The 72,089-nt window shown below is 42.1% G+C and overlaps 1 protein-coding gene and 3 long non-coding RNA genes across 5 annotated transcripts; all 4 read right to left on the reverse strand.

Moving 5' to 3' along the window:
* On the reverse strand, positions 21,430-22,809 carry LOC8083401. Its single transcript, XR_002453759.1, has 5 exons — positions 22,755-22,809; positions 22,575-22,673; positions 22,079-22,423; positions 21,724-21,921; positions 21,430-21,628 (listed from the first exon to the last, which is right to left on the reverse strand). It is a non-coding gene; the product is annotated as an uncharacterized LOC8083401 (long non-coding RNA).
* On the reverse strand, positions 31,804-32,646 carry LOC110436154. The gene is made up of 2 exons (XR_002453864.1): positions 32,552-32,646; positions 31,804-32,220 (listed from the first exon to the last, which is right to left on the reverse strand). It is a non-coding gene; the product is annotated as an uncharacterized LOC110436154 (long non-coding RNA).
* LOC8083402 (germin-like protein 8-4) lies at positions 40,097-41,386 on the reverse strand. The gene is made up of 2 exons (XM_002447436.2): positions 41,188-41,386; positions 40,097-40,841 (listed from the first exon to the last, which is right to left on the reverse strand). Exons 1-2 carry the CDS (start codon positions 41,318-41,320, stop codon positions 40,285-40,287), a joined length of 690 nt encoding a protein of 229 aa, XP_002447481.1. The 5' UTR covers positions 41,321-41,386; the 3' UTR covers positions 40,097-40,284.
* On the reverse strand, positions 44,529-46,602 carry LOC110436570. Of its 2 annotated transcripts, XR_002454369.1 has the most exons (4): positions 46,378-46,602; positions 46,143-46,215; positions 45,302-45,351; positions 44,529-44,836 (listed from the first exon to the last, which is right to left on the reverse strand). It is a non-coding gene; the product is annotated as an uncharacterized LOC110436570 (long non-coding RNA). The 2 variants fall into 2 exon arrangements; XR_002454368.1 differs by lacking the exon at positions 46,378-46,602 and having other exon boundaries at positions 46,143-46,301.

The following is a 72,089-nucleotide window of genomic DNA, read 5'->3' on the forward strand; positions in this document are numbered from 1 at the left end:
CTTTCCACCTGGCTTTTTTCTATCGATGCAACATCTAATTTTGCACCTACCGCGTGAGGCAAGGCTGGGGGGTCCCGTGCAGTTCCGTTGGTGCTATCCAATCGAGAGAAGTCTAAAGATTCTTCGAAAAAAGTGTGGAAATAAAGCCAAAATTGAGGCTTCAGTGGCAGAGGCATTTAGGGTGGAGGAGGTGTCCAACTTCACAACAACATACTATACTGAGAACCTTCCCCCCAACGTGCACAAGTCACTCCCTCGTTACAACGATGACGAGAGCTCATCGACACTAAGCCTTTTCAAAGGGCAATTCAGAAGAGGAAGCGCAGGTACACCCAAGATCTTACAAGATCATGAGTGGCGCACTATCACACTATACGTCTTATTGAACCTTGAAGAAGTGACTCCTTATCGAGAGTAAGTTCTCAATGAGCTTTTTACGTACATCGTCAATATCCTCCACTTATCGATCCAACATCCTCACGATCTTGTTTTTACAGGGAGTTTATAAAACAACACTGGACTCATAGAAGGGCTCCTACCATCCAAGAAGAAGACGATCTTATAAAAAATGCTGATTTTATTTCCTGGTTCCGTACGAAGGCCCGCACGGATAGTGAAATGAGTGGTGAACTTAAACAGGTTGCAAGGGGCTCCTCCAGTAAGGTCAAGTCCTTCAACATTTATGATGTGAATGGCTATCGCTTTCGGACGAGAAGGTACGAAGAGTGTCGGCCCAACCGGAAGACCACGTGCACAGGAGTTCGTACGCCCGACACCGATGATCGCGACTATTACGACATAGTCGAAGAAATATACGAGCTCCACTTTGAGGGCCCCAAACCTCTTAACCCAGTGATATTCAAATGCCATTGGTTCGATCCTAACATCATTAGAAGAGCCGATGACATTGGGCAACTTGAAATTCGACTAGATTCTGTCTATAAAGGAGAAGATGTCTACATCGTGGCTCAACAGGCCACACAAGTTTATTATCTCCCATGGGCGTGCCAAAAAAACAAGGACCTTAAGGGTTGGTACCTTGTACACTTGGTATCGCCACGCGGCAAAGCGCCTGTCCCAAATGAGGATGATTACAACTTTGACCCGATGGCAGATACTGGAGAGTTCTATCAACCTGAGGGGCTACAAGGGCGTTTGGAGATAGACCTTGATTCGCTGATGGGCATGGAAGTAGACAATGACATCGATGAGGACGAGGGTGAAGTGGTGCAAGATGCTAAGGACTTAATGATGCTTGAACGATGGCGGGCTGAGCGCGATAGGCTTGTTAGTGATGATGACAATAGTGATAGTGACACAGACGACGAGGAGGACTTAAGAGAGCTCGACAATATTGATAGTGATGATGACAATAGTGATAGTGATGTTGAGCTGCCAACCTTTACCGTTGGTGGAGATAATTTCTAAACCTCATGTAATACTATATTTTTCTTATTATTTCTTTGCAATAATGTTTCGTTCATGTAATACTATATTTTTTTGATTATTACTAATTTTGTAATCTTTGTTATTGCAGGCACAGGACAGTATGCCAGGTGGAAGTAGGCGGCCGCAAAGGACGGGGGTCACCTCGGCCTTCATGAGGCCCAACGACGAGGAGCAGGAGGAGGAGAGGACGACGAGGAGGATGAGGAGGATGGAGGAGCTTCACGAGGAGAGGCCGAGGAGGGGACGGGGAGCAGGGCGAGGACGTGGACGAGGACGGGGCCGAGGACGAGGAGGAGGAGACGACGAGGACGTGGACGAGGACGAGGAGAGGACGACGAGAGGCCGAGGAGTACGACGAGGACGAGGAGAGGACGAGGATGAGGACGAGGCCCAGGTCCAGGTCTAGGCCCAGGGCCTGGACGAGGACGAGGACGTTGACTTGGGCGCGATGACACCGTTGGAGCCGACTTCCTCAGCTTCGAGGAAGCCCTACCAGCGCGGGGTCACGCGCCTTCCTACCTCGGCGCCTGCGGCACACTCACGTGGGACGATTCGACCCGTGGGTGATAAGTAAGTAAACGTTCATGTTTTCACAACTTATTCATATGATATGTTGGAAATCAAACTTTACACTAACAATTTTTCTCAATGAATCGTGCAGGTTTCAGATTGTGAGTGCGGGCAAATTCCGCCACCCTAGTTCTATCCAGGGCCTCCTCATTAAGAAGCACTACCCTGGTTTCGTCACCCACAAAGGGAGACGTGAGCCAGCCTTCACGTGGGACCACTTCTACAGCGCGTTGGACGAGAACGATGTTCCCATCGCACAGGTCATCAAGGAGTTCTGGGTGAGTCACCATCGCACAACGTTGCTCAATATTATGCATTTATTCTTGAAATATTGAAATGATGCATGATGTATGTATGCAGGAGTGGTACGTGATAGAGGACGGCGCCCCCGCGGACAGGGTTGCGTATGCGCAGGAGGAGACCTGCAAAGACCGGGTCAAGGACATGTACCACGAGGCGCGCATCCAGTGTGTCGTCACCTACAACACCGACGTCCTTGGCCGGTCGGTGGGCGAGAGCCAGGCTAGGGAGATGATCCTAGATCCCGACACCGATCTCACCAGGGAGCAGTACATACTGGTAAGTATGAAACATTACTTCTGATTCCATCCATGAAAAAAATAAGTACGCTACATTTCTTTTGATTCATCTTATGACGTGTCAAATGCAGTTTCCTACTGAATGGTGCAAGAGCCATCTTGACTGCTGGGAGGCCATTGTAGACTGGTGGAGAAGGCCGGAGGCGTATGCCGAGCGGAGAGCCAGACGGGCGTACCGCCTGCAAATGCCAGGACCGGCCCACCACCAAGGGAGCCGCTCCCTCCCAGGGTACATGGACACATGGGTACACTTCTGTTCATTTCATTTGTTCATTCATTAATGTATTCATTCTCATTACGTGTAATCATCCTTGTGTTTTTCTCGCAGTCCCAGTCGCATGGTGGCATAGTCATCAACGAGTACGTGGGGTACGCCCTTGCACACAAGGGCCGAGCGGACGATCGAAACAACGTCTAGAGCCCCGCGGACGAGGCCAAGGCGTACACCAACCCGAACGCCTACGAGAAGATGGCCGAGTACACCTCACATGCTCGCGCGCGCCACGGGGACGACTTCGACCCCGCCACTGAGCCCCTCGACACAGAGATCCTGATGAGGGCTGGAGGAGGGAAGCAGCACGGGCGGTATTATATGGCCCACAGCGCCATCGACCCGACCACTGTGCCCACGCTCCGCCAGGTGTGACAGGCGAGCAGCACGACCTCCTCCGACGTCCCCATACGAGCTCGGCAGCCGTCTTTCCAGGTAACTATAGTTTTATGCGTCGTTCATATACTTTACATATATACCTAGTGCATTGTTCAAACATCACGGGTGTGTTATTGCAGTCCCAGTTGGCCGAGTTGCGAGCCAGGCAGGAGTCCGCGGAGGAGGCCCATTGGCAGGAGATAGCGCGCCAGAACGAGGCCCATCGGCAGGAGCTGGCGCGCCAGTTCGAGGCGTTTCAACAACACCAGCAGCGTAAGATGCAGGACTTCGCCAACTACTTCACCTCCCTTCAGATCCCTAGTGTAGTCACGCCTCCGCTGCCTGCCTCGCTGTTCGCTCCACTCCCTCTTCCTGGCACTGTAGTACAGTCTCCAGTGAGTATATACGAGTGCATATTGCTTTGTCTTCTACGGACATCATGCAGGTACTAATGACATCGCTTCTACTTTGTGAAGGCACAGTCGCACGGATCGAACCTGACTCCTCAAGACGACACTTCTCCAGGCCATGGGTGTCATGTCCAGCAGACTCCACAGCAGACGTGGCCTGGCGCTCCTCGGCCTCAGACGTACGGTTGGGGTCCGTGGTCAGCTGGCGCTCCTCCGCCTCAGACACACGGGTGGTCGCCGTGGTCAGGTGGCGCGCCTCAGCACCCAGCAGGTTGGCCGCAGCAGGGGTGGCCAGGTGAGGGCTCTTCCCAGGGACACGGGGACGCCGGGTCGCAGCCGGACCAGTGATATGGACATGTTATGCTTGTGATGGATATGTTAGGCGGATTTGTGAACTTTGTGTATGCGGATTTGTGACAGGATGAATACCAACTATTCTGTATGTGGATTTGTGACCATTGATGGATGCATGTGTCGATTTGTGACTATATATGTTATGCAGGTTCTATTACATATGTTATGTATGTTGTCTATTGTGAATTGAGTGAAAAAACAACAAAAAACTGAAAAACAGCAAAAAATCTCAGCTTTGCCCGGTGCTGGCACTCGACAAAGCTGGGCACTGCGTGGCTGTGGTTCCTAGCTTTGCCGAGTGCCAGCCACAAGACACTCGGCAAAGAAATATTCAAAATAAATAAATAAATAAATAAATATTCTTTGCCGAGAGTCAGCTTGTATGACACTCGGCAAAGATTTTTTCCAAATAAACAAATAAATAATCTTTGCCGAGAGCCAGCCATCAAGGCTCTCGGCAAAGAATTTTTTTTAAAAAAAATAAACAATCTTTGTCGAGCACCGGCCATGGTGGCGCTCGGCAAAGAGCCGTCAACTAACGCCTCCCTTGCGACGGCCGTCAGCCTTTGCCGAGTGCTGACGTGGCTCTCGGCAAAGCCTTTGCCGAGAGCCTGCCACGTGGCCCTCGGCAAAGACTGCCTTTGCCGATTAAGACTATGCCGAGCGGTATTTGCCGAGCGGGCTCTCGGCAAAGGATTTGCCGAGAGCTTAGTGGCCCTTTGCCGAGCGCTCGGGCTCTCGGCAAAGTACCAGAATCCTGTAGTGCGTGACGAAGCGAGGCAACCCGATAAGCAAAGCTCCACACGTCGAGCAAGCTATAAGTAGGAGTGGCGACAAGCAGAGGGGCAGAGGGCGGCATGCCGCATGCACTCCCGTGAGGGAGCAACGGTGGCTTAGAGCAAGTATTATAGTATTATAGTGGATTGTAAGCTGACTAAATACTGAGGTAGAGAAGCAGGCTATAAGCTTACAGCCAGCTTAGGCACGGGAACCAAGAAATCTTGTTAGAGAGATAAGTGGGCCATATATTAATAGTAAATAGCTAATTATTGTATGGGTGGGCTGGGAGAAAGCTGTAAAAAACCTTACAGCCAACAAATGAACTGTATTATTAAACTTGCTCTTAGAGAGGTGGCATGAGCACAGGTTCCTAGAAGAGTGGTGAACCACCGGTACAAGTACTGGTATGGGCATGTGGGCAGCTTGGTTGATAGTAAGGCTTTGTTTAATTATGAAAAGTTTTTTAATTTTGATATTATAGCACTTTCGTTTGTATTTGATAATTATTGTCCAACTATATACTAATTAGGTTTAAAAGATTCATCTCGTAAATTACAGACAAATTGTACAATTAATTTTTGTTTTTGTCTATATTTAATGCTTCATGCATGTGCCATAAGATTTAATGTGACGGAGAATCTTGAAATGTTTTTGAAATTTTGGAGTGAACTAAACAAGGTCTAAATGCTGTTTTTTTATAGCGAGTACATGGGTTAACTTGGCGCCAGTGACAATGGCGTCAAGTCCTGAGTTCAGATTCTAAAATCAAACTACTAAAAACATAACATAATTATGAGAACTTTTCGAAAAATGGCTAGAACACAAAGCAAGTGCCATGGGGATGACTAGTGAGTGCGAAGTGAGGGGTCATATGGTTTCTTGCATCAACGAAGTCCACATCATCTCTTACTTTTTTTTTCTCTCGATAATAAGTTAGTTAATGCTGAAATAATGATTTCTTGTATCATCGGAGCCCACGTCGTCTCTTGTTTTCTTCTGTCTCCTCGATAAGTTAGTTGTCAATGCTAAAATAATGATTTCTTTCATTGTCGGAGCCCATGTCCACTCTTGTTTTTCTTCTCTCTCCTCGATAAAATAGTTGTTATATTAGAGCAAAGTTAATAATATAGCTGGTCGTTGGCTGTAAGATTTTTTAACCTTTTTATAGTCTACTCATATAATAGTTAGCTCGTCAATATTAATACATGGTCCACTTATCTCTCTCATAATTTTTTTGATTGTTGTATCTGATCCGACTATAAGCTTAGAATCCGTTTTTACTTTCTCTTCTCTCTCGTCTACCTCAGCATTTAACCCGTTTATAGCATATTATAATATTTGCTGATGTGATGGGCTCATCAATAGCAATAAAGTACCTGTCTACCTTGAGATATCATAAATTTACTGCTTTAGGTCTTTTGAATCTGCACAAGCTACTCACGTATTTTCAATTAACTCTTTCTGAACGTAGAGTCCTTGGTTTCACGAAGCGAATCACAAAGCTCTTTCATTTTGACAAACGGGTGTCTAAAAACTCGATTGAATTTTTTGGACAAGAAAATATGCTGATTTGTCGATAATACAAGTACACAACAACATAATACACATTGTGCGCTAGTAGCCTGTTTGTTATTTTAACCCGTTTTAGTAATTTTATCTTTTTGTGACATCCAGAAGCAAGTATATATGTCGTAGTTTATTAAAAATATTTCCTTGTCAACCAGAACCTAAGTATTATGCTAACGCCGTCCCCATATGCCTGGTCCACGCATAAGAAAATAATTTTAGCTTTAAATCTAGACAAATAATTTTTTGTTTATGTTTAAAGCTAGAATAATTATACTATTTTTAGGACCCAAGAAGTATAATTCTTATTAGTTCAATAGATGATCTTGGTGGAAGTTTTCCCCTCTCAAGTGTATGGTCTTTTTTTAATCCATTGGTCAAGCTCAGCTCAAGAGATTACAAAATTAAGGCTAAAGCTATTCCATCTACGGAAAACGCCCTGTGGCTCACTGCTAGACACCTAGCTCAAGATGGACCGAAGGTATGTGTTGTCTTCCTCGAATCTCATCTTATCATGCCTGCAAGACTCAAGCTCTAGCACCAAACTCTCACAACGTGCACACTTAGCAATAGTGCTATCAAGATGGACTGAAGGTATGTGTTGTCTTCCTCGAATCTCATCTTATCATGCCTGCAAGACTCAAGCTCTAGCACCAAACTCTCACAACGTGCACACTTAGCAATAGTGCTATCTGAACTGGCCTTCTCAAGAATAGAGATCTTGGCATTCTTCTCTGCCAGCTCAGATTGCAAGCCCGAGCAGGACTTGCACGCACCCAACAAGACAGGCCTAGCCTTCAGCTCACCATACTCATCAAGCAAAGTAGCATACTTAGATTGCAATTCAGAGAAGTTAGACATATGAACAGCACACTCATCGCACTCTACTTCATCTGACACAACCACAGCACACTCCTTAGCAACCTCAAGCTCCTTAAGCGCCAACTCTAGCTTGTCCTTAAACTCTTTCCTCTCACGGGCAGCACGCTTAAGCAATTTATCTTGACTAATCAAGGTGATATTCATGTTGTCAAGCTCAGCAACAAGGTCATCGACAGAAGGAGGTACCTCGGAGGTGTCGTCGTCGAAGGAGACCTCATCCTTGCTGGCCTTCACCTCTTCATCAATCGCCATGGTGCAGAAGCCTCCGTGAGTGGAGTCGGCGACGAAGCAAAGACCGGTCAGCTTCTCCTCCATCTTCCTCTCAGACTCATCGTCACTCGAGGGAGAAGAGGAGCGGTCATCGCCAGAGTCGTTGTCGAGGTCGCTGAGGGAAGCAAGGAAGGCACGCTCTTGCGCCTTGGCTTTCTTGCGGTACTTCTTCTTGAGCGCCTCCTTGTCGAAGCCCTTCTTTGACTTGTACTTCTTGGAGGTGTAGTCGCGCTTGTCCTTGCGCTTGCTGGAGTCGTACTTGTCGGAGGAGTGCTTGTTCTTCTTGGGGCAGTGGGCGACGAAGTGGTCGAGATCTCCACAGTTGTAGCATCCCACCTTTTGATCACCGCCCCGGCGGTGGTTCAAGCGATTGTTGTGGAACCGCGAGAACCGGCTGATGATCAACGCCAGCTCGTCATCCCCAAGGGTCTCCAGCTGCTCCTCTGAAACAGACACCAAAGAAGACAAGGCAAACGGCATCTGTGAAGGGTTAGCAGAAGAACTTGAACTGTTACCTGAGACCAAGGCCATAGTCGGTGCAGAGGGATTCTTGAGCTTGGCTTGGGTCTGGTAGTCAATCTCGGTGGACTTGAGCTTGCAGCTCGTCCACTGTGATGGTGTCGTAGTTTGAAGACTCGATGATGGCAGACACCTTCACATCCCATACCTTCCGATCTAGGGCATATAGAAGCTTGAGAGCCCTCTCATGATCGTCATAAGGTAGCTGTGCCTTGTTTGCTCGCATCTTGTTGATGATCGTCTGAAAGCGAGAAAACATGGCATCGATGGACTCGCCATCAAGCTGAGTGAAGTTCTCGTACTCTCTCTTGTACGTCTCATAGAGTCTGGTTTTGACATGGGCTGTACCCTCGTGATAGCTCTGAAGCCTCACCCAGATCTCTCGAGCAGTAGCACAATCAGAGACACGCTCAAACTCAGGAAGCGAAAGACTCGAGAAAAGAACAGATCTTGCTCTGCTATTTGCGTTGTGCCGATCTTTTTGATCTTGCGTGGTTCGAGCACGGGGTTCAAGCACAACGAAAGTAGCATCCTCGCAAATTTCCCAAACAAGCCAATCAATCCCCTGGAGATGGACAGACATGCGTATTTTCCAATAGGGATAATTTGTTCTATCGAATAACGGTGGTTTACTGGAACCACGCTCCATGTCGCCTTCATGGATCACGGACCGATTAAGGTGGAATGATCCTTAACCGGCTCCGATACCAATTGAAGGACCGAAAACGGCGACCAGAGGGGGGGGTGAATGGGAGCCTCAAATTTCTTTCGAAATATTTAGCCACTGTACCAAAATCACTGCCAAACACAAGAACGTTTCAAAACTGAAATACTCAAGCCAACTAGTGACAAGAGTATCTAGAAAAATTCTTTGTAACAACAAGAAGCTAACGCAACAGACAGAACACGAATCGGAGTACAAACGATCAAACTACTAGCGAAACAGGAAATCATGGTTGGAAAAATTGGACAGAAAATTTCCCAAAAAATTTTTCGCTCAGCTGCACAAGCATGTTACTTCGGCACAGCTACACCTGACCAAGCCTCCTAGCACAATCACAGAGAAGAAAATAAATTCACCACCGTGAATAGCAAACAAGTAGAAGAAGTAAATTAAATCTTCAAATCAAGGATTAACCAAGGATTGCCTGAAGCTTTTTACGGAAGCAAATAAAAGCTTTTGACCAAATGCAAACTAACAGAAATAAAATCACAGGCTGCTGCAATTTGCACAGAAGCTAGCAGCGATCTGCTCTGTTGACCAAAAAGCTCCTGCTACTACTGGATTGTATGCTCTTGCACCTGAATCAGAACGGAGGAAAACTGAATAAGCAATCTTGGAAATGGTGGACTGCAACTAGGAGATCTGACTCAAGAATCGTCTAGAGAACAAACACAGAGACAGGGACATCTGCTGCTGTAGCTCTGCGCCACTTGCAATTTGCTCGATAGGAGAAGCTGCCAAGCTGCTGGGCACGAGCGAACTGGAACAGGGAAGCGGATGGCGGGCGTCCACAAAGACCTGCTGCAAGTGCTGCTCAATGAAGCGTGCACGGCGCCTGAGCGCACGGTGCTGATAGCACTGCTGCTAGGATTTATTCGCTCATGTCCCCCATGCTGCCACAGAACCAACAGGAGCTCGACAAACGCAAGAACATAGAAGAACAGAACAGAAAAGAACCAAAAAAAAACGAACGAGAAACTGATCAAATCATCATGGATCGTTCCCAGATTTTGCACAGACCAAATTCAACAGGCCACCAAACTATTCCCAGAAAATCAATGTCTGAGATCGATCTAAACTCCAGAAAAAGTAGATCACAGCTAGGCACGAAAATAGAGGAAAATGAAGAACATAGCCACTGCTCAAATCTTCACGTCCAGAGGACAACAAGAGGTTAGGGCCTCCATTCCCAACTCGAAAAATCTCAGATCATACACGAAATCACAGTTTGTGGATCTCTCTACTAAAGAACTAAAGAGGAAGAAAACCTACTGAAAACCTAGAAGACAGGAGGGAGAGAGCCGGAAAAAAGATGGGAGAGAGGTGGTTAGGGGAGATGGGGGACTCCCCGGCTTATTTATCAGGCATATTACATATTCTCCAAATACCCCTAGATATTTTTGAGCAAACTAGCTAGCCCCAGGGACATTCTAGTCCAACTCGACATGACCTAAATCCGATGGCCACCGCGCCTCCTCACTGGTAGCCTCGCTCTGAAGCGATCTCACCAATGCCGCCACGTGCCACCCGTCCGCATCGGGACCTCCGCCCGGGTTTTGAGGCCCAAACCCACGAAACCCGCCGCGAGTAGCGTACTCCATACGCTTCCCCGCCACTCGACACGTGTCACCGCCATCCTCGACCGGCCGGCCCGCTAAGTCCTCCTGAGCCTCGCTCGACTCGCGTCCACCGTCTTGACTTGGTCAACACGGTCACTCTCATGTACACTTGCACTTGTCGATGTCCCGCAGCTGGTCATCCAGCCTCCTGGTCCGTCGGTCCAAGCCTCACGTCCATCCTTCACCGCTCCAGGTCCATCGGCACGGCACGTCTCTACTTGACCTTCTCCTCGCCATCAACCACCGCCTCCGAGCTCCACAGCTAAACACCACAAGCCAAGAGACATGTCGTACACATAGCTTTCGCCATGGTAATGTTAGTCACCAACTCAACCTATTCGTGGATCACGTTGACAATCACTCATCACAAAACGTACCACAAGGGTACTTCTCGACCTTGTGTTCGCAATCTCCCCCTTGATGAGTGCATTGTCAACATCCTCACACGAACAGCTTGAGCAAAAGAAGAAATAGAGAAAGAGGAAGGAAGAACGCACCCAAATGACCAAAAGCCAGAGAAAGCCAAAATAGGGTCATTTCAAGTGAGCAACAGTTGGCAAAAACTTGGTCCCCAAAGACATGGGCAAAGGCTCGACACAACCAAGTAAAACACAGCTAGCCCTCAAGAAGAGGCAAACGGGCTCAACACCGCTAGCAAGGCTCGAGAAGTCAAAAAAAAACAACTTGACCCTCCAGAAGAGGCAAAGGCTCAACACATCTAGCAAAATCAACTCGAATGCAATTCCCCCTGAGCAAATGCAATCTCTCTCAAATGAACGCATGTCTCTATTTTTGTGTGTGTAACTTTCTCCCCCTTGTTGACACATGCACTTATCAAGATTTGCCCAAAGGAGTGCTACTCCCCCTCAAAACATGCTATGAATGCAAGAAATGCACATATACAAAAGCTTCAGGAGTATAGCAATCAGATTGAAAAGATGCTCTAGGTGGTGCTATTATGTGTGTATAGCAATAAGTACAAGTGCTAGCAAATGCTCAAACTGATCAAGTGAACGAAATATGACATTTAAGCATTTTTGATCAATTTTAAGCAATTATAAGAAGGAGTTCACCACTGAAAGTAGCACATAGCAGGTATAAGCAGGAAATCAACCTAGTGCTAACAAGTGTATACAAGGTGAACTACCCCAAGCAGCGTTCATACATCATGTCAAAGACTAACCTTAGACTTGTGTTTTCATCAAATTTTCATTTTATCGGAGTTTGCAGCATATCACAAGGTTTAGTCAAAAACATGTGTGAGTGCGAGAGGTTATCTGTACCATCAAACCAACTTATCGACCATGCCAAGCCTATGTCAGAGACAATCGCAAGCTTAAGACAATGATCTCGGCATCCACTACAAGGCTCTAGTTCATCCATAAGTGCAATTGGAAGCAGTCTCGATACCTTGACGTAGGACAATACAGACCCATCTCGATCTTTTCTTTTCACTTAGCTTGATTTTCAATTTTTAGCACAAGAATTTACAAGTTGCCCAAGCAAGTGTATAACTCAAAGCATGAGACATAGCAACCTAGCATATAAATGATAGCTCAAGTGATCTCAACACATCCTACACATGCTAGTTGCCAATCACATTGGTGAACAATTTTCAGGTTTCAACAAGTTTATGTCAAGTTCACAAGTTATAAAACATGCTTAGCTCATAACATGCATCAAGTGATCAAAAGGAGCCTAAGCGACAAGCACCATTATGTACATACAAGACATATCACAAAGAGCATAATCTCAATCTAACAACTATAATCATGAAGCTCAAAATGCTCTAATATACATGATGAGATGCAATGCAATGCAATATGGTACAAAAAAATAAAATAAAAGCTAAACTAAAAGAAAACAAAACTAGAGTACAAAAACCAATGTTCCCCTCAACTAAAAAGGGAAACAAACTCCAAGCTCCCCTCGCAAGCGAGCAAACTAGGCTTGGTCAAGGGGTTTGGTAAAGATGTCTGCAAGCTGATTTTGGGTATCAACATGGTGTAGGTCAATATCTTCTTTCTCATAGTGGTCACGCAGGAAGTGAAATTCTATATGCTTGGTTTTTGAGTGGAGAACTGGGTTTTTAGCAACGCTTATGGCACTGGTGCTATCACAAAGCAGAGGAACTCGCCTAAACTCTAACCCAAAATCTCTCAGAGTGGCTATCATCCAAAGCAACTGGGAGCAGCAAGCAGCAGCAGCAACATACTCGGCTTCTGTGGTGGATTGAGCAACTGAGGATTGCTTACGAGAGGACCAAGACACAAGAGAAGTCCCAAGAAACTGGCAAGTCCCCGACGTGGACTTGCGCTCAACACGGCAGCTGGCATAATCCGCATCAGAATAGCCGCAAAGAGAAAGAGAGGAGGAAGCTGAAAACCAAAGACCAAACTCAGGTGTGAAACGAAGGTACCTCAAGATCCGCTTGACGGCTTGACGATGAGATGTGCACGGCGAAGACTGAAAGCGCGCACACAGGCAGACCGCGAACTGGATGTCCGGTCTTGTCGCCGTCAAGTACAGCAGTGACCCGATCATGCTACGGTACTCCTTCTGGTCCACAACTTCTCCTTCTTCATCTGCATCTAGGGCCGTCGTGGTCGACATGGGCGTCGAGAGAGGCTTGGCCTCGCCCATATCGAATTTCTTGAGTACGTCCTTGGTGTACTTGCCTTGGTGCACAAACGTCCCTTCTCTAGTTTGCTTGATTTGCAAACCAAGAAAGAACATCAACTCGCCCATCATGCTCATCTCAAATTCCCTGCTCATAGTTTCTGCAAACTTGCCAACAAGTGCATGAGAAGAGCCACCGAAAATGATATCATCCACGTATATCTGAACAAAAAGAGTGTCAGTGCCTTGCTTGAGGAGAAACAAAGTTTTATCAACAGAACCCATTTTAAAACCCTTTGCAAGCAAGAAGGTTTTCAAACGCTCATACCAGGCTCTCGGGGCTTGTTTTAGACCATACAAAGCTTTGTGGAGTTTAAAAATATGGTTAAGAAACTTAGGATTTTCAAAGCCAGGGGGTTGTCTCACATAGACCTCTTCCTCTATATACCCATTCAAGAAAGCACTCTTCACATCCATCTGATACAGCTTGAACCCTTTTGAAGCTGCAAAGGCTAAAAGGATCCTAATGGCTTCTAGACGGGCAATAGGAGCAAAGGTTTCCTCATAGTCTATACCCTCTTTCTGACAAAAACCCTGAGCTACCAACCTAGCCTTGTTCCTCACTACCACCCCATCTTCACTCTGTTTGTTTTTAAAAACCCACTTGGTACCTATGGGATGACAATCTGGTGGAAGTGGTACTAAAACCCAAACCTTGTTTCTCTCAAAATTTTCTAGCTCCTCATGCATAGCATTAACCCAATCAGAATTAGATAGTGCGTGTCCAACATCTCGAGGCTCAAAAGAAGCAACAAAAGCAGAATGAGCGAAGTGTGAGATATCATATGACCTGGACCGCGTGACTCGCTGGTCAATTTCACCAATCATGGTTTGAGGTGGATGGCGACGCTGAATGTGTCGAGGTGCTTCCCTTGAAGAAGTCGCCTCCCCCTCAACTGCAGCTGGGGCCTCCTCAGGGACAGCCGGTGTAGGCTGAGGAGGCTGTTCGATCGGACCCCAAGTAGTGGAAGAAGAAGGATCGGGGCTGTCAGCCGAAGTAGTCGTCGAAGACGCGAGAGGGGCAGCCAGTGGTGTCGGCCCGGGATCACCCCAATCAGCATCTTTTGCATCATCATCAACAAAGATGCTTTCACCAATCTCTTGATCACCTGCACATTCAAAGACAGGAGAAGAACAAGGCATAGTCTCATCGAATGTGACCTCACAGGTCTCCACGACTCGGTTAGTTTCAAGGTTAAGTACATGATATGCATGAGAATGAGAAGCATAACCAAGAAAAATACCGTCGGACGACCTGAACTCAAATTTGTCCAAATTACCGTGCTTCAAGATGAAACACTTGCAACCAAACACCCTGAAGTGACTTACCTTGGGTACTCTACCAAATCGCAACTCATAAGAAGTCTTTTTCAAGAAGGCTCGAAGAAAAATGCGATTGGAGACATGACATGCGGTGTTGATCGCCTCGGCCCAATATCTCCTAGGAGTCCTATGCTCATCGAGCATCGTCCTGGCCATCTCAACAAGGGTCCAATTTTTGCGCTCAACAACACCATTTTGCTGGGGAACATAAGGAGAGGAAAACTGGTGCTCGAGCCCCAAAGAAGCACAGAAGGTATCAAACTGAGTGTTTTTGAATTCTGTGCCATTGTCACTGCGTATAGCTCTCATGGCATTCTTAGGCAACTCAGTTTGTAACCGAAGAATAAAATCTCAAACATGAGAAAAAGCCTCCTCCTTACCCTCCATGAAAAACACCCAAGAGTAGCGAGAAAAGTCATCCACATTCACTAGAACATACCACTTCCCTCCCTCTGACCGAACCCGAGCCGGACCAACTGTGTCCATATGAAGTAGCTCACCGGGTCCCTTGGTCATGACCTGAGTCACAGGAGGGTGAGAAGCGGCAACCATCTTCCCATGACGACAAGGGTGACAAACCAATTCCTTCTCAAATTTCAATTTGGGCAATCCTCGGATTAAGTCAAGTGAGCTCAACCTAGCTAGTAAGTCAAAGCTCAAATGACCAAGTCTCCTATGCCACTTCCAAAGATCAGAAGAGGGTCTGACCACAAGACAACGAGAATAGCCAAAAGAGTGAGAAAAATCAGCTCAAAAGACACGACCAAAAGGGACAATCTGGCAAACAAGATTTCCCTAAGAATCAAGAACTCGAGACAAACCAGTCTTAAAGCGCACCTCAAAACCATCCTGAAGGAGTTGCGAAACCGAAAGCAAATTAAAATGCAAATTTGAAACCAAAGCAACATCCTTCAAGACAAAACTCTCATTGACTCGAATGGTCCCACGAGAAAGCACCTTACCTTTGCTATTGTCCCCGAATGTGATGTACTCCTTACATTGCACGGGGTCGAGGCTGGAGAACCATTTTGAACTTCCGGTCATGTGGCGCGAACAACTAGAATCAACAAGCCACGTGTTCTCCAGGCCTCCGATCTGCATCAATAGAAAGACATGGGGTGAGCAAATGGCACAACACTGGGGTTAGTAAACTGTGAAGGATACCAGTGTTGGGTCATTTGCCCTGGAAAAGTGTTAGGAAAAACACCAAGCATGCCATGTCCCATTTGAGGAAAGCAATCACCACGAAAGGGAAAACGTGGTCTGCTAGAGCTGTGGGATGGAGAAGCAAAGCCACCGCCACGAGGTTCAAAGTCATATTGATCATAACCTGAACCACGTCGGGCACGACCACCACGTGGTCTCGCAACCTGAGGCCTAGCACCTTGAGGCATTGCACCTCTGGGCCTAGCACTGCGCCTCTGAACAGGCGGCACATGTACGCCATGGGGTGGGCGGTACATGTTCTGGTTGTTCAACTCGTACTCTCGCCGCTCATCTCTCTTCCTCCTAAAGCAAAACTCAGCAAGGTGACCATCCCTATGGCAATACTCACAGTGATACCTTACCTCTCTCTTGGGTGGTTGTTGCTTCACTCTTGGTGGCTTTTTGGCTTTAGGAAGGGGATCCTCAGAGATGTTTGGTAGAGTGTCAAGTGGGTTCCTAAGATGATTAGGTTTTGGAATCCACACTTGTTTCTGAGGTGGGGATTTTGGAGGTTCTTCAAACACTCCATCTTTGACAGTGGGTTTGGAAAGCTCAGGTGGAGTGAATTTGATCAACTTGGGAGTAGTGGATGGTTTCTCACTTGGGCTCAAACCACTAAACTCACCAACCTTGCCATAAAGATTTTCACCCTTCCCACCTATAGCAAAGCCTACACCCGAAGTGCAAGTTTCCCGCCTGAACTGGCTCATCATCATGCCCAACTGTGGCTCACTGCTAGACACCCAGCTCAAGATGGACCGAAGGTATGTGTTGTCTTCCTCGAATCTCATCTTATCATGCTTGCAAGACTCAAGCTCTAGCACCAAACTCTCACAACGTGCACACTTAGCAATAGTGCTATCTGAACTGGCCTTGTCAAGAATAGAGATCTTGGCATTCTTCTCTGCCAGCTCAGATTGCAAGCCCGAGCAGGACTTGCACGCACCCAACAAGACAGGCCTAGCCTTCAGCTCACCATACTCATCAAGCAAAGTAGCATACTTAGATTGCAATTCAGAGAAGTTAGACATATGAACAGCACACTCATCGCACTCTACTTCATCTGACACAACCACAGCACACTCCTTAGCAACCTCAAGCTCCTTAAGCGCCAACTCTAGCTTGTCCTTAAACTCTTTCCTCTCACGGGCAGCACGCTTAAGCAATTTATCTTGACTAATCAAGGTGATATTCATGCTGTCAAGCTCAACAACAAGGTCATCGACAGAAGGAGGTACCTCGGAGGTGTCGTCATCGAAGGAGACCTCATCCTTGCTGGCCTTCACCTCTTCATCAATCGCCATGGTGCAGAAGCCTCCGTGAGTGGAGTCAGCGACGAAGCAAAGACCGGTCAGCTTCTCCTCCATCTTCCTCTCAGACTCATCGTCACTCGAGGGAGAAGAGGAGCGGTCATCGCCAGAGTCGTTGTCGAGGTCGCTGAGGGAAGCAAGGAAGGCACGCTCTTGCGCCTTGGCTTTCTTGCGGTACATCTTCTTGAGCGCCTCCTTGTCGAAGCCCTTCTTTGACTTGTACTTCTTGGAGGTGTAGTCGCGCTTGTCCTTGCGCTTGCTGGAGTCGTACTTGTCGGAGGAGTGCCTGTTCTTCTTGGGGCAGTGGGCGACAAAGTGGTCGAGATCTCCACAGTTGTAGCAGCCCACCTTTTGATCACCGCCCCGGCGGTGGTTCAAGCGATTGTTGTGGAACCGCGAGAACCGGCTGATGATCAACGCCAGCTCGTCATCCCCAAGGGTCTCCAGCTGCTCCTCTGAAACAGACACCAAAGAAGACAAGGCAAACGACATCTGTGAAGGGTTAGCAGATGAACTTGAACTGTTACCTGAGACCAAGGCCATAGTCGGTGCAGAGGGATTCTTGAGCTTGGCTTGGGTCTGGTAGTCGATCTCGGTGGACTTGAGCTTGCTGAACAGCTCGTCCACTGTGATGGTGTCGTAGTTCGAAGACTCGATGATGGCGGACACCTTCACATCCCATACCTTCCGATCTAGGGCATATAGAAGCTTGAGAGCCCTCTCATGATCGTCATAAGGTAGTTGTGCCTTGTTTGCTCGCATCTTGTTGATGATCGTCTGAAAGCGAGAAAACATGGCATCGATGGACTCGCCATCAAGCTGAGTGAAGTTCTCGTACTCTCTCTTGTACGTCTCATAGAGTCTGGTTTTGACATGGGCTGTACCCTCGTGATAGCTCTGAAGCCTCACCTAGATCTCTCGAGCAGTAGCACAATCAGAGACACGCTCGAACTCAGGAAGCGAAAGACTCGAGAAAAGAACAGATCTTGCTCTTCTATTTGCGTTGTGCCGATCTTTTTGATCTTGCGTGGTTCGAGCACGGGGTTCAAGCACAACGAAAGTAGCATCCTCGCAAATTTCCCAAACAAGCCAATCAATCCCCTGGAGATGGACAAACATGCGTATTTTCCAATAGGGATAATTTGTTCTATCGAAGAACGGTGGTTGACCGGAACCACGCTCCATGTCGCATTCATGGATCACGGACCGATTAAGGTGGAATGATCCTTAACCGGCTCCGATACCAATTGAAGGACCGAAAACAGCGACCAGAGGGGGGTGAATGGGAGCCTCAAATTTCTTTCGAAATATTTAGCCACTGTCCCAAAATCACTGCCAAACACAAGGACGTTTCAAAACTGAAATACTCAAGCCAACTAGTGACAAGAGTATCTAGAAAAATTCTTTGTAACAACAAGAAGCTAACACAACAGACAGAACACGAATCGGAGTACAAACGATCAAACTACTAGCGAAACAGGAAATCATGGTTGGAAAAATTGGACAGAAAATTTCCCAAAAAAATTTTCGCTCAGCTGCACAAGCATGTTACTTCGGCACAGCTACACCTGACTAAGCCTCCTAGCACCAATCACAGAGAAGAAAATAAATTCACCACCGTGAATAGCAAACAAGTAGAAGAAGTAAATTAAATCTTCAAATCAAGGATTAACCAAGGATTGCCTGAAGCTTTTTACGGAAGCAAATAAAAGCTTTTGACCAAATGCAAACTAACAGAAATAAAATCACAGGCTGCTGCAATTTGCACAGAAGCTAGCAGCGATCTGCTCTGTTGACCAAAAAGCTCCTGCTACTACTGGATTGTATGCTCTTGCACCTGAATCAGAACGGAGGAAAACTGAATAAGCAATCTTGGAAATGGTGGACTGCAACTAGGAGATCTGACTCAAGAATCGTCTAGAGAACAAACACAGAGACAGGGACATCTGCTGCTGTAGCTCTGCGCCACTTGCAATTTGCTCGATAGGAGAAGCTGCCAAGCTGCTGGGCACGAGCGAACTGGAACAGCGAAGCGGATGGCGGGCGTCCACAAAGACCTGCTGCAAGTGCTGCTCAATGAAGCGTGCACGGCGCCTGAGCGCACGGTGCTGATAGCACTGCTGCTAGGATTTATTCGCTCATGTCCCCCATGCTGCCACAGAACCAACAGGAGCTCGACAAACGCAAGAACAGAGAAGAACAGAACAGAAAAGAACAAAAAAAAACGAACGAGAAACTGATCAAATCATCATGGATCGTTCCCAGATTTTGCACAGACCAAATTCAACAGGCCACCAAACTATTCCCAGAAAATCAATGTCTGAGATCGATCTAAACTCCAGAAAAAGTAGATCACAGCTAGGCACGAAAATAGGAGAAAATGAAGAACATAGCCACTGCTCAAATCTTCACGTCCAGAGGACAACAAGAGGTTAGGGCCTCCATTCCCAACTCGAAAAATCTCAGATCATACACGAAATCACAGTTTGTGGATCTCTCTACTAAAGAACTAAAGAGGAAGAAAACCTACTGAAAACCTACTGGAACAGGAAGACAGGAGGGAGAGAGCCGGAAAAAAGATGGGAGAGAGGTGGAGAAAAAGGGTTAGGGGAGATGGGGGACTCCCCGGCTTATTTATCAGGCATATTACATATTCCCCAAATACCCTTAGATATTTTTGAGCGAACTAGCTAGCCCCAGGGACATTCTAGTCCAACTCGACATGACCTAAATCCGACGGCCACCGCGCCTCCTCACCGGTAGCCTCGCTCTGAAGCGATCTCACCAATGCCGCCACGTGCCACCCGTCCGCATCGGGACCTCCGCCCGGGTTTTGAGGCCCAAACCCGCGAAACCCACCGCGAGTAGCGTACTCCATACGCTTCCCCGCCACTCGACACGTGTCACCGCCATCCTCGACCGGCCGGCCCGCTAAGTCCTCCTGAGCCTCGCTCGACTCGCGTCCACCGTCTTGACTTGGTCAACACGGTCACTCTCATGTACACTTGCACTTGTCGATGTCCCGCAGCTGGTCATCCAGCCTCCTGGTCCGTCGGTCCAAGCCTCACGTCCATCCTTCACCGCTCCAGGTCCATCGGCACGGCACGTCTCTACTTGACCTTCTCCTCGCCATCAACCACCGCCTCCGAGGTCCACAGCTGAACACCACAAGCCAAGAGACATGTCGTACACATAGCTTTCACCATGGTAATGTTAGTCACCAACTCAACCTATTCGTGGATCACGTTGACAATCACTCATCACAAAACGTACCACAAGGGTACTTCTCGACCTTGTGTTCGCAATTTAACGTGGCAGTTAAAGACAGTCAAGGAAAACTATAATTTCCTTCGAGGTGAAGGGCAGCCAAGGAAACAATACGGTCTAGAGTATTTCCTTGGAGGTTCACTACACCACAACCTTTAAACAGTGATGGACAATCTGTTGCTGAAAGGGATATACAACAATGTACAGTCCGTTGCTAAAGGCTATAGCGACGGACCCCTACTGTTGCTATTGAAGTCGTCGTTATATATATATAGCAACGGACATCATATTTAGCAACGGACAGTTCGACAGTCCAAACTTTAGCAACGGATAGTCTGTTAACGCTTTTAGCAACGGACAATCCATTGCAATAAAAAACTTTTAGCAATGAACAGTCCATTGAGATCAATTAAATATGAGAAAAAATAATCCAGATGTATATAAAACTGTAGTAAACATTCATCAGACAATACTGAATGAAATACACAAATGGGGACATCCACCATACTCATTCATCAGCATATATCAAATAAGAACACACAAATGGGCACATTCATCTATATATCAAATGGGCACATCCATCTACATATATCGAATCATGTCACTAAGTTGAAGCTTAATTGTTTATATCAAGCCAACATACAAGCACATATAGTAGCTATTAGGTTCGAGTACAGAAGCCAAAACTACAAGTCCAGAATTGCTTCCAGCAACTTTCCTACCATCAAGCCAACAAGCTTGCACCTTAGTCAACACCAGCTAGTAAACAATGCTAATAGTTTAGCCAAAAGCCATCAGGTTTGAGTCCAAAAGCCAACACTACATGATTGTAGTCCAAAATTGCTCCTAGCACCCTTTATGCCATCAAAACCAGCAAGCTAGCACCTAGGTCAGCACCACTTAATCTAACCAAGCTAGCACCGCCTAGCATCTCTAAGACGATCCTACCTTAGGCTGCGTTCGGTTGCTATGGTTTTGGTCCAGGAACCATTCCAGCTTATCAAAACTATATAAATTAATGAAGCAAAACCATCTGGAATCATTCCAGGCACCCAAACCGGATCAACCGAACGAGCCCTTAAGAAGATCTGTGAGAACTAGCAACACCCTTAGAAGATCTTGGTTGCTGACTGCATACCTTCAGCTGTCACAAGTATCATTAGTTAGGAACTGTAGATACCACATTAAAATGAGATAATAGAATCAAGCTGACATTACTCGATTAAATGGCCAGGCAATGGGCATCTTTATAGCATCACCTAGAGTCTTGATTTTAGCATAAGGGCGTGGCACTAATGTTTCACGTCGAAGGACAACATTCACAATAACTTCACAATATTTTGTTCCAAGAGCTTCACCCGCTAGCTTATTGTTTGGATTAACTGAAGCAACAGTTGCCTTAGCCACTTTTTCATTACCCGACGAGGCAAATAAGATTACCTCATTTTCAGCCTGAAGTAGATGAACTTATGAGAAATGGATAATGCTAGGTTGAGCAGATAATAAATCACAAGTATAAAATTTGCATGAGAGGTTGAGAAGATTACAAGTGCATCATGTGAAAAGTGATGGACATCATTCCTTGTTGATGTTGTAATGTTCATGGCAGGCGAGGTTGTAGGGGCTACAACATGTTGATTGGCGTCACCATCAGGTTCCTCATTACAATTTTCATTCTCCACATAGTCATCATCTTCTTCACCATGAACATGTTCATTACCCTCACCAAGTTCAGATCTTGGGCTCTACATCAAGCATAGGAAGAACAATCATAACAAAGCAAGTGCTGAATGTAATATGACAATTAAGACATGTTAGGTACTAAAATTCAGATTAGTATCACAAAAATTTAGATTTGTATACAAGGACCATTCTGTGAAAAAGCTTTTTGAATTACTTTACCATGTGTTATCTTGAGTTAGAACCATGTTGTGAGTTTGTTTCGACATTTAAAAATTCTCGTGCCATCATTTGCTCCTCCCTTTGTTTCATTTCCAAGATACTTTGTCGCAGCACTAGATTGTCACTTTCAGCCTTTTGGCGTGCCAAAACTTGTATTTGAAGCCTTGTCGATGAGTATGCCTTCAGACCTAGGGCACCAATGTCTTGAGGAGTTTGTCCTATACCCAAACAACGGACTCTACCCCTTGGCTCCTTTTCTCCACAAACAACAGCAAAAGCATCACCTTGCTGAATTGCCTTGTCCTTCAACTCCGGATAGATTTCAACAACTTCTTTTAGGGAATCCTAGGAAGAATGAATATGTATGTTTACAAATCTTTGACATCAAATAATTTACATAATACTTCAACTCAAAATCTAAGATTACTATGGTTATTACTACTACTATATACTACAACAAACTAGTGTTGGTCCATGCTTTCTAGAAAAAACTTACAATTACTGATGTTGCTGGCCTTAAAGGCTCTCCATTTTTTCATGTATGTGTTTTTATATAGACTTCATCTCTTCGAGGAGGACGCCCAAGTTGCTGACCCTACAAGTTTTTAATCTGGACATGTCAAAATGGCCCAAAAATGATCCATTCAAATGAGGTGACAATGATAAGAGGATGTACCAGTTTATGTGCAGCAGAAGCATAGCTCACACTGCCTGATGTATGAAGAAACTTCAACTTTGCATGATTGTTTTTCCTCTTTCCATCAGAGCCTATGATAAGAAGTGTTATTATTACTACTACTACTACAATAAATATACAGACTACTACAAGTCCAATAGAAGTAACTACAAAAACAGATTCATAGTAGTTAATCCTTACTTTAGACTCAGGAGACCTCCAATATTTGAGAAGAGAATCCAATTCATCATCATCTATTCTATTACCATGTAAGTTCTTTAATTGTTCATCAGTCAATGTTTCATCAAAAATTTGTCGTTTAAGGTTTGCCTTAAACTGCCTCCATTTTGCTCCAGCACTAGCCATAACCCAGTCCAAGGATGCATCATTTATATCAAATCGTTTCTGGAAAGGCAAGAAAATAATTCAATCAGTATGGAAGAAGACATGAAGAGCAATGGCACAAATTCCACACAAATATCATAACAGTATATAGATAGTACCTTTATGTCATCCCAAAGTGCCATCTTCTTTTTAGCATCCACAAGCCTCCAATCAGCGCATCCAACTGGCAACATTTTCCGTGATAGAATTCCAATAACACTAGAAAGCTTCCTATAATTTTCTCCAACAGGCTGCCCTATTGACTTTAGTTCTATTTTAATTTTAGTCATTGTGCCAGGTTCTTTTAATAATATATCATCCATTCTACTGAGACTCCTTCCGCCTTTCCTCTTCTTTTTTGTATTACTATGCATATCTGCAACTATAAGGTTCATCAAGAAATAGCTACAAGATTACAAAGTGTGATAATATGCTACGAAGGATAGAGGTGCAGCAAGCAGACATTCAGAACTAGTACTTTGTCAAACAAGAGCAGCCTAGATTTGTAAGAACTATTAGCAGATTGTAGGACTAGGACAGCCCCAACAGCTCCAATTGTAGGACTAGGACTGTATTAAGTGGTAACAATTTAGGAGGTGTGGAAATACATGATGCGAAAATCACCTTCATTGTCACTTAAGAAGTCTCCAATTGTTTCACAGTCAAGAATTTCCTCATTTGCACTTGCAATCTCAGAACTTTCTGTTTCAGGCCTTGGCCGCAAATAATGATTGTTAGGTGCTCCTTCCCTTGTGCTCTGAGTTTTCTGTAGGAACATCATGTGATCGTGAATTAATCATCTACAAATCTGCATGTACTATTCTACCATGATAATGCATTGCAGGAACATTAGGCTAACCTTTATTCTTTTCCTAGCTTGAATTAGCTGCACTATGTCTTTCATAGAAGGAAGATTCAGAGATTCGAACTTCTTTTTGTTCCTTGCACATTGTGCTATTTTCTGCAGCTCATACGGATTGATAAAGGCCTCCTTATTGTTTCCTCTTGCGCTTGACATTTTTACTCCTATGAAGGAACAAACAAGTCAGCCAATTTTGATTAAGCATAAGTGCAACTATTTTGCAATAAAAGAATAACAAAAACATAGCAGCCACACTGTGGAAACAAGACTTACTTCTTAGATTGTTTTCTAGGCTTTTTTGGGTCAACAATTATACCATCTATATCAGTTCTAACAGCAGGGATAATCCCATTAACAATATCCACAGTCACACCGACATTTAAATCAGGCAATGGCATAACTAGTCCATTGCCATTTTCAATGTGCTCAATCTCCAAATTATCAATGTCATAGTAGTCTCTTGGTTTTGATTGAAAAACAGCAACCCACTCAGTATCAGTTCCATCAGGAACATAGAAGACTTGAACTGCCTGATGCTAGAATAAAAGGCTCATCTGAAATTTTTCCACCGGTATTGAATAAATGCTTAAAGTTGACACTGGTGACCCCAAGTTGATCGGTCTTAACTCATTTACCTTGCACACGGTTGTCAACCCAAACACACTTGAAAAGAACCACATTACCTTCGTGTGCATAATTGAGTTCAATAATATCCTTTATAACTCCATAATAAGTTTTCTTTCCCATTACGAAGTTATTATTATTTCCACTTTCAAAGCATGTTGTCTCTGCAACTAGAGCCACCCCACTATTTTAGACAGACCTACCTGCATCATAGGAATCTGTGTGGAAATTAAATCTATTTATTCTGTAGCTACTATACTTTCGTGCAGCCATCATTGGCATCTTAGCTAAATTTTTTATCTCATTTGGTGCTTCCTCACACATTTCTTCCACCTGAGGTTAAACAAAATACTTTGCTTAATTACTAAGATATATGTGAACTAGTCAATAACATGTGTCAAGCTCTTTTCCTACTTACATGTGACCTAAACCACTCATGAAAGGATTCATGCTGCATGCGATTGATATATCGCTGATTTCGAACTCCAATTGAGGTTAGATATTGAGCATACTTGCCGCACATGTCAATTTGTAAGATTATGATCCATGGGAAAGTAAACATGTGATGTCAAGAGAATTAGAAACTTACTCCAAGTAAGGTTCTATATTAGCATAGTTGAATAAGACATATCTATGTGCCTGAAGCCATGTCTTGTGGTCTAAAGTCACCATGCTCTTCCCAGCCAGACCACGACCAGTGCTATTAAATAAAGTTGTACTTGAACTTTCTATGTGCAGCCCCTCATTAACTATAACTGCTCGGTAAAATTGAGTTGACCCATGTAAATAGCGGGCACAAAGTGTAAGGCTGTCATAAAACAAAGAACCCTCCATAATTGATCCCTCCGGATGGCTTTTTGTACGAACACTACCCTTAAGTCGCATCAGAAACCTAGACACATATAATAGCCTCATCACGTTGAAAAATTAGTATGTATGTAGCTTATTTCTTAAGTTCAAATCTGCCAAAGAAATTACCTCTCAACGGGCCACATGCTACAAAAATGTACTGGACCAGCCATTCTTGCTTGGGCAGGAAGATGAACCATCAAATGTACCATCATGTCAAAGAAAGATGGAAGCAATATAGCCTCAAGAAGGCTCAAGGTTTCAGCTATATCAGCCTCTAGATTATCCATGTCACTTTTTCGAAAATAGGTGCAGAAATCTTCTTAAAAAAAGACTAACACGAGCAACTGCAGCAGTAACTATCTCTGGCAATATTTTTCTTACAGCTAGCGGTAATAAGTCTTGTAGAACAATGTGGCACTCATGACTCTTTAGCCCAAACACCTTTTTCTCATTAATATGGACATTATGTCGAATATCTGATGCATAACCAGCAGGGAACTTTACATCTTTTAGTACTTCATAAAATAATTTCTTCTCATCAGAACTCAATGAATATGGCGCTGGTGGTATATAAAATTGGTCTTCAATTTCAACAGGGTGAAGGTCACTTCTAATACCAAGAACTTGAAGGTCCAAGCGAGAATTAAGATTATCCTTAGATTTCCCATCGGTACCCAGAAATGTATTAACAAAGTTTTCATAAACATTTTTCCCTATGTGCATGACATCAAAGTTATGGTGCATCATCAAATCATTCCAATATGGAAGTTTGAACCAAATAGATCTCCTCTTGAAAATAACTAGCGGCTCCCCTTCCTTGCATCTCTTGCTTGCTGGTTTTTTTTCCAGATGGATCCTTGCCATAAACTGTAACATGATCTTTAGTACACTCTAAAATTTCCTCTCCAGAAAGTGGAGTCGGTGCCTGTCTAAGCTCGGTTGAACCAAATTTCTGCTCATCAAACCTAAATGGGCGCTCTTCATGCAAGAACCTACGATGACCCATAAAGCAAGTCTTGGTGCCATTACCAAGTCTAAATGAACATATATACGAGTGGCAATCAGGACATGCTGCTTCACCAGATGTAACACAACCAGACACGTATCCTAGACCTGGGAAATCTGTAATAGTCCATAGTATTGCAGCACACAACTGGAAATACTCTCCCTTTGAAGGATCATAAGTTCTAACTCCTTTGACAAACATATCTAACAAATCCTCAATAATTGGCTGAAAATACACATCCATATTATGACCAGGAGCATTCTTCCCAGGAATCAAAAAGGAAAGGATGAAGTTTGATTGCTTCATGCACGTTGAAGGTGAAAAATTTAATGGTATACATATACCGGGCCAAATGCTATAACTAACATTCTGGCCCCTATATGGATTAAATCCATCTGTGGCAAATGCCAGACGAATATTGTGGCTGTCCTTAGCAAACTGTGGGTGTTTCTCATCAAAATCTTTCCAGAGAGGAGAATCTGCAGGATGCCTAAGAAAATCATCTCTTGTTCGCTCCTCATCATGCCATCTTGTAAGAGTTGCTATTTTTGATGATAGAAACAACCTTTGGAGACTCTTCTTTATTGAAAAGTAGCAAAGAACCTTCTTAGGAACCCTATAAATATGCTTTCCATCTAGACTGTTCCTAACTGATTTCCACCGTGAAACCTCACACTTTGGACATGAATTAGAATACTTATGCTCCTTCCAGTAGAGAATGCAATCATTTTCACATGCATGGATACTAATGTACCCAAGACCTGTGGATTTAATTAATTTTTTAGATTCATGGAAGTTTTTTCGTAGTGCTGAACCCTTTGGTAATGCATCATTAAGAAGATCTAGTAGGAGGTCAAAACTTCTATTAGTCCATCCTCGAAGAAGCTTGATGTGAAGCAATCTAATCAAGAAACGTAGTTTCTTATGTTTCTTGCAAGTAGGGTACAACTCTTGGCTATTGGCTTCTACCAACTTTTGCAGGGCTCGAAGGTCATCACTAGGCTGCACAGCAGAACTGTCATCTTCAAAATCCCCTCCATCATCTAGACCACCAGCTAGGTCCCTAAGCAATTCAGATATTTCATCATCTTCAACCTCTTCAATAGGGACAGCACCCTCACTATTCCCAGGATTCACATCGGATGAACTAGCTTCTTCATGGAAGTTCCATGTTGTGTACCCCTTTAAAAACCCATCACATATCAAGTGTTCACGTATATCACATGCCTCTCTCCAAAATGAGTTAGCACACTTTTTGCAAGGGCATAATATCTTGTTTCCTATCGCTGAATTTTTAAATGCATAAGCTATAAAACCATTGACACCTTGTATATATGCCTTTGTGTGCCTACATGGGATTCTTATGTTAAATTCTATGTCAATTAGATTAAATCTAAGCAGTTAAGAAATAGTTCTTGTGTGTACCTAGGCTCATTCTCAATCCATGTTTTATCCATATACCTTTGTGGGGGGAGCAAGAGGCTTTCTTTATATATATATTTCCACACTAAAACATCACACATCAATACAAAACCACAAGACAGATTATGTAGCTTAGAACAAGGCAATCAGACAGTCATGAACGAGAACTAGATAAATAAAATCTTACCGTTTCACAAAAGCTACCACGACCAACAACTTCGCAGCAATGAAGGCCAGCTGCTATGATTGTTCTAGAAAATTAGAAATCCTTGCAAGATATTCACCACCTCCTTTACTAAAAAAAGTAAGGCAAAATAAAATACCAATTTAGACCAATATTCAAAGTGTAGGACAAAAGTAAATGATCTGAGAAGTCATGCTGATGTTTACCTCTTTAATAATCCCTTCAATATATGTTGCTGATGCACAAACAGGATGACCCTACAAGGTACGTTATTAGTTATTAGTACAAGTGCAGCAAAAGCAAAGGGAATTCGAGTAGTGTAGGTAGCTACAACTACTAACTTGAGCATATATTCACTAAGATTAAACAAGCTGCTCCAACAAAGAACAATCAACAATAGAACTCAATAAGATTAAACAAGTTGCTCCAACAAAGCATCATCTAATATGACTTCTCCACCAAATCAAAATAAACAAATAATTGAGTATGCCAAGATTGAACTGGATTACTTTTGTCAACCAAACAATTATTTATGCCATGCCTTTTATCCCCCAAAGACATTTTATTCATGCCATGCTATTTATCCCCCAAAGACACTTCTCTCTAGCATAAGAAAGAGAGACAGACAAAAATAGAGATGTTAACCATTCCAGATCAAGAGGCACCAACATAACTTAGCTCATAAAATTCCTTTTCTTGGTTTCCAAAATTACATATTGTAACTAATATGTAATATGTCGAAACATAGTAAAAGTATTATTAAACTGAATTGAAAAGCATCATCTAATATGTCTTAAAATAAAATCTGCAATTATATAAAATAAGTCCAAAAATCTTAAAACTAGATTGTGAATCACAAGCCACATCCACTCCAAGTACAGAGGCAGGAATACAACACTCAGGCACTGGTTCATAGTAATTGTGATACTGGGCAGATGGGGATCAAATTTTGGGGAATAAGATTTGGGGGCATATCACCTGGCACACCTCTATCGATGGGTCGATGACACTTGGTGAAATAGATGCGTGCTGGATGAATTTGCCGGATGGGGGCGGCGTGCTGGATGAAGCCGAACGAGCGTCGGTCGGGGCAGCGTGCTAGATGCAGCCAGCGGGCGTCGGCCGGGGCGACGGGGTGGAGGCGGTGGACGCAGGCGAACGGGCGACAGCCGGGGCGGCGTGCTGGACGCAGCCAAAGGGGCGCCGGCCGGGGCTGCGTGCTGGATGCAGCCGGGCGGGCGTCGGCCGGGGCGACGAGGTGGAGGCGGGCGTCGGCCGGGGCGGATGCGTGCGTCGGGCGTCGGCAAGGGTAGTACGGTGTAAGGGCGGATGAGGCAGACGCAGGGGCGGCGGGGTGGATTCAGGGCGCAGGGGCTTGAGTGGCCTTAGGGTTTAGGTCATGGGCCAAAATTTTCACGGGACGGGCCGAAAACTTCGCGCCACTGGATATTTTATTTCGCGACAGACGGTCCGATTCAGTTGATGACATATAGCGACAGACGATCCAACGTAAATTTACAATAATTATAGCAACAGACCGTCCATTAAAGTATTGAAATTCAACAACGGATGCTCTGTGGGGATCCTTTAGCAACAGACCGTTCAATGCTAATATTTATCTTTAGCAACACACATCTGATGCTATTTAAGTGTTGTGGTATAGTGGTTGCCAACCCTCAAGAAAACTACTTTCCTTGGAGGTCGTTTGCCCTCAAGAAAACTTTCTTTCCTTGGCGGTTGCAACATTTCCTTGGCCTTTTAACAATTAAGTCTAGTCATAGTTTCCTTGGCGGCTAGCCTCTAAGGAAAACATTCTTGAGTGCCAAAACCGACAAGGAAACTAATTTCCCTTAGCTTCTATTTTTGAGTGCGTTTGCTTGAGGGTTTTGTTGGGAATATGCCTAGAGGTAATCATAGAGATGATGATATTATGATTGTATCCATGACATATATTATGAGTTCGATGAATATTCATAATAGACAAACTTGTATCGATTAACAATTATATGAATTGTTTGTGAAACTCTTTTACTTGTATGGTTATTCTAAAGTTGTCCCTGGTCAGAGTTCGTGTGAGGACACACATGAATATTAGATTAACATATGTATTAGTTGATGACTATGTTTCATAAGTCATAAATATAGAGATGTCAAACTAATAATGTGGGCACATGTATGACATGGGGTTGGACTAACCCAACGTGAGATGTTATTATTATCTCTTTATGCATCATGTACATTATGTCCTTAGATCTGAGATTTGTTTTATGTTCTCAACATGTGAAACGACCTACTTAGGGACTATTAAACGCTACTCCGTAACAGGGTAGTTATAAAGGTGGTCTTCGGGTTTGTCGGGAAACATGCTGTGAGACATAGATAATCAAGATGGAACTTGCCCCTCTCTATGTGAGAGAGATATCACTGGATCACTCAAGTGATTGGATCAACAAATGCATGGCCGTGCTTGGGTTAAGGGTTAACCCACGAGTTGAACCAAATATCATGAGACAAGGGAATAACATGTATGTGTTTGTAGTGGATCGTCTAATATGATCTTTGTATGCATATAGGAGTGGTCACACCTTGCTAGAGGCCGCTGTCAAATATTGGACGAGTAGGAGTACTCGGCCCATGTCTATTTGTACGTGAACCCATAGGGTCGCACGCTTAAGGAGCTGGAAGCTTAATTCGGGTTGGACCCGAATTAAACAAGGCTTAGGTTTTCTAATTGGGCCTCCAACTCAGAGCTGATTGGAGGACGCCTATATAGGAGAGGAAGAGGGTGCGGCCAGGGTAAAACTCAAGCCATTAGGCAGCCGCTGCCGCTCACCAACACTCGCGCCTATTGCTCCTCACGGACCTAGCAGTCCGGAGGCGCGACGCTTCTTCCCCGCACGTGTGGGATACCTCTGAGGTGCTGCATATGGAGCACAAGGACAAACCACGCGAGAGGGACTGATGTGGTGGACGACCACACAACTACACGACACTGCTACTACACGCACGACTACACCGAGTCGCTTCCGCTGCACCTGCGCGTCTAGTGGTAATCCCGTGTTTTATGAGGTTGATTTTTTTTGTTTTCTAGCTAGCGTAGTGTCCTCATAATCCATCAGGTTTGTGATCAAGGATCATTTCGTTGGCGGTTTAACCCCTTTCCTTGGCGATTTTTGGCACTCAAGGCAATTCGGGATTCTGGTAGTGTGTGCTCTTTCTCTTTATATGGTAATCAGTATTTATATATGCTTTAAAACATTTTAAGAGTTGGCTGTGTACATTTGTAGAGGTCAGAATTATTCTTCATCTGTATTTTCCACCTTTTACTACTTCCAGCAGGCTATAATCAGAGCCTTGAACCAGTAACATACAGAGTGAAGCTCCCAAGATATCAAGGCTCCATTGCAAAAATGTCGATACGATCAAGTGACCCAATCGTTGATTGGGATAATATTCACTTGGCTATTAAGTCATGGCTGAAAGTATTGTTCGTTGATTTTTTATGATAGAAAAACACTACTGAGCTCAAGCGAACAGACTTATCTGCCGTTATCTATCCATTGTGTGGGGTTTAAGTTCCAGACTCCCCGGTCCCGTATATATGAATCTTTATTGAAGAAACGTGTATTTTTGATTAATTATATATTCTTTCAACAATAAACAACGTAGCATACACATATATATGAGTGAATCTTGAAAGAGGCCACACCCAATCTCATTAAACCATTTCTGAAGGCCATTATATTATTCAATCAAAGTTTTCTTTTACGAAAATAAATGGAATACTGAAGCAGATTACCAAGAGAAAAAAAAACAGACAACTATATATAGAGAGTCGGCTAATAAACTACTACCATCTCAACCAGGTCTATTATATTCTCCTCTGATTTGTTCTTCTTGGACAGCAATGATGATACCGTTTCATCACTCTGCTCTAATAATAGAGATTAATAAAGATGAGACTACTACTTTTCACAAAAGAGGCAGCGACACAACCCATTGAGCCCTCCTTTGATGCAGTTGTGTTCCTTGATCGTATTCGATGTTATTAGCTGCGACTCTAACCAGCATTCAGTCTTGCACATCCAACTCTTACAGAATGGAACCGAACGAACCGAATAGCTGCAGCTCTCTGTGGGGAAAAAATAGGTAATAATTATTCACATGTTATAAAATTATTAGAATCCATCATGTATTGTTGCTCTGTAGAATCATTATTTGTTCTCATGAAGATGTCTATGAAATAAACAAAAACTATAAATATCACTATGAGTTTGCCAAATCAAAGGGAAAAAGAGTCCAATGATAATTTTTTTCGAATAAAAAGAAGGTTAGAAGACTCAACACACAAGGTGAAAAGTGTGAAGCATAATTCATGGATATACTGCAAATCTCTACTATGGATCAGATTAACATTGAATTAAAAAAAAACAGACAAGAGGTGTGTGAGGAGGAATACGAACCAGCAGCAGATGTTTGATCTGAATGCAGCACGAGCACTAGAAGAAGACAGCAGAGAGTAGTAACATGTTTCGTAGTCATCTTGTTTATGACATGGAAAAATTTGTAGGCCAAAGACAGTAAACACAAGGATATATTTATAGATAGCAATAGATTGATCATGAGAGTGAAAGTACTTGATGACCGTTTATTTCTGTTACAATACTTGATCGAGATGCTTTGACTGGGTTCATGCATAATAACATGCAGCCACTATATATCCATGGTCTAGGGCATTCCGTTTGCTGATCCGATTGAATAGAAGTTTAAGTTGGTCTCTTGCCACTCTTGAAATTAAGCCAAGTGTTTTTACCCAAACAAACAACCTTCTATATAATATATAAAACGCGGGGGAGAATCTTCATGTTTAGGGCACTCACAATGCAAGACTCTATCATAGAGTCTAAGATAATTAATTACATATTATTTATGGTATTTTGCTGATGTGGCAGCATATTTATTGAAGAAAGAGGTAGAAAAAATAAGACTCCAAGTCTTATTTACACTCTAAGTCCACATTGTTCGAGGTAATAAATAACTTTAGACTTTATGATAGAGTCTGCATTGTGAGTGCCCTTATCTCAATAGTGTTTCATGTAGATCTACAGTGTTACAAATCAGGGTTTTTCTCTCTCTCTTGGTTACCTAAATTAACATGTACTGCCTTAACACTGATGAAAGGATTTAAAGGCAGTCTTTATTTGCTTTTGCCTGCCAAGAAATCGTAGCTTGGTTGATCCATCTATGTTAGCACTTTTCCAATGAGCACACACCAAGCATGCGGTTTGTTCATCCAATGAGTATAAAATTTTTATTATAGTTCAAGCATACAATAATTAGCCCACCATAAAAATTTCACCATAATTGAATCATACAAGGTGCATCTATGAAATATTCCAAGTAATTACAGAAAAAAACATAGATCTAAAGCTACAACAAAAAATTTGCACGAAAGCATACTATCTCATATGTTCACTATATAGATTTACTCATCTGGAGTCCAACAAAATTAGATTTTTAATTTTATGATTTTTCTATGATTTTCTATGATTTTTAAAGATTCAAATAAATAAAAAATAAAAAGACAAGACCACTGCCACTATAGCAAAACCACTATCCAAAACCGCTTTAAGGGGTTATTTGATCAGTTTTGAAAAGTTCAGGAGGTAGAAAAAATCTACATAACCTCCCAAACTATAAAACTGAATTTTCTTCTACCCTAAATAGCTTAGGGTTATGTAGATTTTTTCCTATCTTTTTTTGCAAATATAGCCATGGAAGAATAAAACAAATTGAGTTGGATTATCATTTTGTTTTAAAGAGAGTTTCTCAAATAGTCAACTGGTGGAGATCAAGTCGCTGATGGTTTTGCCATAGCCCCTGGCTACTCAACAACTTCAAGTTTTCAAAACCAATCTCAACCTATGTGGCTGAGATTGAGGGGTTTGAAACATTAGTATTCTAGCAATTGTAATCCATCTATATTAGAGCAACTCCAGCAGGGCCCCTACATGAGCCCCTATAGCTAAATATGGGTGCTCAGTCTAAAAATAGCGCTCCAGCAGGGCCCCTACTAGAGCCCCCCAATTTGGGGTGGGCACCCAAATCTTCCCTGCAAACCCCATTCATGTTGGCCCAACAGCCCAGCCCCTATCCTTTGTAGTGTGACTATTACCTCCCCACACCATATAAACGTATCCTCACCCACTTTCCTCCAGCGCCGATCTTCACTACCGCGCTCCCTCTCTCCACCCTCGACCTTCACCGCTGGGCAAATTCGCCGGTGCACAAGGCCTCTTCCCCACCACGCGGGCGCTGCCCTGATACACCGAGAGCTCTCATCTCATTTGTGTCCTGGCCTTTGTGTGGAGGATGTGTGGAAGAAAGGTTTGACCCAATGACATATGGGTCCCACATGTCATTGTCTGCCAATTTGAATTTGGGGGTCTTCATTTAGGGGGTGCTGTTGGAGTGGAAGCAAAAAATTTAGACACCCAAAAATAGGGGTAGCATCCAAATAAAAAGTAGGGCCTTGTTTTGGGGCTATTGTTGGAGTTGGAACTAGGAATTGTGTCCGGCCAAGATAGTTGGATGGAGATATCCTTTTGTATTCTTTCCATGTAATAAAAGCCTTGGCCGGATCAATCTCCTATTCTTCCATGTTTTCCTATGGGGTATTTCTGCTCTATATAAACATGCAGATTACAGCTGCAACAAGCACATGACAACTATGTTCAGCCTGCCTGTGGGTCTGGATGATCAACTCGCATCATGCATGCCTCAGTTTTATAACGGTACAATTTACTTTTTCGAACATGTTCGTTTGTCTTAAAAGTCATGGCTGAAAGTACGTATTGTTTGCTGATTTCTTATGAGAAAAAAATACTGTTGAATGACTAGCAGATTCGGTAGATAAGCTCAAGCGAACATAAACTTCAGAAACGAGAGTTTATTAGCTAGCTCCATAGTGGAGAAACATGCATGCATTTTTGAGTAATTATTCTTTCAAAATTAAACAACGTCGCGTAAATATGAATCTGGAAAGATGCCCACCGAATCTCATTGAACCAATACTGAAGACCATTGTATTATTCAAGCAATGATTTTTCTTTTTAGAAAAATGGAAGATTGATGAAGCAAATATTTAGAATGCCCAGAGCAAAAACAGACAGGTTGAGGCTAAACTACAGTCTAAAGAGATGTTTGGTTGCTAACCATAGTCTACTAAAACTAACTTTAGGTAAGTATGGCAAGCTACAAAAAGTGTGGCTAGTTAATTGGTTGCCACACTTTGTCATGCCTAAAGAAATCTTGCCACACTTTTTAAATCTATAACATGTGTAGTCTAAAAGAATCATGCCTAAGCTTAGTTGTCAACCAAACACTTGCCAACTTGGTCAAACTTGTCTAAGTTAAAGTGTGGCAAATTGTGGCTAGCAACCAAACAGCCTCTAAATGACTGAGAGGTCCCTGACACGAGACATTATGTTCCTAAATAAAACTTAATAAAGATGAGACTACTAAACTACTTTACAGAAGAGGCAGCGACACAACCCATTGAATCCTCCTTTTATACACTTGTGTTCCTTTACTGTATTCGCAGGCGTTATTAGCTGCGACTGAAACCAGCACTGAGTCTTGCACATCCAACTTTTACAGAATCGAGCTGACAGAATTGCGTACCTGCAGCTGTATGCCAAAAAAAAAGGTATATATATTCACAGGTTATTGAAGTAATCCATGTATTGTTGCACAGTAGAAATTTTCACACGAAAATGTCTATGAATGAAATAAACAAAAGTATAAATCACTATGAGTTTGTCAAAGGAGAGAAAGAGTAGAAATCGATAATACTTTTTTTCCAATAAAAAGAAAACTATATAGAAGATTGAAACACAAGGTGAATAAGATTGAAAGACAAGGTGAATAAAAAGAAATCTCTCTATTGGATGAGATTAACATCGAACTAATAAATAAACAGAGAGGAGACAGATATATATGATGAGGAATAATATACACGAACCAGCAGCAGATGTTCGATCTGAATGCAGCAGGAGCACTAAAAGAAGACAGCAGAGAGTAACATCATGTTTCATAGTCATCTTGTTTAGCATGGTCAAAATAATGGTAGGCGGCCAAAAAACAGTAAACACGAGGATATATTTATAGATAGCACAGAGCACTAATCGAGAGAGTGAAAGTGATTAACGACAGTCGTCGTTTAATTATTTGCCTTATAGACCTTGTACTTATCCCAACAAATTTAAACTGACATCGCGATGCGTTGACTGGATTCATGCATTCTGGATTCATGCATTCCGTTTGCTGATCCGATTATATAGAAGTTTTGTGAGTATCTCTTGAAAGCCAAGTTTATTTATATGCACGTGCATGCGTTTTGTGAGATCCATCGCATGTTCGTTCACAGCCACACAAAACTATATATGCAGTGAATGCTTGTCGATCCATGGTTGTTTTTGTTTTGCGAGAACCATGGTAGGTCTTGTTCTATATGAGAGACAATTAAGGTTCTGTTTGGATCCATGGAACTAACAACTAGTCAACTAATTTAATTTCTAGTCTCAAAGCTTCTAAATAAACATACTAATTAATTGTTAGCCTATTTGTAGGAACTAATAGAGAACTAGTTATTAGTCCTAGTCCACCCAAATTTTACCCTAAGTCTCTGCTGTGTTTGCACCTAGTGGCCTAAAAGAAAAAAAGATCCGGCAAGTTGAGAGCCTAATTTGGTTCTGGGGCACAATCAAGAGCTAATATTTTGTTTGAAAGGAGATTGAAAGAGCTAATATTTTATTGATACGGATGTATGCACATGTAAGTTTCTAAACATGTTCTGGCTAAGGCCTGTTTAGTTGCCCACACTAGTACAATGAAGCTCTATACAGGTAGTTGGAAAACCATTTCTACATACGTTTCTCAGAACGGCCAGTGTTAGGGACTAGTGGAAATGGATCTTTCCACTGACGGTTAACGGAGAACCGCCATGAAAATCTATTTCCACAAGCGGTTTGCTAAGCCAACCGCTAGTGAAAGCCAACCGCCTGTGTTAATTTTTTCAAATTTTCATGTCTTTTTTCAAATGTTCCAACCAAACCCTATATATATATATGATCATACTAGACCATCTAGGGATATGTATGTTAAGTATGCATGCATATATAGAGTATGTTGTTATACTTATTGTATATAATATAGTAGTGGTATTTTAGTAATATATTAAAAATATGAATTTCTTTGAAAAATTTTCGCGTGGTGAGTATATAAACATACTAAAACCAATAAACAAATATGAACATATATACAATGTGGTTTACCAAAGATGAGAGTGACTACATGTACGTGTAGAAAGGAATTATATATTGGATTATATCAACTATAGCAACATATAATTTAATTATATCATACATTTATATACATCAAAGTTTATGCTCACAAACATAAAGTTGAACATATATACATCACACATCAAAGTTTTCACCTCTGCTCTAATAATTATCCCGACTAAGATTTAGTCTACTAATATCTATTAGCACTCTGTAGTCTGGGCTTGCTAAGACCCTGGTAGCATCGTGATATTTTCCTTCATATAGAATAACATCTTTCAAGATGAATGTACACAGATCCTCAACTATGTTCTATAAAGCACCTTGGGTCATGTACTCTGCCTTTTTTACATCATATTTTTGGAAAAGGAAGATTATAAACATCATATATTTATTACAATAGATGATAGATTTGCAACTTCAATAAAAGAACTACATAAATGACTATTACTATATATTACCTTAGAAGGATTACTGTGATGTATCATCCGTTCTCTCTCATAAACTCGCACACGTAGAATCCAATCCGTGTGGTTGCTTGTGGCACTATATAATGGGAAGTGGTATTTCCTTTGATTTTTTGCAATCTGCTTTGCATGGACAGAATACAAGGTTAATCCCCGACATCGGCTTTGGCAGCTGCAAGGAAGTTGCAGACACCAACCATGTACCGCATGTCCATTCGGGGCAGACCATATATCCACCCTCGATCCATGTTTGCACCAAAAAAATTTAGACTTAATGACAAATAAAATAGGGAGACTAATTGTTGCTCAATACTACAGCTTATTCTACAATTGTTTAATTTGGACGCCCCATTTTTAAAAACAATTATTCTACATTAATTATTGGAAAATTAAAATTGTAGCCCTATAAAGATTGAAAATCATAACGCCGTAAAAGAACAATTATTTTACACTTATCGAGGACAATTATTTTACTTTATGCCACATAAATATGGCGACACTAGTTACAAAGAAAATTAAAATTCAACACTTAGTCATGAACAACAATATAGGTCCAATTAATGGGTTGGTAGGTGTCACACTAATTTGCTCATCAAAATAGAAATTGGCAGCGCTATTTAAAAAAACACTCTACTTCAATCATACTAACAATCATCAAAACCACCATGTAATTAGCTAGGAATTTAAATGGGTTCAGACACCAATCTTTTGGAAAATGGATTCATCACAATTTGCATGGATGCCTTCTTCAAAATCCAATTGGTAAGTGCTCTTTAAAATGGAGAAACAACCAGAATGACAATCAAGCAATGTAGCTATCAAAATAATGGTAAAGCAACAAAATTGAAGGAGTGGATGCTTGATATTAACCTTAAAGCAAGAAGATCATGCTCATGTCTCAAAATCCGAAAGCTTCATTGCAAAGAATAGCCACAACAATAGAGGAAGTGGGAAAAATGTGCAACTCCTAGATTGGTGTGCTTGGGATAGAAGAGAGGAGGGAGGAGAGGAAAACAACTTTTGTATTGTCAGTTTACCACTATCGGCTAGTCAAAACTGACAGGCTTCATTGTGTCATCGTCCATTTACTACCGGTTGTAGCCACAAACCAATAGTGATGCGGGCTTTCACTACTGGTTTTTGGCCATCCTCAGTCATTTTCTGATTTTGAAGCTCAGAACCGGCGGTGAAGAGTATATCACTGAGTGTTATCCAAAAACTGGTGAGTGTCGAATCTGTAGCAGTGGGAGGGGCATTTGCCTACTGACTCGTGGCTGTGGGCCTATTAGATGACATGTGGCTTCACCAAATCATAGAAAAAACAGCTAGTGGTGGGGTTTACTATTTAGCTATAGCAGACTAAAGTTAAATATAAAACTTCAATTTAGAGCATCTCTAAGAGTTCGGTAAAACAACTCCCTATCTTAAAATAGTAAAAAAAGAAAAAAGCTTCCTCCAGAAGTTTAGTAAAATAGCTTCTTAAAAACAGAAAGTTGTCAAATATTTTCCAGAGTTGAGAAAACTCCCTCCTCTTTGGACCTATTTTCACGCTATTTCTCGTACACAGTCTCCATTGCCGCCGCCCTATAGGTCAACGCTATCGCTCCATGCTTGTCTCCACGGGTGTTATTGTCTTTGGTTCAAAAGTATGGCATGTTGCCTTCATATGTGCATAGCCTGCTATCTTTATATATGCTCATCACTTGTATTATTGGCCGGAAGGCATGGAAGCAAGGCATGCCTTGCTGGCCGTACAGAGCTAATGCTCGCTTCAGTACAGTGGCGACAAAAGATGTAATTTTCTTTTTACTTTTTTATGAACAACATATATAATAAGCCAAAAAATCATTAAATGTGAGCCATACTATAACTTTTAGAAAGTTATTATAGAAGACTGTTGGAGAAGAACTTGATTAATTTAGCAAGTAAATTATACCGAACTCCTAGAGATGCTCTTGGCACCCGAATTTTAGCAAGTCTGGTCCATTTGTTCCAGCTGTCCCGTGATGCTAAATCCTTTATCAAAGAAAAATCTCTTTATTTTGTACTGGCTACAAACTAAATGATTATTTGTGTCAACACTAAAATAGTTAATTAATTTGCTCCTCTTTTTTTCCGTTTAGTTTGACAGGCGGCAGAAACGGAACTTCGCGTACATGTACATCCGAGTATATAAAATACCATGAACAATGCCCAATTATTAATTAGATTTTCAATGAAATCTTATTTTCTGTATATTAGATAGTGACAATACAATCAAACATACTTCTGGCAGCTCCCACGCACGCATAATAATAAGTATTACTCCTCCACATGCAATTTATTCAATACATATATAGGGCGCACATGTACGTAACGCTTGTGTTGGTGCAACATGTATAACCACTAGTAGTTGGTATCCCAGAACTGAGACTGGAGCCAGTCTATGAGTTTCTTTTCCACCTGGAAAGCCTTGGCCAAAACATCATCTGAGATCGGTGGTTTTGATCCAAACACCGCGCTAGCGATCGTAATAACACCAGGGTTTTGGCTGCTGAGCGATGACAAGGCCGTCGCTGGCTTCTCATGGTCGAGGTTCATCTGGAAGTGGATCATGGCTTTGGGGAAGACAAAGACATCACCCTTCTTAACCACCTTGGAGAAGAGCCTATTGGGGTTGGACGTGACGAAGCCAAGGTAAAGGGTTCCCTCGAGCACGGTGAGAAGCTCGGTGGCGCGGGGGTGGATGTGGGGTGGGTTCACGCCTAGGGGCGCGTAGTCGATGCGCGCTAGCGAGATGCCCAGGGTGTTGAGGCCCGGGAAGCTCTCCACGTTGATGTTGGTGACGTTGGATCCCACCTTGTTGTTGGTGTCCCTGCGCTTGTCGATGATCATGGCTGGGTTGAAGAAGTCGTCCGGGGTCACGGCCATTGGGTCCTTGCAAGGAAACCCATTGACACGAACTGCGCCAACATCCATGCACACAAGAAATATATACATGCACAAAATAATTAAAGATGGTCGTCAGAAACTATATATTAAGCTTAACAATATTCTACTTCAGAAATATATGTGCATGCATATCGATTGAAAACCTCCTTTGTTCCTTCTTTAATTGAGAGGCAGATCTCCTATACTATTCATTTCAAAGAAAATATCGATTGAACTGACGATTTCAGATCGTGATCTATACATCGTAGCTTCGATATATATATATATATATGTTACACACACAGACATTTTTAGCATCATCGATCTGGCTGGACCGAAATAAGCAGCCAGCATGCATACATATATAGTCGTGCGTACCAGGCGAGTTCTTGTCTGCAACACAGAAGTCCTGGAGAGGGCTAGGATCGTAGGCGATGGCCTGCTGCCAAGAGGCTACTAGCGCAAGGAGGGCCGCTGCAAGGAGGAGCAAGGAGGAAGACGAGGAGGCCATATATCCTGTGTGCTGTTCTAATTATTTGCAGTGGATAAGTGAGTGAGTGAGGTGTGCATTGGCCAGGGTAGAGATGTGCTGCATTTTATAGCTGCAGCAGCAGAAGGACCGATCGATCGAGGTGGCGTACGTAATGGCGCAAAAGCTAGCGAGGATACGTGAAGCTTGCATGCGATAAACAGAACGAGTCAGAGAGCGAGGTTCAGGTACGGTACTACGTCGGTGCGTGGGAGACTAGCAATAGTACGTGTGTGTGCGTTTGAATTAGTCTCTGACTGCTACAAATTGAATACTTCCACAATGTTCATCAATATCTATCTAGCTACTAACTAATCTATAACGTGTGTGGCACGCACCCTAGGGCTTGTGTGACGTTTCTGGGGATTGTCATGTGATGTGCCACCTAATTAGCATTGGTGGATCGATTAGGAATAAGGACAGGGACAGTGGTCTAAATGGATATATCCGCGGTTCTCTTCTATTGTAATTTATAATAAACTAAATAGATAATTTCTTCTCTTTTTTTATTTAATTTATTTGTTTAGACTAGAGAAGAACCGTAGGTATCCATTTAGAAGGTCATCTCCATCCTAATTAGGAACATGCATGGTGGTATACTGAAAGCACATTCAAATAGAAAAATAATTTGTTGCCACCCTTTTGTTTTTGTATATAAACAGGAGCAATATATACAGCGTAACGAATCTAGTTGCACCTCGAAAAAAAACATTTTGCCAAAGAAACCAAAAGGAAATTCGTTTTGTGAATAAACTATAGCCGACGCGGCGGCGAGAGGAAGCAAAAAAAAAAATTGTTCGTTTTAATAAGCACATAGTATATCTCTTGCACCGACGGGTCTCAGGGTTGTCACTTTCCAAGGCTGACGCCACACTGACTATATATCAGCCGTTTTTCCTGGGTCTCGTTGTGGTTTCCTTGCACGCAAAATCAGCTAATGCAACAAATGCACACACCTACTCTCGGCAAGGTAATCAAAGATAATATTACCTTTTAGGTTGAATTGTACAGAAGGAAAAACAGATACATACATGCATGTAAACTTTCAAGAGGTTTAACTCGATCTGGTCTGTGTATGGAAGATTATATATAAAGCTGAAAATAACTTACTGAATGGGACACGAAAATATAGTCCAATCAATCGACTTTTTGTACACACCCTTTAGGACATCCTGTGGCGGAGCCAGGGAGCGAGCAGAGGCCGTTCAACACTCACACAAATAAATCAGCGAACAATACTTTTAGTCATAATTTTTCAGACAATCAAATGAGCTTGAGGAAAGGACACAATTCATCTATTTTTTTCTATGAATACTAGCTACATATGTAAAAGTACTGAAAAAAGTTATTGAAATATATACTTATGTGTGTCATCCTATATATTTGTCTGGCCCTCCTTGATCAAAGTTGCTGACTCTGACTCTAAAGACATTCTTTAACTTCCTATGTGTCATCAAACAAAATCAAACACAAAAAAATTTGCATTCTAAAGCTATGGGATCCTCTGGGTGGGCCTTAAAAGATTAGCGTCCACAAGGTGTGAAGGTCATGCATGGCATCACTTAAAATTCGCAAGGGGTGTTTAGAATAGGGCGCATCATATTAGTTCTAAGTGTAAACCCAAGCGGGTAAAAATGGATTATTTACCCAAATTTACCTAGTTATCCCATGCTAAGGTAATAAGAATTTTAAGTTGATGCTTTCATTTGTTATCCTCCATGAATCATATTAATTACTCCCTCCAGATTGGTAAAGGAAGTCGTTCTGGATATAATGTTTAAGTCAAACATTTGAGAATATAAATCATGAATAACTTTTAAGGTGATGAGTTTGAAAATATAATAACCATATGTTTATATTTGTCTTGAAAAATACTTTCACAAAAATATACATATATCACTTTTCAATAAATATTTTATATAGAAATAAGAAGTTAAAGTTATGCATTAAAGACCATGTCTCTGTCCAAAATGACTTCTTTTACCAATATGGAGGGAGTAGACATGTAAGATTGAATTGCTTTTTTTCGCTCATCACTATTGAACTGGTCTTTATTTGAAACGCTGTGGACACATTATATATTTCCACTAAGTTTATCCACTTTGTACGGTTCATTAACTGATCATTAATTAATCTAAAGTGTTCTTGACCATGATAGCTTCAAAATCTCAACAACTTCTTAAAATATTTCGTAAATGAGTAGCAGTTATGACTATTTGATGTGCCACGTACGTAAGAATGTTTGGATTATGTCATTATCTATTGTTTAGTTAGTCAGTCCTCAGAGATTATCCATACTATTTAGTAAATCACGTAAGCGATCAACGTTTTGTCCACATTATTTTGTTCAGTCACAGAAGACATCTGGCTGACATTAAGGAATTCAAATTTTTAAATATATAATAATAAGCTAGCTATTTCACTATCAAAGCCTGATGGAGCTTGTTATAATAATCTTGCTTGTACACATGACACAGCTAGTTGTCCTCTATCCTCACAGAGACTTGTCTTGACATTTTAAGTTATTTGTAACATTGTCTTGATGACCATCTTTTCCTGAGACTGTTTACTTGCACGCGATAAGCGAATGCAATAAATCCATGTGTAACAAAGACATTACCATATGCAAACTCTTTTTCATCTATGGTTAGTGGAAATCAACCTTTTTGAGCAATTGTTAAAGTGTCCTACACTATGCCAGAAAAGCTAATTAGTGACGCGGCTAGAGGGTCATTAGTGACGCGGAAAGGACGCGTCACTTTTATTGCGTCTCTGATGTAGACAAATTAGTGACGTGTAAAACTGCGTCACTGATATGAACATACCAGCGACACATACTGATAAACCGCGTCACTGATACGAATATACCAGCGACACGTATAGATAAACCGTGTCACTAATAAGGGCATATTAGTGACTCGTATTGAGGATACACGTCACTAATAATGATATATGAGTGACACATAGTGGGAACACGCGTCACTAATAAGGAGGTATGAGCGACACGTACTGACAATACGCGTCACTAATAATTAGATATCAGTGACTCATAACAACCCAGCATGTCACTAATAGCAATAAACAAGTGACGCACATGATCGTAATGGTGACGCGTCTGAAAGCCATCAGAGCCATATTAAAGCCACATACCACAATGTTCACAGCACATACATATGAAAGTCATCAATACATTACTACATGTTCATAACAGAAGCTCTTCAAATAGATATCAAGTTTAACATATCCACATTTACATCAAATTCATTGACAGATTCACAGCTTGTTCGAAATCCATCACAACATTGGACTTAACTTATTCAGTCACACACTACATCACTCGACCCATATTAATAATGGCAATCACACATACTGATGGTTAACTAGGAGGGTAGAACTCTCAGTTCTTGTTGATGACCTGTGCCACTAAGAACATGGCCCACTTACAACTCTTTCTCTAATCATGTGCACATCGATGGGCTTTGTCAACACTTCAAATTCCTGTGTTAAGATAGAACTTTGGTCAAAAAGAAAACTTGGCACAACACAATGTACAGTACAATATAAAATATCATTATACATAGTTCACACTTCACGGTACACAGATAGTTCTCATGATCAAAATACAAGTCTGTTAAACCATAAGTGATTACATAGTACACTAGAATTGTGGAAATGTGATGGTTGCTTTATAGAAATAAATAAAAAATGGCAATGCATATATGTCCTAGCTACTTCCTTTTCTCTCAGCTTAATGTAGGCCAACTACTCATAGGCTATAACAAAACATAAAGACATAATAAATGTAAGAAATGTCATTGTACTCAATTTCTACAAAACAACAGGTAGTGGATGATCTCCAGTGACAAATATACTTAGTGTCAATGAACACTATAATATGATAGTGACCACCCTAGCTATTCATCTATCACTAGAGTATAGTACCAAATAAAAAGACATGCTCACCCAATTATGTAGGTCCCAGTGCAAATCTTCATGGTCCGATGTGTGCATATCTGTAAAAAAAAATAGTTCACCAAGAATTAGCTCATACTACTTATATAATCAGAGACTACATACTGATTCATATTCTTACTGCACAAGAAGTACCACCTATATACTCACAGACTAGTAGCAAGGATCCATATGGTCTGTAGATAAATGTGACCGTATCTACAATATGTCTCACATAGTTACGCACAGACTAGTACTAAGAGGCCATCACAAACTAAACTAGTAGAAATTATGTCTACGTCTGTCTCATACAGTTCTCAATGCTTAACCTCGTCAGACCATTTAATTTGTAAGAAAATCTATCCAAGTCCTGTCCTATTGTGACATGGGCTATAACAACAGCCATATTTAAATTCCAAACAAAACTAAAATTTGTTATTTAAATTTGATCCTTAGCTACTATCGCGGCTCAATTGAGAAGTATAAGAGCCAAGCTGTTTATGTGCTGCTACTTGCATGTAGGATGCTCCCTCTACTTAGTTTTCAATTTTCTATTCTATGTGCTGATAATAATGTAGGAAAATAATTGCAAATAACAGGATTCAAAATAATTGAACCAAGAGATCTCAATTCTAAAGAAGAGGTGTTTTCTGAAATAGAATATATTGGAAGAAATATAGCTAAGGGGCTCTACAGTTAGTAACCAAGAGATCAGTTAGTAAGTCACATGGATGGATTCATCATACAGCTACCCAATGTTCATCCCAGAAATGTATCAGCTCTTCACTCAAAAGCTAGCAGCTCCTCCCAAGAGTCAAACAATATAAGGACACATTCACAAGCCAAGGCATACCATTTATTTTCGAAGGTACATATGTTCCCTTGCCCTTCTTGCATTGTCTCCACCAATTTCAAAATTCTTGCACCTTTGTTCACAGCATAAAAGACAAGCATATTAGTAAATGCATATGTGGAGGCTTAGCAAAAGCCCTTTTTAGTTTTCCACAAAACACAAAACTAGATGTACCCACAAAAACAAAACGGAAAGGTTGTCCAAGTAAATACACGCTCGGCGGACGTTGCCGAACCTTGATGCAAGCCAGATCCATCGAGTGTCGTGCCCAGCGCCTGCTCTCCGGCTGGCCTCCTCCAACCAGATTCGGCCTCCCTAGTGTCGTCGCAGTTGGGGGAACCGGGGAGGACGGAGGTGCTGTGGCGGCAGAAGAGGGGAGGTGCGACGGTGGGGGATGAGAGAGGGACGGCGGGGTAGAGACGGCTGCGGGAGTTTGCGGAAATCTTCCGCTCCCTTCCGATGCAAGCTACCGCGACCTACTTCTAGCGTGGAGCCACTCACATACGCACTCAAGTATGACCATTGGCTGGTAACGCTAGACATATGCACCATAGCAAACGTTTCTTTTTTTATTTCTTTTTTCTTTTCTTTTCTTTTCATTCATTTTTACTATTTGTTTTTCTATTTTATTTTATCTTTTATTTTTAGTTTTATTGTATTATTCTCGTCATCTTTTATTCTTTATTATTTTTCATTATTTTTCATCTTTTATTCCTTTTTTTATTATCTTCTATTTTTTTCCTTTACCTTAATTTTCATTTTCCTTTTTTGTGTTTTTTTTATTTTTCTGTTTTTAATTTTTATATTGTATGTTTTACTTTTCTTTTTCCTTCCTTTAATTCATTTTTCCTTTTTTGGATATTTGTCATTCTTTTCATATTCTTTATTCTTTTACTATATTTATTTTATTTAATTAATTTCAATTTTAATTTTAAGTTTTTTCTTTTCCTTGCTTGTACTTATTTTTGTCATTTTTCTTTCTTATTTTCTTATCTTTTTATGTTTATACATTTTTAATTTCTTTTTTATATGTTTATTTTTTATTTCTAGATTATTTATAGATACACGCGATGTCATCTAGTCTGTATGTATTTTTTTTGTTTTTATTTTTGATGTCCCTGATGATGACTTGTCTCGAGGACGTTCCTAGGAAACGATTGCCCCAACTAGACAATCATTCATCTTGTTAATTTTCTGGCCAGGTAGTCAGTGACGTGGCTCAATAGGAAGAGTCACTAGTATGTATGAATATGAGTGACGTGTTTGAACATTACATGTCACTTTTAATACTAGTGACGCGTTTTGTTAGGACGAGTCACTAATATCTCTCATTATCAGTGACACGTTTACTTAAAACGCGTCATTTTTATTACTAGTGACGCGTTTCGTTGGGAAGAGTCACTAATATAGCCATATTTCAGTGACGCGTGTAGTTCAAATGCGTCACTTCTATTACTAGTGACGCGTTTTCTTGAGAAGAGTCACTCATACCTTCTCATTAGTGACGCGTCTTGCTCTTGGGGCATGGGCAAAAACTTAGCAGTGACATGCTTTGTTCATCCGCGCCACTAATATACTTATTAGTGACGCGTTTCAGTTCTATGTCACTATTGAGATGTCTCCTTTGTATTGTTTTGGCATAGTGCTATATATATATTCTACACAAACTATTTCTATTAATGGTAAAAATCAATTTCTACAGATGTGAATGAAAACAGTTTTTGTAGTATTGAAATTATGCCTAGATGTTTTTAGAGGGTCCCAACATTGAAAGTCATATTGTTAAGCTAGAGCACCTTTGTGTCGGCATGTGGAGGGAGCCACCAACGCTCCAAATTCTCTCGTGCAAGAAAATAGGAGCAAATTTTAAGAAACTTAATGTTTTGAGATTTTTTTTATCTGAAAAGTTACTATTACTTTCATGATTCAAACGGGCGGCTGGTTTACATACTAAATATTTTCCTATCACAAAACTGTTCAAGAGGACAGAGAAGAACTCCAATCCACAGGACCAGGTCTAACTATCCGGTTAGTCAGTCTTTCCTGACTTGTACAAAACTGATTATCTCACTCTCACCAATCTCTCTCGGTACTTTATAATGCAAGAATATGTCGAAACCAGCACTGGTGTGAAAAAAATGAAAAAAAACGGACTACTAAAATAAGCCATTCAAGGATCGTATTTTTTTTGTCCCACTTTTTGCCCTACAATTAAGGGTTTGATGAAGATATATATATATATATATATATATATATATATATATATATATATATATATATATATATATAGGGATGATACTGAACGTTCTCCAGTATTCCTCAGTATTTTTTCTACTCAGTTTTGACTTGCGGTGTAGAATAATATTCTACACCTAGGTTGTAGAATAGTGCTACCGTATATATATATATATATATATATATATGATAATTCTTTTTTCCTCCCGGTAGTAGTTACTCCCATGTGTATACCTCTAGATTTAGGGCGTATATGGCCTAATGAAGTGTATGTAGACGAAGTATATGATAATACTAAACCATCTAAGGTAGTATATATGTTAAATATGAATGCATACATAGAGTATGTGGTTATACTTATTATATATACTACATTAGTGGCATTTTAGTAATATATTAAAAAATATATGAATTTCTTTGAAATTTTTTCGCATGGTAAGATTTAGAGTATCTTAAAATAAGTATATGAACATACTCAAACTGATAAACAAGTATGAATACATAGGTAACGTGGTTTATTGAAGATGAGAGTAATTACTTCTGGAAGTACTGAAAATGCATACACTCTAGGTGTAGAATATTCTACACCGCAAGTCAAAACTGAGTAGAAAAAATACTGGGCAGTACTGAACAACGTTCAGTATCATCCATTCGTACACCTAGAACCACGAAATACTCAAGAATACTGAAACACGAGTACTGGACAATACTGAATTCTGTTCAGTATAATAGTTTGATGTAGAATAGCATGTCCTCTGGTCAACACAGAACTAGAACTTGAGCGAAACAAGCAAATGATGACAACCTTAACTTGGAGCATTGATGGGACTTAATTTGACCACGCCAAGCCAAGAAAACATACCAAAATGTCCTCACCACCGCCCACAAGCAAAGTGAGACCATAAGGCACTGGCTATCGTTGAAAACTCAGGATGCTGGAACATGTCAACGCAGCTAGAACCCTAGCGTGCTAGGCTACGAACAAGGCCTATCGTCACACAACTGGCACCTTCCCCGTCCCAAAATGACATCTCCATCAAGATCAGAGCAAGGTTTTGGTGTGTGCATTTGTGGGGAATGGATCTTGTTTGTGTTGAGTTGATATTATCGGGAGCATCTTCAAGAGTTTGGCAAAACAACTTGTCATTCATATAATTTTGGCAAAACAAGAAAAAACTGTCTCCAACAGTTGAGCAAATCAACTTAGCAAATCATGACTCCCAGCATTTAAAAATAGCAACTTGGCACATCAACTTGCCATCATGATTTCTGGCGCGCACGAAGCCTTCATGCCTTTTCTTGCCCCGCACGCGCGATGAAAAGAGCGCGCCTCTCATTCGTCCGTGTAAAGAAAAAGTCATGCCGCCACCGTTCTTCATTTTTGCTCGACGCGAAGCTAGGCATTGCAGCGTTCAGGTATGTGGTTCCCTCTTTTTTCCATTATCGATCTTCATGCCCAGCTAGGATAGTCGTTGTCTGCTAGGGCAAGGCGGTGTTGTAGGTAGTCATCGTCGTCCTTCTAGGGTTCACGCTAGGTTTGACGTGAGGGAACCGATCAATGAAGCTACGATGCAGCGGCAGCATTGTTCGCGCGAAGGGGAGGAGAGGAAGCACACGGAATCAGTAGCGCTCAAGGAAAAACCCATCTTGTGGTCCTTCTTTTTTTCATTTTGCCAAGTTCAAAATAGCAAACTCTTGGAGAGGAGCTATTTTTTTACTCCCTATATTGTTTTAGGAGTTGACAAATCACAAGATTTGCCAAGTAAAAAATAGCACACTCTTGGCGATGCTTAGTTCTCCTTTCATCCTACAAAATTTTGGGTTTTGGTCTATCATTTTGTATAATGGAACTAAACACCATGTAAAAAATTTTGGCAAAATGGTTGCCATTCTTTATTTTAGATTTCGGCCTTAAGAGGCTAAAAAAGCCCAAAAGAGTTTCAAGTGGCCATAATGGGTGTTGGGAAGTAGCGCACTGCACTCCCCAGCAACACAGTGAAACGAGAACCTTCTTGGTTCTCACTCGGTGCCGTGAGAGGCTGAACAGTAACGGACAGTGGGCTCAACAGTAGGTGGAAACAATGAATGCTCTCTGGCTTTAATGACGGTATCAAACCCCTTATATAGGGCTCGGAAACCGACCTAAGACAATTACAGAAATGCCCCGTGACGGTGGGAGAATATCCCAGTATATTCTCAAGTTACAGTCTACTGACCCTAAGTCACTTGTGTAATTTCACACTTCAAACCCTGTGTGTGTCCCCCGTCTAGGGCTCCAGCTGGTCGGAGGCTTGGATCCTCCGCTCGGCCGCCGATCCTTCGACGCTTCATATGTCGAAGGTTCCTCGGCCTGGACACGTCGGAGGTTCCTCGGCCCGGCTACTCTGGAGGTTCCTCAGCCCGCTCGGCTGCCGATCCTTCGACGCTTCTCCGTCGGAGGTTCCTTGGCTTGGACGCATCGGAGGTCCCTCCCCTCCGCCGCGTCCCTAGCCATCCTCGGACTTGGGAGGGTCGGAGGTTCCTCCTTTCTCCGCTTGCGGGCCTCCGCCGGTGTCTCAGTCCCTGCACACACTTAGCATGACAAGACGAGTCGTCAACGTTAGTCTTTCTCAGGATCCTTCGCATGCATTTGCACGGAGACTCCTTGGGTGAAGGATAGCCTTCGATGCTTCATACGTCGGAGGTTCCTCGGGTGAAGGATATCCTTCGACGCTACCAGGGGGAAGGATGCGGCCATTCCCCAACAGAGGGCAATAGATTATGTATTTTGAATGAAACTAAACATAATCCTAAAAAGTTCTTATTTTACATTTTATAATTTTAAAATAGTTGGTATTTTACATTCTGTATTCCATGGTGGCCCTATGTTTTAGTTCGAGAATGCAGAATCCCTTTCAGATGTGACCAGGGAAGTGCATGCACCATGGACGTTACAACATCATGTCCACATGAGAAAAGCAGAAAATAAAGTCGTGTAGAGGGCAAGGGCAACAAGATAAAACAAGGAGGAAGGCTCTAGCAGGGGTAGCTAACACCTGCTGCAGGTGTTTATTGTTCGACATCATCACGAGGCATATTCAACCTGCTGCAACTGAGACTAAGCGATTGAAATAGTCCCTGCGGCAGGTATATATTACGCATGACAGTTAAATATTTCTCCACAATATTGATCAATTCTTCAAGTATCATTATACCTGTCCTACTAAGTACAAACGACGACTAATCTGGACATGTTTGACTTGACCGCATCCATATACTATGTCTGGATGACTGAGACTAGCAGGTTTGATTTGTCACCAAGCAATTATGGTCGGCAACACAAATACGAGGTACATAGAAAAGTCATGGATATAGGACCGGCCTGCTCGTCGGAAAAAGCCATAACTATTTACTGATTTATTGTTAAAAAATATTGCTGCTTGATAAAAAAAAAGATACGATTTATAAGACAAGCGAACAAAATCACATCCCAGCTAGTTGGTGTCATACCATGCCATCGACAATTCCATCGGCTAGTCCTTTGTTTCCTGTGTCAATTTTTTTTCTAATTTTGATCGCATTTATAGAAGATACACCAACCCAGCTTACACCGCTACACTATCAAATTAGCTTTAATAAATGTACATGAAATCATTCTTAAGAATATATTTATTTTGTATTGTAGGTTTTGAACTTTTGACACATTTTTCTTGCCCTTGATGTTTGTCAAATCTGTTGCATAAAATTATTCATTTCTTTTATAAGGAAACAAAGGAATAATCTTATGATCCAACGCATATATAAAAAATGCTCGTGCATCCTTGCTTGTGCATCAAACCTACAACGTGGCATATATCATCGTTAATGTCTTCTGAGTAGTTGATAAGATTTGTGCACTTGACCACGTTTCCAACACACGCAATTAGTCAGCATTTTTTCCTGGAGTTGTTTCCGGGAACAAATGTACTATGTAGGACTGACTAAGACAGAGTTGTTGGTGATGATAGACCAAAGCGGTAGGGCCACAGGAATTCCAGCCCATAGGAAATATGATGAAGTCGCCAAAATCATCCACATGAGTTCGGATGCATGTCACCAAAGAGCAAAGTTGCAACACAGGGTCATCATTAACTGTAGGAACAAACACAATTTCATTAACAATTTTTTTTCCATAACTTCTACTCTCTTTGTCTTGAAATACTTGTTAAATATTATTTGGGCTTTTGGCCCATATTCTATTTGATGATAATTAATTCAAGGGCTCATAATAAATGCTATAATGCAAACGGTTTAATACCGGATTGATTATTGACCATATGTTAACTCAACTTAAATAGCCGGTTTGTAATAGCTCCTATAGAGAAGTTGAGGAAGGAAAAGAGGGTGCCACACCCACGCGTGCGCCGCCACCGCCGCCGAGCCGTGGCGAGGCGCGCGTGTACATATGTTTTGCCTGGTGGAAAAGGAAAGGGAGAAGAAACGGGATCTGACCGTTGTCTGGTTAAAGGCAATTTATTATCATTGATGATTGTAGTTTAATCAGACGTTTCCCACATCAGTCCTCTCCTATCGAGTAGAGCAGGCCTCCGGAACCCGTACACCTACTCGTGTGTGGCGGATGCACTGCGAACATCTTCCTGCATCGACTGTGTTCCGCTACTTTAAGCAATGCACTATGTCGACTAGTGCGAATGGAGCCGCCGGTGCCTTCGGCACTGGTCCCTCCTCTACAACAATTACATTTTATTTTCAGTATGTCTACAACAATTGCAATGTTTATCACTAAACTGAACTGAGTAGTGATAAAATTACACACGTGCACATATATGCCACCGCTTTGTTATGTTTATTTTTCTAGATTAAATCAAACATTAAAATGTCTAAATTTCTAACAATCCAAAAACCTGATATTATGCATTTTGCTGCTAGTGGTTTCGCTGCTGCATTAAAACCCGATTTTTTTATGGTTCAAACTATAAGTGGTGGCGTGTGAGAATGATTTTATGGTTGACTGCTATGAGTTGCTACCACGCCACAGAGGGGAAGCCGGAACAATTTACTCCTGAGGAGGAGCAAAAGTTCTTGGCAGCCGATAACCTCTTTCGAGGCATCGTGATAAGTGCACTCGACAAAAAGTATATCGACAAGTATATCATTTGCACCTCTGCTAAGAGCAACTCCAACAGTTTGCTAAAAGTATTTGGCATCCTAGGATTTTTGTCAAAATCATAAAAAACAGCCTCCAATAAGTTGGCAGAACTACTTGGCAAATTTGTGAGCTTGGCAAAATTTCCCCTTCACTTGGCAAATATGCCAAGTCCTCCATCACTTGACATTATGTGTATCCCAATTTGCTAACTAGTTTTGCCAACTTGTTGGAGGCTCAATTTTGTGATTTTGGTAAAAATCCTAGAATGCCAAGTTCTTTTGCCAAGTCCAAATAACAAATTGTTGGAGAAGGCTTCTTTTTTTCATTTGGCATTTGGTTTTGAGACTTGGCAAAACTATAGATTTGCCAAGTGAGTTTTAACAAACTATTGGAGTTGCTCTAAGAAGTTATAGGATAAGCTTGAGGTCAAGTGCAGGGTTTCTGATGCTGGTAGTGAGCGGTATTTTATGGAGCAGCTGTTTGATTATAAAATGGTGGATAACCGTTCTGTGATTGAACAAGCACATGAGATACATGCACTAGCAAAGGAACTCGAAAAAATCCCATGTGTGTTGCCTAAGAAGTTTGTGGCCGGCAGTATAATCGCTAAGCTGCCACCTACTTGAAAGGATTTTGCTATTTCTCTAAAACACAAGACGAAAGAGTTTGGTCTTGCTGAACTTATGGGAACTCTAGATGTTGAGGAGAAGGCGAGAGCAAAAGACACCCATGGGAAAGACGTTGAGTCTTCTAGTGCCAATGTGATGAAAATGAAAAAGCAATATGCATTTCGTAACAAGAAAAAGAACAAGCAAGGGATAAATCCAAAGCCAAAACAAATAACAACTTTAAGAAGAAAAAGACAGATGGGGGCTGCTTTGTTTACGGTAGCCATGATCATTGGGCAAGTTCTTGTGCAGACTGTAAATTCAAGCGAGAAGAGAAAAAGTCAGTGAACATGGTTGTTAGCGAGGCCGAAGGAGGAACATCTGGGTATGATAATTATTTACCCACTATTTTTTCAGTCTGTCATTCACCTGAGGGATGGATACTACTGGGGCTAATGTACATGTATGTGCTGACATCTCTTTGTTTTCTTCTTATCAGGCAGGCGACACTGGAACCTTACTGATGGAGAACGACTCTCATGCGCGTGTTCTTGGTGTTGGTATGATCATCCTCAAGTTCACTTCAGAAAAGACGGTGTTGATGAAGAATGTGCAGCATGTCCTCTCTATAAAAAAGAATCTAGTTAGCGGCTCTCAGCTTTGCAGAGATGACTACAAAATTGTCTTTGAAGCCAATAAAATTATACTTTCTAAGTTTGGAACTTTTATTGGTAAAGGTTATGATTGGGAGACTTGTTCCGCTTATCCATGCTTGATGTGTGTAATAAAGTTGTGAACCATACTATTATTTCAAATGAGTCGAATATTTGACATTCGTGTTTTTGTCATGTTAATTTTAGTTGTTTAACGCGGCTAGCAAATATGAATTTAATCCTAAAATTTAATTTAGTCAAAGGTTCTAAGTGCCATGTGTGCAATCCAAGCAACATCGCAAGCCTCACAAGGCTACAGAGACGAGGAACTTGGCACCATTAGAACTAATCCATTCCGATCTATGCGAGATGAATGGTGAATTGACTAAAGATGGCAGACGATACTTCATTACTTTTATAGACGATTGTACTAGATTTTGTCATGTGTACTTGCTTAAAACAAAGGATGAAGCATTATATTATTTTAAAACCTATAAAGCTGAAGTAGAAAATCAACTTGAGAGGAAAATTAAACGTTTAAGGTTCGATTATGGTGGAGAATATTTTTCTAGTGATTTTTCTGATTTCTGCGTAGAACATGGAATTATTCATGAGAGGACACCACCATACTCACCACAATCTATTGGGATTGCCGAAAGAAAGAACCATATTCTAACAGAAATGGTTAATGCCATGTTAGAGACATCAGGACTATCTAAGGAATGGTGGGGTGAGGCGATACTGACAGCATGTCATGTCCTAAATAGAGTTCCTACAAAGAATAAAGAAATCACACCTTTGAGGAATGGGAAAAGAAGCGAATAAATATTTCCTATTTGCGAACTTGGGGTTGTTTGGCTAAAGTAAATGTGCCAATAAACAACAAACGCAAACTTGGACCTAAGATGTTGACTGTATTTTCCTAGGTTATGCTGCTCACAGCGTAGGGTATAGGTTTTTAATTATAAATTCTGGAGTATAACCTAGGAAAATACAGTCAACATGTGGGTATTTTGTCATTGATTGCAATTTAATCAGACGTTTCCTTTCTCGCCTATATATCTTCCATTCCCGCATCTCCTTTCCCTACGCACACAACACATCAGTCCTCTCCTCTCCTGTCGAGTTGCTCTTCTTCATCCCTGTCCCGAACCTCTGCGCGCACAGAGATCGGGAGAGCAGGCCTCCGGAACCCGTAGCCCTGCATTGAGATACCTGCTCGGGTGTGCGGGCAATCACGAGATCGACTACTTTCTGACGGACATCTTCTTCTTGGGATTCGTGGATTGTCTTCTTCCTGGTGGACGCTCGTGGGACTGCACTGCGAACATCTTTCTGCATCGACTATGGTCTGCTACTTCAAGCAACGCACTATGTCGAGTAGTGCGAGTGGAGCCGCCGGTGCCTTCGGCATTGGTCCCTCCTCTGGGTATAATCCTAAACGATTATATTTTATTTTATTTTATTATGTCTACAATAATTGCAATATTTATCACTAAACTGAGTAGCGATAAAAGTGCACATGTGCACATATATGCCACCACTTTGTTATGTTTATTTTTCTAGATTAAATCAAACATTAAAATGTCTAAATTTCTAACAATACTAGCCTGTTTGGTTATCTAGTTCTTGTCCAGCCGAGCTCCCTAGATGCAACTTGCAGGCACTTGGTTGCTTGCATCCGGGTCCCTAGCTAGATATGGATTTTATTTGTGTTTCTGGTGAGCCCATACTCGCATAGTGCAACACAGGGTTCTATTAACGATACTATGAACATGTGATGAATGTGATAACGTCTATTAAGTGATATTAGTGTATTTTAAAGTAGATTAAGATATTAAAGTAAAATAGGGATTACTAGAATGCAAATACACAGGTTTAATAATATAAAATCACTTATTTTCCTATTTTTATTTTATATGATATGGCTTCACGCAAGCAACCAAATACTATCTTTTCTCAGTCATACTTTATACATACAAAAAACCAAACACCAACAGCTTGCATCTCCGCATCTTGTCCTTTGGGAAACAAGGAGTTTAGTCTACAATAGCCTGACTCGCATATGAGAACAAGGAGTTCAGTAAAAGTGCCATATAAGAGCATCTCTCCAAGAGTTTCCGAAACCCACTCCAAATCTTAATTTTCTTTGCAAGATTAACAAAGACACTCTCCAGCAACTCCATGTCTCAACTCCCAAAATTTTTGCACTTGAGAAAACCGAACCATTTGCATGGAAATATGCGCGCGCCTATTAATCCACCAATATGGAGGTGGAAGGATGTCAAAAGGAATTAAAAGTAAAAATAGGGGTTCCAATGCATAGGTATAAGAGATAAAAAAAAGTTTAGAGTCTTTAGGGTGATTTAGAAAAAAAAAATTAGGATTCCTAATGCAAAGTTGGCATCTATCTTTAGGAGCCAGAATTTGGACATAGTTAAAGGAGCCAGATGGAAACGCAGAAAGAAAAAACTTGTGGATCAAATTTTGATTTTTAGTAGTGAATTATTAGGTACTCTTGGAGATGCCCTAATTTATTCCTTCCAATTCTTTTTTAGAGTTAGAAAACACTATGTTTTTGGAAAGAAAATATTGGATAAAGAAAATATTGGGTAATTTTGGAGATGCTCTAGCAAATATGCTTCCAGCTTTTTTTAGCCACTTGGGAAACTCATTGATTTACCAAGTTATTTCTTAAAACTATTGGAGATGCTATAATAAGTTAGTTCCGTTGTTAACCTCCTTATTTTCTTAATAATAATGTTTAAAAGGAACGTACGCATGCATGTCATTTTTGGTTATCAATTACATAAATCATTTATGACATGATGATGTTCAAAACGCATGGATAACGACTAAAAGGCAGAAACACATGCACAAGGTTGAACAATCACAACACTTTATAACTTAGGATACAATTCGAAACTTACATTTAGGAAGTAGACTACGTTTCATGTAATTGCAAAATATACAGTATATTACAAATAAACAATCAGCTATACATCTTTAAAAAACAGAGACCAAGAATATCATAATCTATCTATCTAAACTAGTACTCCCTCCATACCAAAAAGACATTCAATGTGACATCCAAAAATTTTTTGACCCCAAACTAAACAAGGCCTAGGACAAAGCAGTGCGCTGACAAGAGCAAATTCTATGTTGTGGACGAGTGTAACACCCGATTTTTAGAACAAAATCAGATATGCACCATATGTGAGTTTTAGAAGACAAACCTCACATATAGCTACAAATAAGGGGTAATATCAAAGGACAACGCATAAATTATATAGCGTACATAACAAATCAGAAACAACCTTAGGCAGCAAACTACGGAAGATAACTCCAAACTTCGGGTGTTAACTTCACTCTACAGGATCCAACTGACTGGTTGATCACAAGCCCAATACTTCTCCTGAGGTGTGGGGAAGATAGCAAGAGTGAGTCCAAGACGAACTCCGCAAGTATAACAACTAGATTGTATAGATTCCACAATCTCATGATCAATGTGACATAAATAATATAGAGCATTAAACAACAAACAATGAGTATCTTAACACAACAAGATTCATCACCCTTAGCGTAAGAATCCCCAAGGCCGCTCGTGACCGTGAGCACGGCTAGTATACCAGTTTTTAACACTCTGCAGAGGTCGTACATCTTTACCCATGAGTCATGATTTACCCTTTCGCCCGAGGTAGCTAACCTCTTAACCTCCTTCCAAGGGAGGCTGGCAGGGATCACTATGAAGTCTTTCAAAGGTTCGTCTAACAAGTTAGGGCCGCTTGGTTTCGGTAGTCAGTCCGTGTGATTCTACCCCGCAGGGGATCCACGGTCTGCTATCCTCCATTTGCGCCACACGGGTAACCTCTAACAAGCTAGAAAAGTTACTCATACTTGACTAAAGCCAAAGCCAGCATAGCCCTCATGGTTGCACTTTTATCCCGGTTATCACTTACGAATAAATCCTCAAGTTGCTAAAAAGTCATTATTATCATTTGTTGCTTTATATTAATCTAGTCACCAGATCATGGTCATAGAATTAAAACCCAAATGCTATACTTGCCTTGATCCAATTGCTCTTGCTGGTCCTGCTGATCTTACTTGCTTCCAAGGCTCTGATCTTGATTACCGAAGTAATGCTCACCGTATACTCTCGATCATCGATCATCAACACACAAACAATCGGAGACAGACATACACGAAGCAAACAAGATTACAATTAGAACAGTACACCAGCAGTAAATAAATGTAAATAAAACTTTTCCAAAATCATCTAAACGCTTCTATGATCATGTCAACGGGGAATTCACGTAAAACGAAGTTACGACGCGAAATCTACGCAATAAACGAGACTACAAAGGCTATCTACGGACTTGAATTTATCTAGGAAACCTAACAGTGGTGAACCTAGGCAACAATGATACCAACGCGAAGCTTATAAAATTATGAAACTAACGCAACTTGAACGGATCGAATCGGAGCTAAAACGGAGATGATATGAATTTTCTAAGATTTTATATTGAAAAATAATTAATTAAATAGGGTCACAAAATTAAAAAGTTTCAAATTGTTAAACCAAGTTTACTAACACGTAGATCTCGTGATTACTAATCTAACGCAATTTGAACGGGTCAAATCAGAGCTAAAACGAATATTTTATGGCCAAAACAAACTTAGTGGCAAAACAGTAAATACTGAAAACGTATTTTGAAGCAAGCCGCGATAGTTTACGTTTTCAACACAGCAAGGCGTATTTCCTAAAGGTGTAAGGGACTGCGGGTTCTAATGGAGAAGAAGGGAGGGGCTCTTTAGCAAAATATCCATCCGAAGGGGTATGGGCATTTCCTGGCCGTTGGATCGGCGATGGTCGGCCAGGATTAGACAAAAGGGGAGAGAGAGAGGGCTGGCGGCCGGAGGGGAGGAGGGAGGCGGTGGCGCGCCATGAACGGCGGCGAGAATGTCGCCGCCGTTGGTCATTCACGCGCTGCGGTGCACTAAAATCGAAACCAAGAGTACTGGGAGAAAGAGGAGGAGTAGGCAAACTCGATCCCAACCTCGACGCGGCCGGGGAGAGGTCCAAGAGGCACGCTCCATGGTCGGCGGCCATGGAGCTCTCCGGTGAGCGTGGCCAGGGCGCTAGGAAGCCCCGAAACGTTCGGGAAATGGACGGGGAGAGAGCGGGAGGAGGAGAAGCTCACCAATGCGACGGAAACGGAGGGGACTGCTCGAAGCGCCGGGGCGACTCGCGGCCGACGGAGGGCTCCGGCGGCGGTTCTCTGCGCGCGAGAGCAGAGGCAAAGGCACGGAAGAAATGAGATGGGGAAGGAGGGAGACGGCTCGCGCGGGGGCTCTTCAAGACATCCAAGGCGCGGGGCATCGGGAGATCGTGGGAGCGGGGGAAAGAGCTTGCGGTTCCACTGCGGCAGAGAAAGGGGAGAGGGAGGGGACGGTTTGGAAGGGAAGGAGCTGACAAGCGGGCCCCGCTTGTCGGCGAGAGGAAGAGAGAGGGAGGGAAGGGGGGTGGCCGGCTGGGCCACGGCCCAGGAAGGAGAGAAAGAGGGGGGGCGCGGGGAAACTAGGCCAAAAGGCCGAAAGGAGAAGAGTGAGGGAAAAAATTCCATTTTCTTTTTCAAACACATTTTCCAATTGCGTTTGTTTTAAATGAATTTTTGAGCAAAAGATATTTTGTTTTCAAAACAATCATCACAATAAAAATGCACCAGCATGTATGCATCAAAAATGTTATTCTAAACTTATATTTAATTTTAATTCCCCAAAAATTATTATTATTATTCTTTATTTTGATGCTCACAAAGTTAACTCAATAAATCGAATTTCAACTATTTCAAGGAAGGGAATTTTTAGGGTGTTACAATTCTACCCCCCTTAAAATGAATCTCGTCCTCGAGATTCGAAAGAGGCTCAGATCCTCTGAGAGAAACAGAAAAATATATTGTTAACCCTTTCAACTTCACAACTTGCATACCAAACTTAAACACTTATACCTCAAGGTCACATCTCATGAACAATATTTCCTTTGAATAGTTACTAATCATAATTGACCAAAGTCCATCTTGACTACTAATTCCTTTTAGCTTACAACTCCAAGAGACATAGAAACTTAATACGTATTTGCTTCCTCAGGTAGGAGTGGACCACCATGATACTCAATTCTTTTCCCTGACGATGCTGTTAAGAGCATTTTGTACTAGGTACCATAGATCACTCCTTTGTGTGCACACAACCATCCATTACCAAGGACCAAGGGAATACCAAGTGACTCTAGCACAATGAGGTTTACAGTGAAGTTTTCCTTGTTTATGACCAGATTGATATTTGAGCACACCTGATCTGCTTATATTTCTCCCACTGGGGTTTGAACTAATAAAGGCTTCCTTGTTGGGCACTTCACCCACTCGATCGTCTTTACCAAGTCAGCAGAAATGAAAGAATGCGAAGCACTCTGGTCAAACAGAGCAAAAACTAGCACTGAGTCTACTTGAATATAGCCACCAACCACTTTGGTAGCTCCATGAATGTTATGCCTATCCACATTGCTCAGTCTTCCATTGATATAGTCTCGTTGCACCTTACTTCCATGAGCAGGCTTCTTACGGCTTTTTCTTTTTCTCTTTCGCCGTTATGGATTCTGATTTGATTCACTTCCAACTTGCTCTTCAGTATCATTATTTTGATAGTACTCCGCTTCATCATACTCATAACATTCTTCAAGGGTAGGATCATCATTCTCTTCCCAGGTATTAGTAATAGGCATCATATATGGCTCCTGATCCATGGGATATTACACTCCCTGTCATCAAGTGACCAATGTCAATAACACGAGAAGGAGAGATGATCATAATCATAGAATATCTCAAGAGACAACTCTCACTTCAAGATGAGTTTGAAAATGCATCAACCCGTGATATCAAGGTTCTACCCCCCTTAAGAAAGGTCGACTAGGAGGCACAAGGAAGGTAGCTTGCACTTTTTCTTGACAAGTTATCTTGCATTGAGACCCCTTTTGACATCCCAAAGAACTTATGCGCAAGGAAGAATTAAATATCCTGAAATTTCCTCGCGATAAGAAAATCACTAGTGCAGTAAAATAGACATAACTCTTGTTCTGTTAATCCAATAGGGCCATAGCTTATACCGTTAGAAAGCTTAGACAATTTTCTACAACCTTTATGCAGAACACTTTTCCAAATTCTATAGTTATATTTGTCCAAAATAGCAGGAAACCAAAACTGGTCCAGATTCTTGACAGCACATCTGTATCGTCTTGTGATTTTTGTAACTTCCAAACCATAATAGCTATGGGGGTGATCCTTGAGGCCAGAGAAAGATATTTAAGTGTACTATCATCCAGAATTTTCTTATGATTTTTGGTCATCCCAGATCAAAGATATGAACTGATAAAGAAGAGATACTCTAGAAAGGCAGGATAAGGTAACAAGAGTAAAGCCAAAACCCAACTATTTATGTCATTAATCCTTATGCCTTAGACATATAAACTAAATTAAATTGTGAAGAAACTCACAAGATCATTACACTCATTACAAAGATCCAAATCAAACATAAACATAAAGACAATTCAACCAAGCAGTAAAGGTTCACAAGGCACACAAACTCGACTTTCGCTACTAGCGTTTTTATTACACAAGGGCACAAACTCCTATATCTTAAACTCAGTGATGCATCTATTGATTCCTCTGTGGACAAGATTTTACATAGTGTCCTTCCTATCGGCAGCGATAACACTTTTTCTTAGATGGATCCTTCGTGATATCATTTTCCACTGAGGTGTTGCTCGGTGTGTTATCAGCTCGCTGACTCTGAAGGTTTGTCTCTGGCTGGCTAGCTTTCTTCCTAACTTGGTTGATCCTTCGAGGTTGAAACTCTTTATAAGTGATGATCCATCCATCTATGTATACCTCATGAGCAGTGGGGTTAGCTTGAGAAATTTCTTCATCTCCAAGGTTTGGATTTTCATGGCCAGAGTTCAAAGCTAAATGTGACAACTTAGGATTTGAATGTTGTTCACTTTCCAATGCTGGCTCTAGTGATTTTGCCTTCCTCTTCTTATCCTCATTAGTCACACAATTTGGTTTTACCTTAACTTCCTTTTTAGATGACCTATTCCGAAGACAAGGAAGACCATAATGCCTACATCAATGGCATTGATCCTGATATCCCGGTGTACTACTACCAACACCTCCATGGGTTCTCATATTTTTCCAAGCTTCTGCTACTTGTCTCTTCACCGGTCCTGAGATGCACTGTTGAGAGTTCCCATTCTGAGTCATTCCTTCCACTACTTCCTTTTGCATAGATAGAAGCTTCTCCTTGTCAAATGCTTTTATGGGTGGCGTAGCTAGGTCCTTTTGTCCATTCATGCCAAAGGTCTCCTCATTATGAGCCATCTAAATAGACAAGGTGGATGGATTTAGAATAGAGACAGAGTTTTATAATAGAATAGGGCAGAGGTAAGCATAATTTTTTTGTTAGCAATTATCAAGGTTAAGGTGAAAGCAAGAAGTAAGCAGAGATAGAAGCACTCTAAAACGTCCGGTTCTAGCTAGGCTTGCGTCCTACAGTCAGCATTGCTTTGATACCACTTTGTAACACCCGATTTTAAGAACAAAATCAGATATGCACCATATGTGAGTTTTAGAAGACAAACCTCACATATAGCTACAAATAAGGGGTAATATCAAAGGACAACGCATAAATTATATAGCGTACATAATAAATCAGAAACAACCTTAGGCAGCAAACCACGGAAGATAACTCCAAACTTCGGGTGTTAACTTCACTCTACAGGATCCAACTGACTGGTTGATCACAAGCCCAATACTTCTCCTGAGGTGTGGGGAAGATAGCAAGAGTGAGTCCAAGACGAACTCCGCAAGTATAACAACTAGATTGTATAGATTCCACAATCTCATGATCAATGTGACATAAATAATATAGAGCATTAAACAATAAACAATGAGTATCTTAACACAACAAGATTCATCACCCTTAGCGTAAGAATCCCCAAGGCCGCTCGTGACCGTGAGCACGGCTAGTATACCAGTTTTTAACACTCTGCAGAGGTCGTACATCTTTACCCATGAGTCATGATTTACCCTTTCGCCCGAGGTAGCTAACCTCTTAACCTCCTTCCAAGGGAGGCTGGCAGGGATCACTATGAAGTCTTTCAAAGGTTCGTCTAACAAGTTAGGGCCGCTTGGTTTCGGTAGTCAGTCCGTGTGATTCTACCCCGCAGGGGATCCACGGTCTGCTATCCCCCATTTGTGCCACACGGGTAACCTCTAACAAGCTAGAAAAGTTACTCATACTTGACTAAAGCCAAAGCCATCATAGCCCTCATGGTTGCACTTTTATCCCGGTTATCACTTACGAATAAATTCTCAAGTTGCTAAAAAGTCATTATTATCATTTGTTGCTTTATATTAATCTAGTCACCAGATCATGGTCATAGAATTAAAACCCAAATGCTATACTTGCCTTGATCCAATTGCTCTTGCTGGTCCTGCTGATCTTACTTGCTTCCAAGGCTCTGATCTTGATTACCGAAGTAATGCTCACCGTATACTCTCGATCATCGATCATCAACACACAAACAATCGGAGACAGACATACACGAAGCAAACAAGATTACAATTAGAATAGTACACCAGCAGTAAATAAATGTAAATAAAAGTTTTCCAAAATCATCTACACGCTGCTATGATCACGTCAACGGGGAATTCACGGAAAACGAAGTTACGACGCGAAATCTACGCAATAAACGGGACTACAAAGGCTATCTAAGGACTTGTATTTATCTAGGAAACCTAACAGTGGTGAACCTAGGCAACAATGATACCAACGCGAAGCTTATAAAATTATGAAACTAACACAACTTGAACGGTTCGAATCGGAGCTAAAACGGAGATGATATGAATTTTCTAAGATTTTATATAGAAAAATAATTAATTAAATAGGGTCACAAAATTAAAAAGTTTCAAATTGTTAAACCAAGTTTACTAACACGTAGATCTCGTGATTACTAATCTAACGCAATTTGAACGGATCAAATCGGAGCTAAAACGAATATTTTATGGCCAAAACAAACTTAGTGGCAAAACTGTAAATACTGAAAATGTATTTTGAAGCAAGCCGCGATAGTTTACGTTTTCAACACAGCAAGGCGTATTTCCTAAAGGTGTAAGGGACTGCGGGTTCTAATGGAGAAGAAGGGAGGGGCTCTTTTGCAAAATATCCATCCGAAGGGGTATGGGCATTTCCTGGCCGTTGGATTGGCGATGGTCGGCCAGGTATTAGACAAAAGGGGAGAGAGAGAGGGCTGGCGGCCGGAGGGGAGGAGGGAGGCGGCGGCGCGCCATGAACGGCGGCGAGAAGGTCGCCGCCGTTGGTCATTCGCGCGCTGCGGTGCACCAAAATCGAAACCGCGAGTACCGGGAGAAAGAGGAGGAGTAGGCAAACTCGATCCCAGCCTCGACGCGGCCGGGGAGAGGTCCAAGAGGCACGCTCCATGGCCGGCGGCCATGGAGCTCTCCGGTGAGCGTGGCCAGGGCGCTAGGAAGCCCCGAAACGTTCGGGAAATGGACGGGGAGAGAGCGGGAGGAGGGGAAGCTCACCAATGCGACGGAAACGGAGGGGACGGCTCGAAGCGCCGGGGCGACTCGTGGCCGACGAAGGGCTCCGGCGGCGGTTCTCTGCGCGCGAGAGTAGAGGCAAAGGCACGGAAGAAATGAGATGGGGAAGGAGGGAGACGGCTCGCGCGGGGGCTCTTCAAGACATCCGAGGCGCGGGGCATCGGGAGATCGTGGGAGCGGGGGAAAGAGCTTGCGGTTCCACTGTGGCAGAGAAAGGGGAGAGGGAGGGGACGGTTTGGAAGGGAAGGAGCTGACAAGCGGGCCCCGCTTGTCGGCGAGAGGAAGCGAGAGGGAGGGAAGGGGGGTGGCCGGCTGGGCCACGGCCCAGGAAGGAGAGAAAGAGGGGGGGGGCGGGGAAACTGGGCCAAAAGGCCGAAAGGAGAAGAGTGAGGGAAAAAATTCCATTTTCTTTTTCAAACACATTTTCCAATTGCGTTTTTTTAATGAATTTTGGAGCAAAAGATATTTTGTTTTCAAAACAATCATCACAATAAAAATGCACCAGCATGTATGCAACAAAAATGTTATTCTAAACTTATATTTAATTTTAATTCCCCAAAAACTATTATTATTTTTCTTTATTTTGATGCTCACAAAATTAACTCAATAAATCGAATTTCAACTATTTCAAGGAAGGGAATTTTTAGGGTGTTACAACGAGATGGTCAACTGCGATCGTCGGTGACCTAGGCCTTGTTTAGTTCGTAAAATTTTTTGGGTTGGAGTACTGTAGCATTTTGTTTTTATTTGACAAATATTGTCTAATTATGGAGTATCTAGGCTCAAAAGATTCATCTCGCAATTTATAGATAAACTGTGCAATTAGTTTTTGTTTTTATCTATATTTAATACTCAATGCATGTGCCACAAGATTCAATGTGACAGAAAATCTTGAAAAGTTTTTGGTTTTTAGAGTGAACTAAACAAGACCCTAGGCCGTTCTGATGGCTCTTGTCCGTCCTAGTGGATGGTGCTCTTCAAAGCTTTGCTCTCTCTCCCTGCTAGCGGCCCGGCACTAGCCACTGATAAGGCACTGGACGGAGAGAGAGATACATGCATGGGAAGATGATCAGAGAAGAGATGAAGCCACTTGACTACTTGAGGGAGCTAAGCCGCGGGTGGATACGGATGAGGCTGGAGCGATTCCTTTTAAGGCATTGTTTAGTTCACGAAATTTTTTAGTTTGACTATTATAACATTTTCGTTTTTATTTGATAATTATTGTCTAATCATGGACTAACTAGGCTCAAAAGATTCGTCTCGTAAATTAGAGGTAAACTATGAATTAATTATTTTTTTATCTATATTTAATACTTCATACATGTGCTGTAAGATTTGATGTGACGGGAAATGTTGAAAAATTTAAGAAACTAAACGAGGCCTGACTCACTTGGACCCCCATCGTCCAATTCTATAGGAACCATGAAGCATACTATTGTGTCTTGCGGTGTATAGATATCCTGATCTATTCTAGATTTTTTCGCTGGCTAAAGTTAGAGAGCGAGGATAGATTTTTGAGTGCACACAAGATATTGGAAAGTTACTAGAGGGGTACAAAGACATAAAAGAGATTTATACTCTCAAATGACTCTCTAAATGATGATTTATAGACTTGGAGTGTTGTGATGCTTGGGATTTAGTGCAAACTCAAGATGCAATGAAAGATGATGGTTCTTTTGATTAAGTTTTTAATTTCAAACAAAAAATGATAAAGATCATGAAACTCACTATGTATTTCCTATCTAATTAGATTTGTATAGGTTTCTTAATATGTTCGTCTAAATCACAAGCTACATGTATCAACTTATGAGTGCGTAAATATTTATGGCTCCCATGCAACGTATGAGCATATATCTAGTTAGCTAAAAAACACATTTTCAGAAACACGTTCAAACTATGTGAAACGGGATTATGCGTAGCCAAATTTGATAATATAGCCAAATAAAGGACCACTTTGGCCACCCTACCTAGGCCCATGGTGTAACAAATATATTTTTAAACCTATGTTTGAGAAAGCTTTATTTTGTATAACAAAAACATTTTTTTAAGGGAAACAAAAACATATTTATTCATAAAAAGAGCTAAATATAATATGGCGGGCTGTCATCTTCCCTAGGTTTATTCATATTTTTTTTTAGAAAGATTTGATGGAGTATGAAGTGGAAGAGGGTGAAGATAAGATGGAATCCTCAGCTCTCCCACTTTCTAGTTCAGGTGTATTGTCTCTAATTAGTGCACGTGTTGCTAGTAGAAGGCCAGCAACATTTAGATTCAAATCAGAGCTAGAAAGGTACTTGGAAGGTGAGTTGGTTCCAATTGAGACAGAAAACTTCAAGATTCTTGATTGGTGGAAGGTGGCTGGGACACATTATCCCATATTGAGGAAGGTAGCACGAGATATATTCACTATTTTAGTAAGTTCAGTTGCATCTGAATCTGCATTTAGCACTAGCGGGAGGGTACTTTGTGAGCATCACAGCAGGCTTAATCCAGATATCTTGGAGGCTTTAATGTGTTCACAAAACTGGTTGCGAAACAAGTACAAAGGTAGATATATTGTCCCATTTGTCATCATACTTGATAAACACAAAGGTTTCAAATTAATTCTTGCAATGCTTTTCTGTAGGTAAAGAAAATGAAGGAACTGCTAGCTTTTGGGGTTGTCTTCAAGAGATCCAAGATGGGATGGAGGTATGTAAAACTAAAATTAGAACATACTATACTCTCATTGTTCACTGGACTAATTAATTGTATTTATTTTTGCTGGTTGTTGTATATAGGAACTAACACTTGTTTGAAGACAACAATTGGCTGGCGGTGCGTGGTGGGCTGTTGTATCAATCCTTACTATTTGCTTCTTTAGTTGTCATGAACTTGTCATTTAATGTTGTAATGTTTATTTGTCATGAGCCGATGAACTATGAACTGGTGGAGTTGTGGTGCTACTTTTGTGTTGTTGTTGTTGTTGTACCAACAGCCAAGCAAACTCTTTTGAAAGGTTCAAGGATGAACCAAGGTCTGAGATGTTGAAATATCTATCCAGTCCAAGATGTATACGCAAGGCTAGGCTCCGTGTAACAATAGAATCTAGGAAGTTGTTGTAAACTTGTGTTGTAAGTTAGGCTGTAGATATGATCTAATGTTCTACTTGTTGTACAAGGTGTAAGCCACGCTAGGGGCTCTTCCTAGCAATTTATAACACGGAGCCGTGTAGCCTAGGAGGCAATACACGTTAACCCAATTTACATGGTAATCAGAGCGAGATCCATCTTCCGCAAACTCCTAGATGGCGTCGTCCTTCGTGCCTCCTGCATCATATGCGCTGATCGGATGCTTTGTCACCGAGAAGCTGGGGAAGAACAACTTCCCCTATGGAGAGCGCAGGTCCTCTCGGCCATTCGCGGTGCGGAGGTAGAGCATCTACTCGACGCCACCACAACGGCCATGCCGGAGAAGTTCATCCCCAAGGCGAAGGAGACGCCCGATGAACTCATCCTGAATCCTGACTACTCCAAGTGGGTGGCCAAGGATCAACAAGTATTCAACTACCTCATCTCTTCGGTCTCCAGGGATGTTCAGGTGCAGATTGCATCTTGCACCACGGCCGCCGAGATCTGGAAGACCATCCTCGACATGAATGTGTCCCAGTCCCGCGGGCGCGTTATCAACACGCGCATGGCGATGGCCACTGCGTAGAAGGGATCCTCGACAATTGCTGAGTTCTTCAGCAAGATGAAGGCTCTTGCAGACGACATGGCGGCAGCAGGGAAGAAGCTCGACGATGAGGAGATTATCTCCGACATTCTTGCTGGCTTGGACCGGGATTTTGATTCCGTCGTCTCCCAGGTATCCGGTCGTGATGGTCCAGTCACGCTCGTACACCCAGCTCGTGAGCTGGGAACAACGCCTTCTCGCCAGCAACGGGGAGAATTCAAGCTCTTCATCGGCAAACACTGCGACCCGTGGTGGTCGCGGTGGCTTCAAGCGTGGAGGTGGTGGTCGCGGACGTGGCCGCGGTCGCAACAATGGCGGCAACAATGGAGGTCGCTATCGGCAGAAAAATACACCTGATGAGGAGATGGTCTGCCAGACGTGTGGTCTTGAGGGCCACACCGTCATATGCTGTTTCAAGCGTTTTGACGCCACCTTCCAGGGCACTGCCAAAGAAAAGCGCCAAGCATCGTCTGCATCTGTCGGCTATGGTGTTGACACCAACTGATACACCGATACGGGTGCCACTGATCATATCACGGGCGACCTAGAGAGGCTCACGGTCAGGGACAAATACCACGGCAACGATCAGGTTCACACCGCCTCGGGCGCAGGTATGAGAATCAGCCAAATCGGTCAAAGTTTTGTTCGTACCCCTGAACGTAATCTTATTCTTGATAATGTGCTTTATGTTCCTCAAGCCAATAAAAACTTAGCCTCTGTTCATCGCCTCACTACATATAACAACACCTTTATTGAGTATCATCCTACCTATTTTTTTATTAAGGACCAGGTAACGAAGAGAATTCTGCATAAAGGAGAATGTGAGAAGGGTCTCTATCCCTTGAAGTCTACACCGTCCAAGTCTCCATCCAATAAAACGTCGTTTGGTGCCACCAAGCTACCCACATCCCGGTGGCACAGTCGTCTTGGTCATCCATCATCTTCGGTAGTTAGTCACGTCCTTAGTCAAAATCAGATTCCTTTTGTTTCAGAGTCCAATAAAGGTCAAGTGTGTGATGCCTGCTTAAAAGGCAAGAGTCATCAGTTACCATACCCTGTATCATCTAGTGAATCGTCAAGTCCTCTTGAGCTTATATTTTCTGATGTATGGGGTCCTGCTCCTACTTCGGTAGGCAGACATGATTACTATGTCAGTTTTATTGATGACTTTAGAAAATTCACATGGATTTATCTTTTGAAACATAAATCTGAGGTTTTTCAAAAATTCCATGATTTTCAATCTATGGTAGAACGGCAGTTCAATAAAAAGATTCTTGCTATCCAAACAGATTGGGGCGGTGAATATCACAAACTTAATTCTTTCTTTCAGCGCATAGGTATCTCTCATCACGTGTCGTGCCCCTATGCCCATCAGCAGAATGGTTCAGCCGAACGCAAACACCGTCACATTGTGGAGGTTGGCTTGTCATTACTTGCTCATGCCTCAATGCCCCTAAAATTTTGGGATGAAGCGTTCCTCACTGCAGTCTACCTCATTAACCGACTTCCTAGTCGGGTAATTCATGGCCAAACACCAATTTTTCGTTTATATCAGCAAACACCAGAGTACACAAATCTTCGCACCTTTGGTTGCGCCTGTTGGCCTAACCTTCATCCATATAATGACCGCAAGCTTCAGTTTCGCTCTAAGCAATGTGTTTTTCTTGGCTATAGTAACATGCACAAAGGCTTTAAGTGCTTAGATGTCGGCTTAGATCGGAGATCTTGCTCCTCCCTCCCTCCCTTCGTAATTCCGTTGGTTCTGGGGACGACAATTCTTCTGATCGAGCTGGTAATGATTCCCTGCGCACTAACGTTTCGTCTGAGTGTGCAGGATCTGTTGAAAATGTGGTGCAGGATGGTGAAACTCCAGTGACAAACGGGCATGAAATCACCCGCGCCGGATCCTTTCCGTTTTCCGTAAGAACAGGCACGGATCCCGGGCTTGATCCGCCTGCCTGGTCTGACGCATCTGCAGGCGTATCCGCCTTGGATCTAGTCCCAGCACATGGTGGTGGTGTACCTCCCTCGCCCACACGCGCGTCGTCCTCTCCGAGAGCGCCATCTAGCGCCGCAGCGTCTCCTCAGCGCCACCCGACCGGGGGGCAAAGGGGACATGACGCAGGCGCATCTACCTCGACACAGGTGCCGCCCAGATCTTCTGCGTCGCCTCCTTCAGCAACAACGACACACGATGCGCCATCAGGATCGTCTCTGCCTCAGCCTGGATCTTCTGCGCCAATCCATCCTGCGGCTCCGTCTGCACCACCAGTGGTTCCTCCTCGTCCGGTTACACGTCTTCAACAGGGAATTCGTAAACCCAAGGTATATACAGATGGTACTATTCGTTATGGCAATTTAGCTGCTACAGCTGATGAATCGCCAACCTTGAAGCAAGCCCTGTCTGATAAAAATTGGAAACGTGCTATGGATGTTGAGTTTGAGGCTCTAATTAAGAACAATACTTGGCATTTGGTTCCTCCTCAGAAAGATAAAAATGTTATTGATAGTAAGTGGGTTTATAAAATTAAAAGAAGATCAGATAGCCAAGTTGAAAGGTACAAGGCTCGCCTGGTAGCAAAAGGATTTAAACAAAGGTATGGCATCGATTATGAAGATACCTTTAGTCCTGTTGTTAAAGCTGCAACAATTCGACTTGTTCTGTCCCTTGCTGTTTCAAAGGGGTGGTGCTTAAGGCAGTTGGATGTTACAAATGCCTTTCTTCATGGATTCCTTGAAGAAGAAGTTTATATGAAACAGCCTCCAGGTTATGAAGACAGAACTAAACCTCACTATTTGTGCAAGCTTGACAAAGCTCTCTATGGCCTAAAACAAGCACCTCGAGCTTGGTACCATCGGTTGTGCAACAAATTGTTGAGTCTGGGTTTCGTTCCCTCAAAGGCTGACACCTCTTTGTTCTTCTACCGAAAGGGAAA

Source organism: Sorghum bicolor, chromosome 6 (genome assembly GCF_000003195.3).
Source record: "Sorghum bicolor cultivar BTx623 chromosome 6, Sorghum_bicolor_NCBIv3, whole genome shotgun sequence".
In the NCBI taxonomy this organism is placed as follows: Eukaryota; Viridiplantae; Streptophyta; class Magnoliopsida; order Poales; family Poaceae; genus Sorghum; species Sorghum bicolor.

What these genes read in the sequence shown, in the direction of transcription:
- LOC8083402 (XM_002447436.2), bottom strand. Translation starts at nt 41,320, where the DNA reads ATGGCCTCCTCGTCTTCCTCCTTGCTCCTCCTTGCAGCGGCCCTCCTT. An exon ending in TGCAGACAAGAACTCGCCTG is followed by an intron (nt 40,842 to 41,187) that starts GTACGCACGACT and finishes ATGTTGGCGCAG; the next exon opens with TTCGTGTCAATGGGTTTCCT.